Source organism: Ptychodera flava, chromosome 8 (genome assembly GCF_041260155.1).
Source record: "Ptychodera flava strain L36383 chromosome 8, AS_Pfla_20210202, whole genome shotgun sequence".
NCBI classification, from domain to species: Eukaryota; Metazoa; Hemichordata; class Enteropneusta; family Ptychoderidae; genus Ptychodera; species Ptychodera flava.
Window position 1 is genome coordinate 8,679,240 of NC_091935.1, and position 62,315 is coordinate 8,741,554.

General features: G+C 37.6%; 4 protein-coding genes across 5 annotated transcripts in view; 2 read left to right on the forward strand and 2 right to left on the reverse strand.

Annotated features, from left to right (window-relative positions):
- LOC139138400 (ATP-binding cassette sub-family D member 3-like) overlaps positions 1–5,388 on the forward strand; it is a 16,405-nt gene extending 11,017 nt beyond the window's left edge. Inside the window, exons 16-19 of the mRNA XM_070706768.1 lie at positions 80–193; positions 695–790; positions 3,589–3,750; positions 4,332–5,388. Coding sequence (XP_070562869.1) covers positions 80–193; positions 695–790; positions 3,589–3,750; positions 4,332–4,409 — 450 coding nt within the window. The 3' untranslated portion in view covers positions 4,410–5,388. The remainder of the gene's footprint in view (positions 1–79; positions 194–694; positions 791–3,588; positions 3,751–4,331) is intronic.
- A 20,658-nt stretch (positions 5,389–26,046) lies between these two features.
- LOC139138396 (dynein light chain Tctex-type 5-like) lies at positions 26,047–28,823 on the reverse strand. Its single transcript, XM_070706762.1, has one exon. The coding sequence runs from the start codon at positions 28,567–28,569 to the stop codon at positions 27,946–27,948; it is 624 nt and encodes a 207-aa protein (XP_070562863.1). The 5' UTR covers positions 28,570–28,823; the 3' UTR covers positions 26,047–27,945.
- Positions 28,824–33,034: 4,211 nt separating this feature from the next.
- LOC139138397 (polyadenylate-binding protein-interacting protein 1-like) lies at positions 33,035–51,141 on the reverse strand. Of its 2 annotated transcripts, none has more exons than XM_070706764.1 (11): positions 50,861–51,141; positions 49,157–49,293; positions 47,296–47,526; positions 46,187–46,299; positions 45,668–45,776; positions 43,991–44,119; positions 43,168–43,280; positions 42,263–42,404; positions 41,643–41,697; positions 40,644–40,719; positions 33,035–38,881 (listed from the first exon to the last, which is right to left on the reverse strand). In XM_070706764.1, exons 1-11 carry the CDS (start codon positions 51,000–51,002, stop codon positions 38,788–38,790), a joined length of 1,341 nt encoding a protein of 446 aa, XP_070562865.1. In that variant the 5' UTR covers positions 51,003–51,141; the 3' UTR covers positions 33,035–38,787. The 2 variants fall into 2 exon arrangements, with proteins under 2 accessions (XP_070562865.1, XP_070562864.1); XM_070706763.1 differs by having other exon boundaries at positions 49,157–49,296.
- A 238-nt stretch (positions 51,142–51,379) lies between these two features.
- On the forward strand, positions 51,380–60,737 carry LOC139138398 (ribosome biogenesis protein BRX1 homolog). Its single transcript, XM_070706765.1, has 9 exons — positions 51,380–51,551; positions 52,056–52,167; positions 52,981–53,024; positions 54,133–54,203; positions 54,957–55,006; positions 55,605–55,729; positions 56,721–56,822; positions 57,568–57,696; positions 60,337–60,737. The coding sequence occupies exons 1-9, from the start codon at positions 51,420–51,422 to the stop codon at positions 60,529–60,531; spliced, it is 960 nt and encodes a 319-aa protein (XP_070562866.1). The 5' UTR covers positions 51,380–51,419; the 3' UTR covers positions 60,532–60,737.
- The last annotated feature ends 1,578 nt before the right edge of the window (positions 60,738–62,315 follow it).

Genomic DNA, 62,315 nt, shown 5'->3' on the forward strand with positions numbered 1-62,315 from the left:
AAGCTGCAATTATCCGAGACACTGCATATTGGCAGCAGCACTGGCTAGCTTCATCAGCGACCACTTTTTACATTTGCAGAGACCCTACATGACGCTGGGGACTTTCCGAGACCAGATCATTTATCCGCACACAAAGTTTGACATGGTGAGAGAAGGTGGTACAGATGAACAGCTACTTGAATACCTGGATAAGGTCAGTTTTGTTACGGTATTGCGCACCTCAAAATTGAAAGACTTAACCCTTTCACCACTGTGGTTTGAACCAATCCCATTGTTTTCAATGGTAGAGTTGGACCTCTGGAGAGAGAAATAGGGGTGAAAGGGTTAAATTTTTACTCAAACTTTCCGTGAGGATCCTCTAAATTATTCCTTTTCAAAATCAGGGGTTACCGCCCAAAATTTTGCTCTAGAGATACAAATTACCCTATATTTACTGACATTTAAAATTCAAAATGGCTGCCATCCCTGTGTTAACTGTATGGAGAAAATAAAATTTCAATTTCAACAGAGATAAGCTGATGAAAAGTCTAATTACATCATTGGCTTTAAAATGAGCCCCATAAGTGGTGAACTTTTCCAAAAATAAAGCACTTCATGATATTCGTTTCCTTAGATAACTCTGAATGATTTAATGTGGCACTCGTTCACTGATACAAAAATATTCTTTTATAAAATCTTTCCATGGAATGTGTAGGTTCAGCTTGCATACTTGTTAGAGAGAGAAGGAGGCTGGGAATCTGTGCAGGATTGGATGGATGTACTCAGTGGAGGAGAGAAACAACGAATTGCTGTAAGTCCGCCATTTGCCACAGTGGATGCTAGCACAAAGAAAGTGTCACATATTTTTTCATCTTTTTGTGTAAAAGAAGTTTATCTAATTCAGATTTGTTGTTTCTTGCCTATTCAGACTGGCATAGAGTTCAGAATAAAACCAGTGTCATCATTTTATGCCCTGCCACTAGATTTTACGTGAAACCACTACTACCAACGTTTTTAGTCCCCACGGACACCGTCCGGGGGGCCTTATAGGTTTGGTCATGTCCGTGCGTGCGTGCGTGCGTGCGTGCGTGCGTGCGTGTGTGCGTCCGTCCGTCCGTTCACGCAGATATCTCAGAGATGCAAGAAGCGATTTCATTCAAACTTGGTACAAGGATTACTACATATGTCATACAGATGCACGTCTATTTGTTTTGTGATACGATCCAATATGGCCGCCAGGCGGCCATTTTATTACGATTTTTTCATGTACAGAGCCATAACTCAGACATGTTTCAACCGATTTTATTCAAAGTTGGTACAAGGACATTGACCAATGTCATAGATATGCACGTCAATTTGTTTTGTGATACGATCCAATATGGCCGCCAGGCGGCCATTTTATTACGATTTTTTCATGTACAGAGCCATAACTCAGACATGTTTCAACCGATTTTATTCAAAGTTGGTACAAGGACATTGACTAATGTCATAGATATGCACGTCAATTTGTTTTGTGATACGATCCAATATGGCCGCCAGGCGGCCATTTTATTACGATTTTTTCATGTATAGAGCCATAACTCAGACATGTTTCAACCGATTTTATTCAAAGTTGGTACAAGGACATTGACTAATGTCATAGATATGCACTCAATTTGTTTTGTGATACGATCCAATATGGCCGCCAGGCGGCCATTTTATTACGATTTTTTCATGTATAGAGCCATATCTCAGACATGTTTCAACCGATTTTATTCAAACTTGGTACAAGGATTACTACATATGTCATACAGATGCACGTCTATTTGTTTTGTGATACGATCCAATATGGCCGCCAGGCGGCCATTTTATTACGATTTTTCATGTACAGAGCCATAACTCAGACATGTTTAACCGATTTTATTCAAACTTGGTACAAGGACATTGACCAATGTCATAGATCTGCACGTCAATTTGTTTTGTGATACGATCCAATATGGCCGCCAGGCGGCCATTTTATTACGATTTTTTTATGTACAGAGCCATAACTCAGACATGTTTCAGCCGATTTTATTCAACGTTGGTACAAGGACATGACCAATGTCATAGATATGCACGTCAATTTGTTATACATATATACGTCGATTTGTTATGTGATACGATCCAATATGGCCGCCAGGCAGCCATTTTATTACGATGTTTTCATGTACTGAGCCATAACTCAGATATGTTTCGACCGATTTTATTCAAAGTTGGTACAAGGAGATTGACTAATGTCATACATATGCATTTGTTATGTGATATGATCCAATATGGCTGCCTTGTGGCCATTTTGTTACGACTTTTTCATGTACAGAGCCATAATACTCTCAGGCATATCTCAACCGATTTTATTCAAAGTTGGTACAAGGACATTAACCTATGTCATACATATGTATGTCAATTTGTTTCATGATATGATCCAATATGGCTGCATGGCAGCCATTTTGTTACAATTTTGTGTCCTTAGCCAAAACTTGGGCATGTCTCAACTTATTTTATTCACCAATTTTAATCATTGTACAAGGACAGTGACCTATGTCATACATATGCACATTGATTTGTTTTTGTGGCCATTTTATTCCGATTTTTTCATGTCTGGAACCATAACTCAGACATGTATCAAGCGAATTTATTCAAAGTTGGTACAAGGACATTGACTTATTTATGTATGTCGATTGGTTTCACGAGATGGTCCAATATGGCCACATGGTAGCAATTTTGTTATGGTTGTTTCATGTCGAGAGCCATAACTCTGGCAAGTCTCAACTGATCTTATTCAAAGTTGGTACATGTACATTGACTTACGTCATACATATACGTGTTGAGTTTTGAAACAGTAAGATCAAATATTGCTGCATGGCGGTGATTTTGTTACAATTTTCAAATGTACAGAGCCATAATCAGACATATTTCCACCAGTATCATTCAAAGTTGGTACAAGGACATTGACCTACGAGTATTTCATACATATGCTCGTCAATTTGTTTCACGTCATGTAGCAGTAACATGTCAATTATTGAAGTTTTGTAAGTAGGCTGATATGTCAAGAAATATGTACTGCATCAATTCATGAAACTTTATACAGATGATTACTGATGTTAAGCTCACATTGCTTTAACATTGAAAAAGACATTTATCAGTGTCATTTTAATTAATTTGTAATTGCATAAGTAATGAACTTTCCTAATTAGGGTGATATAGCCATAAATTAATACAACGTCAAATGTGATGAAACTTGATACAGATGTTGATCTCATAGTGTTGTAAATACTGCATCAAACTTTATGAAATATGGTACCAGTGATAATCTGTCAAGTGTTAGAATTGTGTGCACAAATGTTTTGCACATCCTGTTGATTAATTCCTAGTTGACTCATTTTATGAACTTTAGGATGGTGGCCTACATTGGTTTTATGTTTTCATCACCATTGAACTCATTCTTGGCCATTGAGCGTCATCTGTATCAAAGTATTTTTATCACAGACCTAATTAATGAAGAGGACTCTATCCTCTCTGAGGACATGTAATCAAAGTACCCATAACAAGTGGGGACTGTGTCATCAACGATGACCTTGTTTATCTATACAGATGCCCGTGTATTCTACCACAAAACCCCAGTTTGCAATTCTGGATGAGTGCACCAGTGCTGTCAGTGTTGACGTGGAGGGATTCATGTACAACTACTGCAAAGAACAGGGAATCACCTTGTTCACTGTCTCCCACAGAAAATCACTATGGAAACACCATGAGGTATGTGAGAGAGTTGATTATTTGGATGTAGAGATTTAAAACCTGCCAATAATGCAGCAAAATTGACATTTTCCTGATTAGCCACTGGAACTCAGAGAGTTTTCAACTCTTATCTTGGCACTGTCCAGCACTGACTAGTATGTCCCTCTCCAGCTCTCGACATTAAAATGATCTACAGATGAACTGTTCAGTCGTTAGATAATTTCAAGAAAGCAACAAACCTTGTCTAGTCCCTCAGTATACCTTTGGCGAAATTGATGCTCTCTCTATGAGCCTTGACTCTCTCACACTCCCTCGCTGGCTACACACAGTGGCTGGTGTAGCCTGGCTTATTGACCTGGCATGCCTTGCTGGCTGTGCCAGCTTGTGCTGAGCTAGGCATCACCAGCCATAGTACGTAGCCAGTTAGGGGCTGTGAGAGAGTCTATTTATGAACCTCACTTGAATACTACATTAAAAATTTTGCAGCTAACTGTTGATAATAGAACCCTGGGGGCTCTAAGTACTTTCTGCTGAATTTCATTGATTTGATAATGATGTGTACTTCTTATTTTTCCCTTCTTTCTCTCTCTGTATCTCAGTACTATTTTCACATGGATGGACGTGGTGCGTATGAATACAAAGAAATCACAGAAGAAACTGTGGAGTTTGGTTCTTAGATACATCCTTGGTGATACCAGAGTTATTTGAAAACATTTGTCAACTTTTAGTGTTTCTTAATCTGTGTGTTTGGGCATTGGAACATGTCTAGCAGTCCAGAATATCACAAACTGATTTTAAAAGGACAGCAACTCTTACTTTTGATATTGTTTTTTTCAACATTTTTTATCCTTGTCAGAATGTGTACAGATGCTGTACACTTACAAGCAATGAGTAAATCTTAGACACCAGGCGAAGTTTTGTAATTCGGATATTATTACATTGTTATAGAGAAACATAACTTTGAATCTTCATCAAAAGAAAAACCAACTACTTGTATTAACCCATCAAACAAGTAAGAGTTGTGGTTATGATAGAAGTGTGTATTTTTCATAACTCACAGCCTAACTGATATCAGGCAAAGCCGATATATTAGCAAGCTGTAGTCTTATGTACACGTAAGTTTTCATGAAAGAGACAACATCTCCAAAGATGTAAATATCTGTAATGGCAAATTATTTAAATGATAAAATTTGACTTTTCTCATGATATTTGAAGTGTGAGTGAGGAGTGGAAGCAATAGAATGAGTTTTCTAATCGATAAATGCCAAACCATATGAACTTCACCCCAACTGCCTGTCAGCAGGTCCTCACTCACCGTTGATGAAAATGGGTAGCGGCCAAACCATTTTGGTGAAAGGGTTAAAAAAAGCTATTTTCAGGGGCATTTTACAAATAATTTTTAAATAAACCTTTTCTAATTTACCGAATACCTCATGCAGTGGGTGTTGTGTATGTTGAGTGAGCAAACATATTTTGACTGTAAAAAAGTTACTGCTATGTAATATTCTGATATATTGAAACTTTCTGTCAAAAAGAGAGAGATTTCTGTTTTATATGATTGCTATATTACTTGTTCCAATGAAGCGATTTTCATCATGACAGATGTAAGCAATAAAAACTCCATTGAATTTTCTTTATTGACAAAAAGCTATTTCATACCATGGTATTGCATACCATAATATCACCTTTTATCGCATTTTTCCAGTATTAGCCTCAATGCAAGAAATGCTGCGATATGTAAAATTTGCAAAGTTTGCAAGTGTACATAAGCTTAAGAAAATTGAAACAACACTATTCAGGATGTACTGTAAACTAGTTGATAAAAGTATCTATTTTGTTTAAGTAACCTATTCGTACCCCAAATCTCAGTAAACAGGTCCATCTTTACCAGTAATAATAGAGGATGGTAGGTCAAACCGTAGTGATGAGGGGGGTTATAACAGCAAAGATTTACTTTACTTCACAGGCAGATTCACAGGAACCTCAACTCGAATTCTCCATCTTTCTATTAATATTTATACCATGAACCTTGACCTTTCAAGAATGCATTATGTCAGACACATTTACTGCTGTCTACATATGCAACCATATCACTCCCACAGAGTTCGTTTTAAGCATTTTTCTAATGAAAAGATGCTTCATATAATTGATTACAAACTGAATAAAGCTTCAAAGTGACAAATTTGAAAGAATGTTTTTTATTTTGTTCTTATACCAGGGTCCCCAATAAGGAAATTTTGAAGGGCAAGCAACCCCACTATCTTCTTAGTAATCCACTCTTATGTTTATAAACATACAAAGTAATACATTTTCACAACAAAAGAATATGGAAATAAAATGATACATTTTCACAACAAAAGAATATGCAAATGATACATTTTCACAACAAAAGAATATGCAAATCATGTATTGTTATGTTCATTTGAAGAACACTAAATTTTTGAGTTGTGAGAATCTTTGGTGTTCTCAGTTGTACTTCTTTAATAATATGTAAATGAATAGACACTGTGAGCATATATTTTTAAGAAAACGTTAAATTTGTAGAACAAGAACAGAATCCTTTGATTTTTTTTCTTTGTCAGTAGGACAATTTGGATGTTGATGAAAAATCTCAGTGGGAATGCCAAAATGTGTTAAAAATTTCAAACTTTCCTTCAAGTATTGCATATTGGTGTCAGAGAGAATATTACTACAGCTGTTAAATTCAGAAATGTCTTATTAAAATAATCAACAAGGGGTCCAGAAATTCTTCAAAACAGTTCATGAATACATATTTATTAGTTACCATTGAATATTTAATTACCTGATTTCTGTTACGTCCACGACGATCGTCATTGTTGTTCCTCTGAGAAACAAAGACACCTTTGAAGAAAGAAAGGACACAAGTAAATATGAAAGGAGGATTTAAAGCAATCATGATTTTCATCAACTCTCAAAGTTAAATACAGATGGACATGCTTCAAGTATCGTTGATAATCAGGTATATGTTCAACTGTTGTATAAACAGGCTTCTTGAGGTACTTTGCTCTTCATTTGCATAATTAATGAATTTGTTCAATGCATTATATCTCCAGAATAACTGGTCAAATGATTATGCTACTTTGCTGGCCCTTGTATTGTACTATGGTCTAACTATGAGAGAAGTTTTGTGTGCGCTGCTTTCATATTTTAAGCTGATTTGCATAATGGTGAATTATTGTCTATCGAGCCATACACTAACATTCAATGTATGAAATTCATAAGATCTCTGAGGTAGTACGTGGTCATTCTTAGGTCTTGTTATATATGGTTCAATTTGGTGAGAGGGACAGATTATTTGCTCATTTGAATGTTTAATGAATTTCTATAATTAGCCTATGTTTTAATACTAGATCAACCGCTTTTCTCTGGACCTCCAAGATACACTGATGATATACCGAGTTTTCATCAGTTTGATCAGGGCCCGGATCAGGGTTACTCACCCAAATCCAAAGTAACTGATAGACGTCTTTGTCGAAGATTTGCATTGCTTTTATTGAAACCATCGATAGAGCAGCTTTATCAGATGAAAATTGATGATTACAGTGGTAAGCATGCACAAAAAACGCCCCCTTTGTGGAGGGACTGAGATGTCGCAAACCATTTTGTACCTGTTCGACAGGAACGTGATTGTCGATTAACGCAAGACATCTTGGGATTGGGTATTTTACTTCATTTTAGCACAATGGAGTTCAGGCAATTTATTTCGCTGGCAGAATATAGCCACTGGAACAAACATAATATTTATCAATGCATTATCTAATGATCAATTTTTCTGTATTCAATGTATTTTACATCATTGAATGTAAAAGAAATGTAAAAATTAAATAGTTAATAAGGCTTTTTTTGGTCCTAACAATAAAAAATATTTGACCAATGGCTGTCATCGATCATGTGATCCCTGGAAAAACTTGCCACAATCGTTATCTATGCTTCCGAATTTAATCCTTTAATCATGGTCACTCTGTCTCGACTCATCCGTTCTAGATTAGATGATCTGTCGCGATGATTGGATAACCATGAACACAATGGACCATTCTTGACATTTGTTTCTCCCGTCCTTCAAATTTAGTAACTCAAGACAGCACGACTTGTGAAAGTGTGTGTATAGTTATCAGTTATACGGCGAATGGAGACATGCAGTTTCATAGGAGGACAAAGTTTTCACCTCTGTTAGGAGGCCAGTCGGCTTGAACTGTGAAGGGCCACGTCTTCATAGACAACTGGCTGATTACAAGTATTTTTAATTACGACCCTTTGATATTACAGTGGGGGGGGGGGGGGGGCTTGGCTATTGAATCAAAAAGCAAAGCTTTTCACCGTTATGATGGCAATTTTTTTTTTCAGATGGTAATTTTACGCATTAATTTCTGATTGTGGAGGGACTGTGGGCAAAGTAATTTGTTTTTGAAGCGGGCATAATGCCAAGTAACATAATCACGGTACAGCATTTAACCTTTACAACTGCCTTTATAAATGCTTTAACTGTATATATTTACAAATCACTACCTTCAAATGACGTATTGGGAAGTTCAGGTTGTCAGAACAACCGTATCGCATAAAAGAGGGTGACTGGCAAAATGAGCTTAAACGTAAGGACTTGAGATGATTTGTCTGCGCATTATAATGTAAGCTGCTTTTTAAATGTCGTTTTGATCCTGTATATAATGTGAAGTAAATCATGGAACGATTCCTTTAAGTAGATTGCTCATCAGCTTTCTCTATGGCCTCGGACACAGCTACGGATTTCTAGTGACGCATGCGGACTAGAGGCATAAACGGGTACTATTGCCCCAATGACAGGCAATAGCTGTTCATAAGACCACAGTGTTACAATGGCAACTCATCGCGCTGGAGGTGAAAGACAGAGTGAAACGTTATAATATATCTTACCCGAGTCTTTAAACATGCGTGATGAGACAAATTTCATCAGAGCGTACACGATAGCGTGGAAGAGTAGTGCCCACACGATGACAAAGCCGAAAAACACTTTCGGGTCGGCTTTGAGGAGTTCCACCCCGTCACCGTGAGGGAAAATCACCGTCAAAATAATCAGCAAAGCCGGCGGCAACATTTTGTCTGTTGATAGAAAAAAAACATCATACACTATTAATGGTGCAAATTTCTCAAGTACAAGAAAGAAAGCTTCTTGGGGAGATGTTTTTCAGATGATACCTAAAATTAGGAGGGTCCTACATGTTAAATGTCGACAGGAACAGTTCAGCACAAACAACTAACTTTCCTGTTGACTGAATTTTTGGGAACCATAGTCTACTTATGTAAAATAGGTATCACTCAAAGTGGTATGCACGACAAGCATTGATGTCTCTTATTTAGTCATTTTTGTGAAACGGAAATATTCTAAATTTAAGGAACTTAGTTGGCAGGCTTATTTGTCACTGAAATGCCGACTCAATATTTTGTGTTAAGGTGGTAACGCGCATATACTTCAGACGCAAATAATAAACTTTTAGGCTATCCGGCTGTTTTTTCGGGTCTAAATATCCCCCTCGCTCGTTTTTTTCAAAATAAACCGGAAAAGTTTGTTTAGCATGGTTAAATTTTTTAAAATGTACCTTGTAGAACGACAGGCATACAGTTGCTGTGAAGTTTTATTTTGCATACTTGCAAGACCTGACATTCATCGGAGATGTGAAAGATACTCTTATGTTCCAGAGAATAAGTTGATTTTTGGATCGTGTTTAGACTTGCCCAAGTCTGTTGGCTTATGTATATCACAACCGGTTCAATTTGTAGGAATAAACTTCAGCAAGATTGTCACGTTGGCAGCGTGATTGCTGATCCCACAGACTTGTGTCACTTTGCTTAAGTTTGTTTCTACTTTTAATCAAACTTCTAGGGGTGGGACTACTAAGTCAGGTCTCATAGATTTGCATAAAACAAAATCAGGCAGAGTTTTTCACGAACTTTCCCAGCCGTGATTATCACCAATATGCGCGAGTAAGACACAAAGAAATCTTAAAATACACATGGGCAAAGTTAGAGACATACCAGGAAGCGCAAATGGTTTGTCTCTTGCACTCGGCCCATACACACGGACGTCAGTGATGTGCACAAGACACGTTCAGAGAGAACTGGAATGCATTTTGTTTTACAAGTTGGAGTCTACGACATGGACTACGTGTATTATTGGATAATGTCGTCTTTTTCTAGTTTAAAGTCTAAAATTTGGATGGGAAGACAGAGGTAGTTGCCCTGTATGCTCATTATCGGATCCAGGACAGAATCAAAATTCAAAAAACATCGTGCATAAGGTCTAACATAAGGAGAAGAAGGCGGAATTGCCTGACTTGCCGTTATTTCGTTTAACATCAGAAAAAAAGATAATACTGTTAGTGCTAGAGTATATAGATTCGCACACTCAATACTGCCACAACTTCGACTACAACATTTGTCTCCGTAGATGATTGTGAAATACAAATAGTCTACGACAGTGAGCGTTTTAGATTGAGGATGTCTTGCACAGCGACATTAAGAGCGGCTTCGCGGATGTGCAGAAAAAATATACAAGCACCTAGCTAAATACCCAACTGAATGACAGATCTAGTCACTCAGTTAGTTATTTAGCTAACTAGCTGGCTGACTATAGCTAGCTAGATAAATAGAGAGACAGACAGACAGACAGACAGACAGACAGACAGACAGACAGATAAATAGATAGATAGATAGATAGATAGATATATAGATAGATAGATAGATAGATAGATAGATAGATAGATAGATAGATAGATAGATAGATAGATAGATAGATAGATAGATAGATAGATAGATAGAATAAATGGGTAGGTGGATGGATGGATGGATGGATGGGTGGATAGATGAATGTGTGGATTGACGGACAGATGGGCAGGCAGACAGACAGACAGACGAACAGATAGGTAAGTGACAGTTGGATATAGAGATAGATAGATAGACAGACAGATAGATAGATAAATAGATAGATAGATATAGATTGATAGATAGATTGATAGATAGATAGATAGATAGATACAGATAGATATATAGATAGATAGCGCAGTTACTGTAGACCACATACAACATAAATAGTGGCACGTTTGTTGTAGCTATATGCGGTCGATACATATCTGTATATAGCGGTGGGAGTCTCCGATCGTCTTCTTAGCCGAAATATTGACCTAAAAAGTTTGCTTAACATTGTATAAATACTTGAAAACTTACTTTTTCGAACTATTCAGATGTCTGCAATCAGAAATGAAGTTTCGATAAAGCTGTTGGGTATGTTTTGTTGCATATTTGGAGTACACGTAGAAGAGTTTTGCTTGTGTAGCTTGTAACTAAGGCGTGAAAGATGCAGAATATGTTCTAATTCCCGAATGTGTGAATTTTTGGCGCTGTTCTCTGCACATGCGCAATGGTGACACTAACGCGCACAAATACGCAGAAAGTTGGAGCCCACATATGACGTGTGCTTTGAGAATCCAACGTCACAATGTTAAGCACTTCATACTCTATCGGATAATATCGTCTAACTATCGAGTTAGAGATTAATGTCGGAACTAGAAAAGGTGATAGATGCCGCGCCCAGACATCTGATATTATCGGAGAAAATCGATAATCGTTTAACTCATAAGTTAGAGTCCAATATTAGATTGGAGGGAATGCATGACAGGCTTTTTAAGCGGATAATATCGCAAAAAATGATAATATTGATAAGTTTGTAATAGAATACATAAGTCTTTCTTCACACTCAGACTTAGACCACAACTTCGACTGATTATTCTCCATATACCAGCGACGATACGGTTACCATCAAATCGAAATTTCAGATATGCGTTTTAGACTATTATTGCAGTGTCTTGGCCTTCGAGATATCTCTGGGGCATTATCTCTAAATATAAAAGTTTGTAATTGATAAAATCGACTAGTGATTGGCAAAATAAGTAAAGGGACAGAAAGTAATACATGTCGGTTGCTAAATTCCTTAATAGCTAGCCAAGCCAGCAGCTAATAAATAAATGGACTGCTATATCGATGGACGAACTAGCGGGTAGACGGGCGTACAGACATAGAATCGGACAAACACGTAGAAGAGTTTTGCTTGTGTAGCTTGTAACTAAGGCATGAAAGATGCAGTAGATGTTCTAATATTCCCGGATGTGTGAATTTTGGGCGCTGTTCTCTGCACATGCGCAATGGTGACACTGACGCGCACAAATACGCAGAAAGTTGGAGTCCCTGTGTGACGTGTGCTTTGAAAATCCAACGTCACAATATTGAGCACTCCACACAATATCGGATAATATTGTCTAACTACCGAGTTAGAGATTAATGTCATAACGAAAAAAGGTGATAAATACCGCGCCTAGACATCTGATATTATCGGAGAAAATCGATAATCGTTTAACTCGTAAGAGTCCAATATTAGATTGAAGGGATTGTAACAGGCTTTTTAGGCGGATAATATCGCAAAAAATTGATAATATTGTTTGTTGTAGAATACACAAGTCTCATTCTTTCTGCACACTCAGACTTAGACCACACTTTCCACAGACTGTTCTCCATATACCAGATACGGAACGGTTATCATCAATTTGAAATTCAGAGCATGCGTTGTAGACTATAAGTGCAGTGTCTTGGCCTTCGAGATTTCTCTGGGGCATTTTTAAGTAGATACAAAAGTATATAATCGACAAAATCGACTAGTCATTGGTAAAATAAGGAGAGGGACAGAAAGGAATACATGTAGGTTGCTAAAATCCTTGATAGTTAGCTAAGCCAGCAGCTAAATGGACTCCTATATCGATGGACGAACGAGCGGACATACGGGCGTACAGACATACAATCTGACAAACAGATCGACAGACAGACAAATAGACGGACGGGCGGACGGGTGGATGGATTGATGGATGGATGGACGAATGGATGGATGGATGGATGGATGGATGGATGGATAGATAGATGGATAGATACATGGATGCATGGATGGATGTGTAAATATAGATCGATCGATCAATCGATAGATAGATAAAGAGACAAACAGATGAATGGATGGTTAGATAGAGAGATAAATAGATAGACAGATACGGAAGGACGGACGAGAAGATAGATCGACAGACGGATTAAAATAAGATAGAAACACAAGTGCTGAAGACTTTCTGAATGGATGTGATATTTTGATTAAAGAGATCACATTAGAAAGCCTAAGATAATATTCATGACATTTTTATGAAAACGCGCACGTACTGTAGAGCACATATAATATGAATAGCAGACTTGTTGTATATGCGGTTTATACATATCTGTGTAGCGGAGAAAGTCTCCGATCGCTTTCTCAGTCGAAATATAGACCTAAAAAGTTTGCTTAACATTGTACAAATACTTGAAAACTTACTTTTTCGAACTATTCAGATGTCTGCAATCAGAAATGAAGTCTCGACAAAGCTGTTGGGTATGTTTTTTTGAATAGTTGGAGTACACGTAGAAGAGTTTTGCTTGCGGAGCTTGTAACTAAGGCATGAAAGATGCAGAAGATGTTCTAATATTCCCGAATGTGTGGGCGCAGTTCTCTGCACATGCGCAATGGTGACCCTGACGCGCACAAATACGCAGAAAGTTGGACTCCACGTGTCATGTGACTTGAGAATCCAAAGTCACAACATTAAACACACCGTACACTTTCGGATAATATCGTTAAACTACCGAGTTAGAGATTAATATCAGAACGAGAAAAGGTGACAGCTACCAGACATCTGACATTATCGGAGAAAACTTCGATAATATCGTCAAACTCGTAAGTTAGTCTGCATTCACAAATAATGGTGAGGGGCCTGGAGGAACTCATGGGGATTTCACAATTCTGAGGGTAGTAAGGGGGACTTGAAAATGTTGCTCTGCGTATAAGGGGGGACCTGAAAATATTATTTTCTACATTTTCAAATTTTATAGCTTTGTAGGTAATGCAATGAAAAATAATAACATTTTATGCCATTCAATGATTCTAATGTTAGTAATAATTAAACACTGTTCAAATCACTGTTGATAAAATAGTCTTGACCATATTGTACAAAAAATGAGTGCGTCTCCTTGAATGTAATGGTACAGCCTCTATTCCTATATGGCTACCTGTATTTGTCATTTTACAATGAAAACATTGTCTATAGAGTGCAACAAAGATGTGAATGATCAGTAAATATGTTCAACTTGGTTTTTATTCAACATTGGGTTGAGTATCAAAATAATTTTTTGTAGTTAATTTTGTTTTAAATCATATTGAATTATATTCGCACAGCCTGAGTATAAGTATGCAGCAGTCTTATATTGGCATTTCGATGTATGTGAAATGCCTGACAGCAATATAAGTGTACATAACACATTATATAAATTGTGTTGAAAGGCTTAATATCTATAAATAATAAGACGTAAAACAAGGGATTAGAGTGAATACGTATACAAAAGCCAAAATACTGAAAAGTATCAAAACATTATGTTTTTTAATATTGTTTGCTCAGGGGTGTAAGATCAAAAGAATTGTAGCTATGTTATACTTTAGCACTAGAGATTTTCGAATTCTGGTGAATTAGAATAATCAAATATTAAAGACAAAAAAATGGGGTCAACCATGAATTTATAATTTGCATATTCTCTCATGATCGTCATTTTGGACGTTCTTCAGCGGGTTCCATTGGCCCGGCTAGATTGGATTAAATCGAGCCTGAGTCAGCATAGACTGATAGTTCCCAAACGTCCAACGATGCATTCAAAATGTATTAATTTAAGAACTTGCTTAGGAATATGACTCTACACACTGCTGACAACATTTCTGTAACCGCTACAGAATATTTGTTGGTACGTGAAAAAAGTTAGTGTCCAACATCTGTGAGCAGAACTGCGCAATACATGTTTATTTTTCTGCGCGCACATCCCTAATAAATATGCAGCTATAGTTGGGGGGACCTGAAAAAAATTGATCACACATAGGAGGATTTATATGTTATTTTTGCTGGTTTTGAGGAGGGATCTGAAAAAACAAAATATTCCAATCGCGATTCCTCCAGCCCCGCCCCTACATTATTTGTGAACGCGGCCTTAGAGTCCAACATTAGATGGAAGGGTGCCTGACATGCTTGTTTTATCGGACAATATCGCAGAATGTGATAATATTGTTTGTTATCGAGTATATGAGTCTCATTCTTTCCGCGCACTCAGACTTAGACAACTTCGACTGATTGTCTAATATATACCACAGTCCCTCCACAAAAGGGACCGTGTATATACTAGCGATGAAGCGGTTTGTAATCAAATTAAAATTTCAGAGCATGGGTTTTAGACTAAAAAGTACATAACTTAATCGATAAATTCGACAAGTGATTGTAAAATAACCAGAGATAGAAAGTAAAACCTTGATAGATAGCCAAGCAAAGCAGCTAGCTATGGATGCCAATATGCGTTGACTAACGAACGGACGGATCGACGGACGGACGGAGAGACATACAATCAGACAAAGAGACCGACCGACAGACAGACCGACAGACAGACAGACAGACAGACAGATAGATAGATAGATAGATAGATAGATAGATAGATAGATAGATAGATAGATAGATAGATAGATAGATAGATAGATAGATAGATGGATGGATGGATGGATGGATGGATGGATGGATGGATGGATGGATGGATGGATGGATGGACGGACGGACGGACGGACGGACGGACAGACAGACAGACAGACAGACAGACAGACAGACAGACAGACAGACAGACAGACAGATGGACGGACGGACGGACGGACGGACAGACAGACAGACAGACGGATGGTGGATGGATTGATGGACGGACGGACGGACGGACAGATATATGGATGGATGGATGGATGGACGGACGGACGGACGGACGGACGGACGGACGGACAGACAGACAGACAGACAGATGGACGGACGGACGGACGGACGGACAGACAGACAGATAGATGGATGGATGGATGGATGGATGGACGGACGGACGAACGGACGGACGGACGGATGGATAGATAGATAGATAGATAGATAGATAGATAGATAGATAGATAGATAGATAGATAGATAGATAGATAGATAGATAGATAGATAGAAAGGCAGACATACGAACCGATAGAGACAGAGAGACAGACTGAATGACAGACAGATAGACGGATGGAAAGATAAAGTGACAGAATAATGTCAATAATTGGATAGAAACACAAGTGTTGAAGATTTGGTAAACGGTAAAGCTGTGGAAATCTACGATCGTATTCCGTTTTCCTTGATGAAAAATTGACCTAAAAATTTGCTTAACATTCTTAAAAGACTTGAAAACTTACTTTCATAGATAGATAGACAGATAGATAGATAGATAGATAGATAGATAGATAGATAGATAGATAGATAGATAGATAGATAGATAGATAGATAGATAGATAGACAGACAGACAGACAGACAGACAGACAGACAGACAGACAGACAGACAGACAGACAGACAGACAGACAGACAGACAGACAGACAGACGGATGGACAGACGGACGGAAAGATGGACGCATGGAAACACAAGTTACAGGAAGGTGCCGAAGGGACGAAATATTTTAATTTAAAGAGATCATTGAGAACAAACGAGTTATTCATAAATATACGACATTGTATCAAATGCCGGCCTGATAACTTTTTTTTTTCGTAATGTTTATATCTTAATGCACATGTAGTGTAGGCCGCGTACAACATGGCTAGCATGTTTGCCTTGATGCGATCTGCATCGCTTCACAGCAGTGGGAGTCTCCGATTACTTAACTGATGAAATAAACTTTCAAATTGAAGTTTACTAAGTATGGTGTCATTACTTGAAAACTTACCTTTTGCAAATACTCGGATATCTCCGATGAAAAGTACATTATCGGCAAGGTAGCTGGTTTCATTTTGTTGAATTGACGAAGTGCATGTAGAATAGACTTCTGGTGTCCGTAGCAACTACAATGTCTGTACTGTGCGTTCTCTGCACATGCGCACTGGAGGCAGTGACGTCCAGAAAAAACTTAGAAAGTTGGAATTCGCCATGTGTGACGTGATATGATGATCGCGACATCTCCAACTGCTAAGTTAGATTTCGATATTACAGTGGGTGGGTGGTAAAGGGTGCCGAACATGCTTCTTTATCTGATATTATCGGAGAAAAGCGGGAATATAATCTGAATGACGTGCTGTCAAGTATTAGACCGTGGTATGAGACGGCAGATCGACTGCACCTCAAACGCACTGCCCTGAATCGCACCAAATGATACTCAGAGTACGCGTCATATACCATTCACACGGGTTTTTTTTTTTTTAGATTTTTTTTTGTGATATCTGTGCTTCGTATGTTCACTTTAGAGGAACGCATTGTTTTAATTCGATCAAGTTTGCAATCGCTATCACATGGGGCCTATGAATTTGAAGTTATGATCGTAACATTTATTTTCAAGCGGTGGTAACGTCAGTATTCACACTCTCTACGATATCCTGTAGAGCATTGGCTTCACACTGGAGAGTATTTTAACGAAAAAGTGTACAAACTACCCTAGTTATTGACAATATAACAATTCAGTGGCATTTTGTTATTTCAAAAGTAAGACTTTCCCAAATAGTTTCTGTCCAATATTATAAAAACTGACCAATCAATGGAGGCGAAATAATTCATTTATATCTAATTATTTTGCTCGACATTGTCGTTAATCGTCAAACAGATCTGTTGATTCGTCGTTATGAAAGTCGTGAAAAGTATAGATGTCACGGTATGTAATTCAAAGTTTTATATGAATTCATACTTCAACTATATCGCCTTGTGAGGGCACTGGTGATATCCTAAGTTCACATTTTAGGTTCTCTAACGAATTATTTTACGACTGTCTTGCAGGTTTTGTTGCCCGACTATCTTCCATTGTAAATTGCCGTCGACCTGACCAAATTTGTGTACTTTTGACAATACTTTTAATTTGTGCAGCATTCGTTGTGTCCACGCAACTTAACAAGCGTATGCTTTTACTAAAGTTTCCCGGCGGTCACACTAAAGCCATTTACCATATTTTTACCTTTGATGAGGTTTTACTTTTTGAAATAGAGACAAAAGAGCACCTCAGATGAACAAGCTTTGGAAATTGAATTTAATTTCTTCTCTTTTGTAACATATACAAATCGGTTTATTTTGTGGCTCATTACATCATAGAAAAATAAAGTATTACATTAAAGGGAAATAGTCGTCGGAACTGCGCCTGTGCAAGTTTCTTGTTTACAAACAATGTATTTCGTGCACGATATCTAGATGCACCTCATCATCACACCTGCAACATTTAAATTATAGGATGTAGATTATGACAGACATGTTTTAACTTCCATCAATCACCATCGTACCCTGGATACAGTAATTACCTTGGTCGTGTGGGTCCCATACGATCTTTGAGCGCAGTTCCGACGACTGTATCCTTGTAAGTTGTGTCAGTCGATACACGGTACATTTTCGTGTATAGATCTAGTTTCTCACTTTTGAATCAATCTCTGAAATATCTATCAATAAAACTTTAGGAGGGCTTTAGATGTGACCTTTGAATTGTTTTAGTTTATAGAACAAAATAATACGTTATCTATAAGCTTAGATTCTTCCCCCAAATTTCTCAAAGTAAAAGCCTTACCACCCTGTTCAGTATCATACTTTTTTTAAATCTGAATTTTAAGCCCGGGCCAAACCACTTTGTTTCTTGAACAGTTTTGTTGGCTGACCTGTTATAAGCAAGACCGCCATCAACCCAGACACACCGATAGAAATCGCGCCCTCATTAGTCAAACGACTGAATCCACTGTTATCGCCCTCTCAAAAGTGAGACAAAATGCCAGTAAATTTTGTTGACTAAAATATGACGTATTGTCATTATTTTATTGACTCCTCTCAAAATTGAACATCGTCAACGAGAAAGTCGCTTATGAACGGTAATACCAGCTACTTCATTGAGATATTAATTTGCACTATTTGTGCAGAGGACACTTTAAAGAAAGGCGTCAAATTATGGGTCCATCTATGGTGGTGGTTTTCTGACCGATCTTTTACGCCCCGCCGCATGGGCTGGAGACGTGAAAGTCGTTGAAATCAAATTCAGCGCTTAAAAGACAGAAAACTCGTTAGAAAACCACCACCAACAGCTATATATCCACAGCTAAAAGGCGCAAGAAGTATACATTCACAGGCGCGAACCATAAATTTTCTTATCGTTACTTTTAAGGAACTGTTCGATCACTTTGCTGTTTGTCACCTTTGCCATTGAGTTGGTCAATTTTTATCTTCTCTTCGGAGTCAGTTCTACCATATTTTCTCATCAGTGTTCTGTCTTTGGCGAAAGAGGTACTTCGGACGTGGACATGGCCAGATACTGGGATTTTGAGGCATCCTTACTTGGGAGAAGTCTAAATAGGATAGTTTTTTTGTCGTTCCATTTGAGCTGTTGAAATATCTATTATCTACGTTCTTCTTGATTGATCACTCACAAACCCGTGACAGAAATACTATGGTATCATGGAAATACCTGCCTGCGTTTTTGAGGTTAAAGATCAAAATTGTCGATATCCAACGTAACGGGACGACTATTTAAAAGGAATCTCTAGTTAGAAAAATTTAAGGTTGATGGGTGCGTGGTCACTCATGACATCACGCTATATAAGCTTAAACATCCACAGTTTCTTACTTCACTGTATCGTTGATGGTGTATTTAGATAAATTTTGTGAACGAGATTATGCACGCGTGCAAAATTCAACGTACGTTAAGAAAATGCAGTGAATTGAAACCTTTCATCAACTCTTGACTCTTAAGTACAGTCAGCCGGCCTAGCGAAGATGATGATAATTCCAGCGTAAGTTCTATTGCTGTGATAAAAAACGAATAATATTTTATTCTGCAGCAAATATACAAAAACAACGCTGTGTTTGGAAATGTGAAACAATGGCAAACAGTTTGTTGAAAGTTACCAAAGCTGTTAATTCAGCGCAGTGCTACTGACTGTGTCCTGTTTTTGTCGCATCACTTCTTCGTAAGTCGGTAAGGTACGAAACCGTTCTAATTCGTCAACATCTCCCTGATGAACTCTCCTCGAGTGTTCGTATGAAGTTGTTTCCGACCCAGGCACCGGAACTGCAGCTGAACGCACATCCTGCTGGCCCCCGATGAGGTGTGCTAAGGGGGTCGTTGATGGCCAGTGGGAAAAAGTTTGTCATGAACTGCCAACAGGGTTTAATTGAGGGTGCACCAGTATGCTGCCGAAGAGTTCTGGCAGGGCCATGTTGTCCATAGTCTGTTGGTAATGCACCGAAGATAATGGGCTTACGATGGTCAACGACTGTTTCTTTGCCACTTGCGAATAGGGTGTTCTCAACTGGAGACCAATGGACGTCTCCCTGAAAACATCGATTGCCAAATGTATTTGTCGTAACCCCTTCCATGCGCTGGCCAACCAATACACGTGGAGAACTTTCATTGCCTCTATCGCCATCTGTCGAAATTACCATAAAAACAAAATCGAGGAACATGTCATGAGGTTTAACTGATAGGTAGAATGTTGCTATTGTTAAATGGACACTACCCTATGATTTCACTGTTATCGATTAGCGTAGTGCAGCAAACTCACAATTGAAATAACGTCCAGCACGATCTACGATCGACGTCTCTGTTCATGCTCTTTAATCTGAAGGACCATGCATGAATATCGATACATGTTAGTTTCAAAATCATTATTTACATCGTAGCACCGTATGTGTAAGTCTAGGAGTGACAGTCATCGAGAACCTTCGTGTAATCGTTCCATGTGTTCGTTGTCATTAAAATTTACTCTGTAAATATGAGATGATGATGATGATGAGATGATGATGATGATGATGATAATGATGATGATGATGATATGAGAAAGACAGACAGACAGACAGAGAGATGATGATATGAGACAGACAGACAGACAGACAGACAGACAGACAGAGATAACAAGAAATTACGTTGCCTGACGATAAAGTGTGAAGGATGTTAAACAAGTACAATAAGATTACATACCGTTTTTTCTAGAATTCGATCCACTACAACTTTTGCGAAGGCTGATACGAAAGGCTGGCCAGAAAAATAAGTCCAAATATTCCACCGGCAAATATTAGGAATATAGGCATGTAATCGTTTGGAAAAAATTTTAGTCTTATGTTTGAAAACAGTAAAAAGTACATTAATTGCTGTGATTAGGTCGAGCTCCCATGTGACCCCCAGTACAGTAGTAGTAACGCAGGGTTTGTGGAGATCAAATTCGCTCTTTGTATTATTAAGAATTCACGCTGCTAAGAAGTTAACTTTGGGTAAAAAATTTAAACTTGTATCAGCCACTGTACGGGACAACTAGGTTCAATCTTTTACATACCAAGGATAAGTTGCCGTGATATATTTCTCTATTGATCTCAAAAGAGTGTGTCAGTCCAAGCGGAAGTATTTTATCTTGGTGTTTTCCTTCGTAATTTGATAACTTATAGGATGCTTCTTGGACAACACAGGCTAATCATCCTTTCATTTCGCCCTTAAACATTTTCGATATGTGTATAAACAAACCTGCCATTTCGTCACACGAAACTCTTCGCTCCGGTCTCCTATACAGCAATAGCAATGTCTGTTTAAACACGGACCATTTACGCAACCAAATGCGTTGTTCTCTGTAATAAACAGTTCGATGCAGTCCTTTTGTGCCTTGTTCAGAGTTTAGTTCCAAACAATGAGAAATTGACGGCTTGCAGTGTGAATATTAGGACGTATCTTGATTCAGAGTCCAACGGGTCCAATTTTAATACTCTCACCTTCACCTGGCATCAATAAGAAAGACTGGTAATTACCTTTACTAGGGAGTTCCAATGTTGTATTTTATCAGGTTTCTTAGGTAGCCCGTTTTTACCATCTCATCTCATTTTAGTTTAGTGTGTCAACACTTTGGCAAGCCACCATTTCAATTGTTAGAATTTTGCCCTGTTTTCCCTTTTATTGGAACATTACTGTACATTTTAATTTCGAATTGACTTCCTTTATATCTTTTCTAATCGTTTTTATGAGTCTGCAGCATTGTGTCTATGATTTTCTTCTTTTATTTTCAGCCCTTGATAAAGGCTGTGTGTGTACAGCCGAAATATCGGGGTTTAGCGAACCTTTAGCCAACCTTTTACCATAGATGAGGACTTAAGTTATTATATTAAACCCAAGTTTCAGATTATTCAAGTCCGGCTACTTTTTCATCTGTGCCTACTGACTATAGCTTGACTGATCCTTACAACTGCTACAAACTAGAATTTAACGCCAGAACAAGCCATTTACTCTATTTAAGATAAGCGAGTGCCTTCAGCATATGTAGAGATTAATAGAATCTCACACCCCCAAGGACCTGGGATCAGATTTCTAACACGAGTTGGGGATATTTTGTCTCACACGAGCCGCAGGCGAGTGTGAGACACAAATATCCCCAACGAGTGTGAGAATCTAATCCCAGGTCCTTGGTGTGTGAGATTCTTTTCCTCACATGACCACAAAATGCGTTAAATTCACATTGGACATGTACAACATGTTCCAAAATGGTGACAAGTCTGTTGTCTGCCACTGTACTCTGACCTGCTTTACTTTGTAGTTCTGGTCTGTGTGTTACTCGTCGTGCCATTGGATAACATTTTGATTGGTACCCAAATAGCTTTTTCAGTCCGTTAAGCTAATACGCGCTTGAAAGTTAAAGACTTAAACTTTTGCTCAAACTTTCCTCAATGCAATTTTGAACCATTCTCATACCAAATCAAGAAGAAAATTCAGGGGTCACGGTACAAAGTTTTTCTCACTAGAAGAAATATTTGGAATATTTGAATATATCGAATATATTTGAAAATATGGAATATATATGGAGTATGTATATTCTTTGTAATATAGGCCTATTATTTATTTGAAATAAAAATGGCCGCTACATCTGTGTTAACTGTATGAGGAAAAATAAAAGTTTCGTTTCAGAAAACTAAGACGGTGACAATTTTCTTACTCCAAGCGAGTAAAAAAATGGTAGATCAGACAAAATTGTAAAAGTTGTAGAGTCCGAATCTGTCCCCGATGCGCAGTCTACCTTAACAAAAATCCTTTGGAAAGTTAAAGGGATAAAGTCGGCCATTTTTCATGAATTTTGTTTGATACGAGATACTACTTACATTGTTTGACATGTTGAAAGATACTGAATGAATGGGTGACCATGCATATATTCGACCCCGGTTTAGACACGATAAACGAAACCATCGTGAAAAAGAAATTAATGGTCATGACCATCATGGCCACCCGTTCATTCAGTTTTTTTCAATATGCCAAACAACATAAGTAGTATCTCGCATCTAACAAATGCATGAAAAATGGCCGACTTTGTCCTTTAATTTCTTAGAATCAACCTGACGAGTTTGGTCAACTGAGGAACAGTGTGTTTTATGTCAGACTTAATATCTAAGCCGGCGGAACGACCACTGACCAACGTACCCTAACTTGTATAAGTACACGATTTTCTCTGATTGTAAAACACAATTATGGTTTCTATTTTACCTGTTAAAGATCGATTTATCTGATAAAAAATTATAGAACAAAGATACAAACTTACGGTAACAGGAAGAAATAAATCATCAACACAAGTTTGTAGGAAGCAAACAAGAACTGGTACACTTGACAACATTCTCATTTTAACAAGTACATTCCCTCTTCTCCCTAACAAACAAGTAACCTCGCAATGACACAGCATTTTGATCAAGATGCTATGTTGAAAGAGATTTACAGTGATAAATCAAAATATACACATAGCACTGGCATTGTCCGCTGAAATGCATTAACATGTGATGGATGTAACTGATGACCCCTCACTGTGCCATTGTTCCATCTCCGCTGGTCACGCGGTGTTTCTTAGGACATAGGTCCTTCTCAGTGATTCGGTACCACATGCCGATAGAGCCACGGCGCGGGTCGGATGATGCCATTTTTCACATTGGATTTTAAGCAGTTAAAGGTTTGTTAGCATACATGGATACAGTATGTGATTTCAGTCCTCAGGATCAGACAGGGTCTTTCAAATTTTTATCATACTTTTTGGGTCTACCAATTGTGTTCTTTCATATTTTAAGCTCGTTGAATAAATGAAATTTTCACCAGCTAATTTTTTTTATTTGTAAGTGGCAAATATTAATGGCCAACCACAGGCGACCCAATAAGTACTACTGAGTTTTTTAGTGTTTTCTCTATCATTTTCTCTTCTTTCTTCATGCTCTGAATGATCGGAATAAATAAAATAAATGGTTTATATAACATAACCTAGCCTCTGTGACTCTTTATTTATTTTACACTCCATTACAAGGACGTATATCTCTCATACACACATACTGTAATTAATTAGTCAACACACTAATTATGCTAATCCGTGGACTTATCAGGGATTTTACGGGTTGGTCAACATCGCGAAAGATAGGAATGGTTACTAAAACGGGAACTATCTTTCGATGTTGACCAACCTCTGATAAGTCCACGGATTAGCATAATTAGTTGTGTTGACTAATTAATTACAGCATGTGTGTATGAGAGATATACGCCCTTGTAATGGAGTGTAAAATGAATAAAGAGTCAAGAGGCTATAGGTTAGGCTATATAGTCATTTATTTTATTTACTACGATCAGTCAGAGCATGAAGAAAAGGGAGAGGGCTGACAGTGACAGAGAAAACTGAGAAAAACTCAATAATAAGCTTATCAATATGTATGGGCCGCCTATGGGCCAACTGTATTTTAAAACTACTTGTTTGAACTGCACTTACGATAAACTGTTGAATTGTATTACAAGTAGTGTGATGACGTAATGCGCTCGCTCGTTTGATTGAATTCAGTTGTGTGGGTTAATTTGTTATGTTTTTGAGCTTGACCCAGTGCCAGATGATAGCAACAGAGGCAATCTGTGATCACGTTCTATGCCCGTTTGAAAAATAGGGTTCTCAAAAAACATCCACAGATTGCTTGATATAGTATAGTATTGAATCGAATTCTTCCATGGCGGAGCGCTACCAAACACTTTCAATAGTTGAAAATTGCCAAAGAATATTAATATCCAGGACTGTAACGATGAAATATGTACATTTCAAATAAATATATTTAAATGCGCGTTATCGATTACCGAAGCCGTACCGAAGCCGTACCGATACTATACCGAAGATAAGCCTTTTGTAATTCCTAACCATGGTTGTCAATATTTGGAGCGGAACGAATTCAACATTGGATTAATTATTTACGTCATATTAAAAAGACCGATGTTTACTACGAACAAACTATTATCTCCTGCGACACATTAAACAACTTATTTGTTCCACAAATATTGTCATTTTACTGAAACGATAATCGTGTTTGCGACATATGTGTGATGAATCGCCCTTGGGTATTTACTCAAAATACTCAGAAATATACTGTTTGACAAAATAACATTCTCCAATTATGCACAATTCTGAATGCAGTGTAATCGAAGGATTTTACCCAAAGAAGAATTAACAAAGCTGAGACAAACAATAGAGGGCGCTATGATCTGTGACACTTGGAAAGTTTATAGGAAAATTCCGGTATCCATGACTTTCAGTAGTACTGTATTATTTATTCCTATTAGTTCAAATAAATTGGTTCATAATGACCGTGTGGTGAGGTCCTGCGAATCAGATCAGTAGTATACGCGAACTGTCACGATACTGAAATGTGCAAACGGGTCACCATGTCTTTTTTATGCCTCGTTGCTATGAGATACAGGGCGTTTGTACGCTACCAGCTTACATGTTCAAGATTGAATCTGACAAATCGGGTTGTGGCAACAAATTAAAACAGCAGCTGGTGACAATTTTAAATCAATCGCATACGAAGCATTGTGAAATCTTTCCACCCTTGAAATATCCTTCAAATGAAAAACGAGGATTTAAAAAAAAAGTCGCAGTTTTCTGGTAGCTTCACTTGATTATTCAATTGGCCATTTTACACGACCTTGTACTTCCGTTGGTATGAATCTCTGTGACAAGTCCACCAGGTCCACTGATTTCTGTACTAAATTGCCAATGACCGTGACCCACTTTCAAATAAGATTTCAATTTTCTTCGCAGAAAATGGGAACTTATAGATACTACTACCAGTAGAATACTAAAATGTAAGGTCACGTGACGGTCATCAGAATAGCCCAGTGTTCTTGTAGGTAAACCCTTGTATCCAAGGCAACAGCATTACTAAAGCTTTCAAATGAGACTAAGTGACATTATACCTGAAAATAATTATTTTAATTATCAAACATAATTCACTAATTATTATGAAAACATAACACGACGGAGAAGCTACTTCTGGACGCAGGACGACAACTTGGAAAAGCAAAACAGCGGAAACACAACTGTGAAATATCCCAGCGGGGGGTACATTCAAAAATCGATTTCTTAGAAACCCCGATGTTCGATCAATGCCCTTAATATTTCCGTATGACGTCAAACTTTCCCATAGTCTCATCTCACTTGTTGACAGCAAGACCAAGAAAGGCGGGGTGACTTCTCAAATACACTCACTCGGATATAAAAGAGACAAAATCAAATCGAGAACATTGCGCCATCGTGGCGACAATTACAGAGCTGTTTCCAAACATCACTAAAACTGAAACTTAACTAAAAGTTAAAAAGAGACATTGAACACCATTGGAACTAATTTGAGATAATTGGATTTTTTCCTATTTTTCAAATTTCTCAAAAGTGTTAGGTGCCCTATAGCTGAATGTTAAAATCTTATAAATTACTCATAAAACATTGTTTAATGTAAAAAGAAAAGCAGATGAGATTACATTTGCATATTAAATCCACATTACTTCACCATCCAATTATCCCAAATTAGTTCCAATCGTGTTATTATGAAGATAATCATGAAACACACGACAATATTCCTAATAATAATAAGAAAAACAAAATCAATCTTCGTGACATTATCAAATTGGTTAAACATATCTGACACATAACATTGTCTTTAAATTTGGAAATAAAAAACGTTTTGGTCATTGTCAATAATTACTATATCTACTCAGACGAAAAATGTCGTTATCACTGATTTTTGACAAGTTCCCAATAAACACATGGAAATATAAAAGTGTACTTTGTGAAAGCTGAAATCCCTTACTGCTTTGTATAATATAAACTTTTCTCATCATGGTGCAGAGCATTTGAGTTTACAAAAATCGACATGGTATTGAAATTTCGCGATACTGTACGAAAAAGACTGAAAGTTACGTACGGAATTAATTGAATGTAGAAATTGATTACAAGCGACAGTTAAGGCAGTTCCATTGATGATATTAGTTTAGATGATCACTATGGCAACAAAAGAGCGTGGCATCGTCGATTATTTGCATTTAGTTAATTGTTTTCGTAAACTATAATGTCCCAAGGGTGATCACTCAGCCTATAGGGTATGCGTAGGAGTGGATTGCCGTCTTTCATTTGTCTAGGGTCTTCAAAAGTAAATGCTGAATGCAATACGGACGGTCGGTGCTTGTCGCCGACTGTCACAATACGCTTTCCGCGCAGTGTTCAGTCACTGCCGCCGAAGCAAGTACACACAGGTTCGGTCCATCTGTCTTGTTTTTTTCCGCTTCACCGTTATTTTCCCCCGGAATGCAGTCTTCCATTCATCGCGTTCCGTAAGTCGGATTGGAAATCAATGACACGATCGATGCTAAATCCCTGATCCGACAATGGATATTAAGTTCTTTACCCTAACGAGTTGAATGAGAGTAGGGTCCTCAATGAATACTCCATGCATGCCTTGTAAGATAGTCATCTCCACTCTCAACTATACTTTTCTCGCTGTCATTTCAGTGTACACACATCCCGACCAAAGTCGGTCAAAGGTTCACGCTATCTTTTTACTTCAAATACAAGTCTTGCCTTTACATGTACAATACTGCGCGCATGCGACTGGCGTAATATTGTCGAGTCATACCACGTATTTTCATCTTTAAAAAAATGAATGAAATGATGAGGGATATATACAGGGGCTGGCTGTAGGTTATTGAACATGGCGTAAAACAATGTCGGGTCCTGTTTACAGTTCGGACAGGGCGTATTTAAGCGGTTTTGAGTTGTCCATCATTGTGTGTCCTTTTTATCCTCTCTCGGCATTTTCATTCAAAGTATATTCCATAAACAGTAGCGACGGCGAAAATCGAACCATTCTGATACGAAGCCGATGCGAAATCGTCGGTCTTGTCGTCCCACACGCACCGACTGCCGAGACGTAGACACTGCTCCTGTCGCGAGCCGATGACACAGAACACGACGAGCTTGTGTCTCGGCATGTTCAGTTTCTTAACTCGTATCTTGATCACTTCTGCTAGATTCCTCGCCAGGTTGTTGGCCCTCTTCTGCTCATACGTTTCATCCTTGAGTCGGATCTTAAAGATGTCCTCTATCACCCCCCTGACCTCCTGGGACTTGAATTCGTACTCGTGTTGCGGCTCCATCCTGTAGGTATTTTCGAGTTTCCTCACTGGGGCTGGCGGTTTCTCTTTCGTCAGAAGCTTGTTAACAGAGTTCCACATGGACGGGCGCTTCGCGAACAGGTTCATTGGCAGCTTAATGGGTTTGTCCGCCTTTTCGGTGTCCCCTCCTCCTCCCGTGGCAGCTGTTGTTGCGGAGGAGTTACTAAGCTTGGAGATGATCGAAGTAGCCGACTTCTGTCGCTCCATTGATGGCTGTTGGGGGATCTTGTTCTCATTTCTAGCGGCAGCTGTCAGCATGGCCTTCATAATGTCATCAATCAAATTATCAAAATAACGCTGAACAGGAAATTGCACAAAATATTACCAACCAGTTGTATATGTACTCGAACTCAACGTTTTAAAATTATGAAGCCTGTATTCTCGCTTACAGGACTAGAACTCTCGAATCCAACGTCGTAAGAAGATGAGAGGATGGTCCTTCAGCACAGCACATCAATTCGACAAATGCTGCTGCTGTTGTTGATGTTGTTGTTGTTATTCTGGGCGCGTTTCGTTGCCAATCCGAAGAGATCAATTATTCTAATGGCTATCAAGTCAACAATGAGGGCGTTTCTATTGTTATTCAAATATCTCACGGTGGTAGAAGACTGAAACATTCCATCCAACCGATAAGTCACTTTGGTGCAACCTTTGTCTTCATATATTCTTTTGAACGAATCACTTGCTTGTTTATGTACCTCGACATATTTGGACACCACAAACGTTAACGCTCGAGAACATACATTCTATCATGAAAAAATGCAAGGCGAACCATGCGCCTGGAGTTTGCTCAAACACCGTGACCGGCCTGCATAATAAAACCCGTGAATTATTAAAATCGCTTTCACTGGTAATGCAAAAGTGTATTTTAACGCCTGGCCGACCCAATTGCATACGCTCAATATCTTTCAAACTACAGCAGGTGAACTGGCGTTTTGTTCATTTGGCGTGACTATATTTTATTACTGATAAAGGAAAAAGCCTGTATCATGTCGAGGCCTGTCATGGTCGATCGATACTTTTCAACGCAACACTATTTTGTATCGTAGTTGTAACCCCAGGTAACAATAGAGAGTATCAGACCCCATTTTTTTAAATTCTTTCTGCTGTTCCAGTCCAATGAGGACGTCGATTCTATCATATATTCGTATGTTTGTCCTCATACTATAAGCTTATCATGCAATACTATACGACACACACACTCACATACACACACACACACATGTATATATAAACACATACGTATATACATATACATATACATATGTGCCTACAAACTGCGCACGCGCACTCGCGCACACAAGTATGTATGTATGTATGTATGTATGTATGTATGTATGTATGTATGTATGTATGTATGTATGTATGTATGTATGTATGTACGTACGTATGTATGTATATGTCACATGGTATTTTATTCACCTGACTGATGTCCACCCATCTTTTAGGGCCTAGTCAGATTCTTCGGCCCGGGGGGGGGGAGGTAATCAATCACTAATATCAAAAAAAGAGCAGTAGTAAATCAAAAACTTCACCCGGTTATTAGACTGTTGCCAGCCATCATGTTAACTGAAAGTCGCGCTCTGTTTTCCATCATTTATGGGTAAAGCTTTATATATAAACTGCCGATTTCATATTGATTAGTACACTGTGACTGTCAATTTGCAGACACCCAGATATCTCTGATGTGAATCTCTGATATATTAAAGTTACGCGCCCAAAGGACGCGCCAAAATTATAACTGAATGACGCAATTCGTGGCTTGTATGCTGCTTTGCAAAACAGACTTCCAATTTGCAAACACCCAGATATCTCTGATATATTAAGATTACGCGTCCGAAAGGGCGTGCCGAAAACTGCGACTAAATGATGGAATTCATGGCTGGTATTGATGTATTTCATACAATTATGAGTCTGAGCCTTAATTCAAAAACACACTAAACCCCTCATTGAGCATTTAAAAAACACGGTGACCCCATAACCAAAGCTAAAGCCAAAAAGCAGGGTGACCCCCATGGATCCCCCCATGAAGAAACCGACCAGTCCCTTACAGGTGTAACCTGTAAATTTGTCGAGGGCAAGAACAACAAACTCAATGTTTAGGAGTATAGGGACAAGAAAGCAGAACTCTCGAAACGGCCAATGAGTAAGAATGAAAAGATCATGTCTCGCGTGATCCCAATAAACATAGGTAAACATAATTTGATATAATCACAAAATATTCATAGAAAACAATTAAATTTAACAATTTATAAAGCAAGAATGAACATCAAATACAATGCGAGGCGTACTCGAACAAAAGAACGGAAACGTCTCTCGATATTTTGCTGTGACGTCATCATCATGTTGCCAGTTTGTTGACTCTCACGATGTCGACTCACTTGAGTCAGTGTCACCTGCTTGACTCTTAGTCAGAAATCGATAATCTATATTTATTCACTCTCGCAGGCTGTTTACCTGTGGATATCGGTAATTCAAACGACACACCTCTTACATGCAGTACAGACTCAGGCCAACAGAGGTCAGTAATGTCGGGGGTTGAACTTTGTCATACCACCTGTGGGATGGTCGGACACGCACGTAGCACCCAGCACGTGATTGTTTGGAGTCTCTCGTGTGGCCTTCATGGATTGTGTTCGCTTTCTTCATCTTGACGTCGCAGAAATATAAGGCAACTCTAAAATAACTCCACAAAACAATTAAAGGCCCAGAAACTGTTACTTTGGACAAGAATTTTTGATTAATTTTTTCTTATATTTCGATTTGAAAGTTTCTTGGTCTCCTTGCAGTAGCATATTGAGATTCCGAGCATTCAGCTTATCAACTTTTACTTTATTTCTGTATGAGATATTGTTATTGTTATAAACGTAATTTTGGTCCTGACCTGAAATAAAATTGCCAATATTAACAATAAACATCACGCACAGGCACGCAGCATCAGCAAACTACATAATAGGTATTTCAGCTATTCAATTTAGTCAAAGAAACATAGATTGATATATCCAACAAAATCAAAGGTTACAGTTTCTGGGCTTTAATGACAATCTCTTGGTGAGCAATATGGATTTGTGAAGTCCAAGGTCATAGAGACACATGGAAACGAAAGGGAATCTTATATGGCAGCTATCCCTGCACAAAAATGGAAAACGATAAAATATTCAAAGTTGGTTATATTACTTAAAAAACTCTGGATTTTCTTGAAAAGCAAAATAGTTATTTGGAAAAGTGACAGTGGTATAGTTCTCACAGCCACAATCCCTGGCAAAAGTTACACGTATGCAAAGTTAGCATGAAAATTTTCTAAGATACCACGCTTAGATTTCCCTCCTAACAATAAGCATGTACAAGGCAACATTTACGTTTCAAATTCTTACGAAACACATCAGTGAAGATAGACTCTCGAAATGCGGATCTTCAGTAACTACGTCATCACGACTGACTGGGGTAGCATGACGTACTGTCATGGTGACATGTCGGTCGGCTACTATCATGCAAAACATATTGTGTTGAAAATACCATGTCATGGGATCTACGGAGACATTCTTTCAAGTTCAGATGGCAAAGAAATGAAGATGCGTTTCAGACAGAAGGATTTGCCAAGACTTATGTACGTTATACACATATGTATAAAGTCTGTAGTATGGGACTTTAAGAGTATTTTATTCGACTTACTCCACTCATCTCTTACAGGCATAACATGGAAATTTGTCGATGGCAAGATTCAGAGTAGGTCGTCAAGTCTCGGTACTCGGGAAAAGATTTTAGAAAACTATAAAACTTTTCAAAAGTTACACAAAGTACTGAGACTGCGTAAACAAAAGCTAAATATGGTGGTGTGCATCCGGCTTGTCGTCGGCTATTTTTGGCCCTTCTAAAGTTTTGTAAATTTAATGTTAACATTACTGTTCGAAAAATTAACCAGAGTGAAATAATTTCATAAATTATTTTCATGTAAGGTTATGAATTAGATATGGATGAGGAAACATTTGGTGTTTGCAGAATTCTATATCTTTTCGCAAATATCCCATATATATATATATATATATATATATATATATTTATATATATATATATATATATATTATATATATATATATATATATATATATATATGGGTAGACAAACCTAGACAAAAAAGCTTATCGGCTAAGTTTAGATTTAGGGATGTTTGAGTCTTGTTGTCATACGATTGTATTCTCGCTTAAAATATCATGTTTTGGGATTGTTTTCTGCCAACCAGGATAATTCCTCAGATAGTAATCTTACGTAAGCATCAAACTTGTCAAGCTAACCACAGATCAAGAAATGTAATCAAGCTGTGTCATATGTGTTGGCTTATGATGTAAATCCATTCACATATAGCGACCTATACAAATGTTTGCGGTGAAATTACAAGATTACTTGTTTAGATTTTTCTACATTGTCATGGTTGAAAATCTTTCCTGGTAATCGTTTGAGAAAACAACGCCCAATCTACTATTGCAGTAATGCAATTCTCACTGGCAACTCTTGGTGTGACGTCTTCTTTCAAACTTAAAAAGACGTCCGTAATGAAAACTTTTGTTCCTTATTTATTATAAGTGAAACAGAGGTTCGACGTCATATCAATTTTCAAAATTCGCAAAATTCTTTTTGGAATACTGATTCGTTTAATTATTATCATCTGACATTCATCTATTGGCAGATATGATACATACAAAACTATCCGAAAGATTATAAACACAAGACAAAGTTTTGAGAAATATAATTTATTGGAACTAAACAGGTAATTGTTAACAGTACTCTATAACTGCATGAAAGTAAAGCTGGCATGAAAACCAAAGAAAACATTTGCAAATCAACTCTTACAACACCTGGTACTGGTAACAGAACGAACCAATCAAAACAGTGATACTAGTTACATCACAGACGTAGACTTTTTAGGCTTCTACATACAATGCATATTGCCATAAAACTTACAAAAATAGGAACATGAAAGCAAAGTCATGGATAAACTTTTTCAAAGAAAATATTTTTGGTTTTTTGTAACTTCATTACATGAAGTTGATTAATATTTACTCTTTATATCAGAAATCTGATGTGTACGATGCCAGGTCTCTCTTCTTCAAGTGCAATACAATGGGCTGGTTTAACCCTTCCACCACCATGGTTTGGCTCAACTCTATTGTTTACAATGGGCAATGTGGACCTTTGCACTTGGACACGGGGGTGTAAGGGTTACAGATGGGACGTTTTGCTGACACTTGAATAGAATAAGAGAATTCTATCAGCCAAACTACATTCTATACGAGTCACAGGTGTCACAGAACAAATTTAATTTTTCAGGTCAACATATTGTATAATATTATCTCATGGCATCAAACAAGCACTGTAACACTTAGATAATTTCATGTTGTAAATAATCATAATTGGAACTGTTTTGGGATGACTAAATGGTGTTTGACAGAGAAATTAATCTACACACATCAAGTTAACTCTTTCTTCACGTTTTTTTCATAAACACTTCCACATTGTTGATTATAGACACAGTCAATCGTAACTTTTTCCTTTGCAAAAAGCGTTCTTAACAGGATCATGTAATATTTTTTCACTTCATGTACTTATCCCCTAAACTAGTGCTGGTTGTCTTTTTTTCAGTTAACTGTTATATAACTTCATTGGTAAAATCACTGTCAGTGACCATGCTAACATACCAGAAATACAAATACTGACCCAACATAATACCTCACATACACGTAGGCAGTTTTTCCGAACTGTGAAGCTTACATCTTACATGGAAATGAAAACAAGGTGACATGTGATGATTTTTCTAGATAAGCACACATCAATATGGACTGTGCTCCAAATAAAGACACAGCATGCACACCATCTCAGAAATCAACAGAGCTCATGAAATCACTGCTAAAGGCAAGATAAGCTGGGAATCTCAAATACATAAAACAAAAGAGTAAGTAGAGAAAATATTGCTGATGTAAAATGGGGCAGATTTAATAATACTGAGCCCATGCTAAGTTGAAGTATAATTCATCATCATCTTGGGGGGTATGCTGTATTTCATCACCATGAAAGGCACCCCTAACATACCACTGATTGTTAATATAAGGTGGGTGTGCACCAGCTGCGTTCTATAGATGTGCGGTATCATAACTTATGCATATAAAATATGCATATCATTGGCAATGACTCCATGGCAAGTACACTTTATTTTGCTTTGCTTTACAGCAGACTAATAAAGTAAGGTGTTTTTTAGTAACATCGATAGAACAGAAAAATTCACAAGATTCAGATTTCCCTAATTCTGGCATCAATCTCAGTGAATATTTATATTCCATGTCTTCGGCACTCATCCTAAATGAAGCGGAATGTTTTATTCAAGACAGTATGCAGACAGAAGTTTTCTGTTCTGGTGATAAAAAGTTTATTTGTTAAGTTGATGTCATGTTGACATGGGTTGAGCATTCTCATGGGAAACTTCAATTGGTAAACTAATGGTTGACGGTGTGAAACCCTTTGCTATTACTGTAAAGTCCGGGAAAGTTGATGGCCATGAAATCATAGTCTGCTGTCAAAAAATCACAATCTTATACTGTCAGTGTGTATACACTGTACTTGTTACACACACACGGCTTCACCACATTATTATTGTGTTGTTGGTCTGACATTTACCAAACTCTGACTTCTATGTACCTGAGTAAGCTGAGAAAGACAATCTGGTGAAATGTTTGGCACTGTGGCTTTTTAACTGTGGATGGTGCACTTGCAATTTCAAACTCGGATTACTGGGGCAAGTTTTGGTATTCCTTGCAATGTACATTGTAACAGAAGATACCTCACATGTGAGCTTCCTGACTTACATGTAATAGTTTAGTCAGAATCAGAGCCATCAGGAAATATTTAAATACACCGATCTACATTTTCTGAAAGGTCATGCATGGGTCAGCTGTGCCATTGCAGAAGAGGTATCATCACATGCAAGAAGGGCCCCTGTTTGATTTCATTATTACTCGTACAAGAGTCAGTGTTGACTAAGATCAATCACGCTATCAGAGACTGCTACTTGCACCACCAAGGAACAAATGACCATTTGACCTTCCATCTAAGCCTACGGCAATGCACCAGTGTTGATACATGTGTTACATATACCACTACAAGTGTTTCTGTTGTCTATACATCTGCCATGGTGTCTACAGTACATCTTATTTATTTTTACTTCACAGGAACTGGCTACAGCTATGATTACAATCAAGTGGGTACAACAATCTTTGTCAAGTACAGAAACCAGCTGTCACTTTTATCTGTATATCAGACTGAAAAATTTAGTTGTGTGAGGGCGCTGCAGGACCTCGGACCTAGAATACTCCATTAACACAACTGCTCAGTCTAGTTGTTTGTGAAGACAGTTAATGATGTGAATTAAAGATATAATATATGTATGTATTCCACAGATTGGAATGTTGAGGTTTTGCTGAATACATGCGGTGTCATTCAGTTTATACAGTTATGTACAGGGATTAATCTTTAAAATTTATAGATTTGTCTGAGAGAACAAAAGATCACTATGACTTTGTGACTTTTTACATCACTGTCGTAGATACTCCAACAACGGATGATGAAGACTAAGTTAACCCTTTCACCACTATGGTTTGGCCAAAAGCCATTGTTATCAATGGATTGTGGACCTGTTTACATGGAATGGGGGTGAACGGGTTAAAATGTGAGGCGTACTAACTGACTTCAGTCGAAGTTACTATTATCCCTCATTACATGACACATTCCCGATTTTTCAAGTCTTTTCTTGTAGTTCTAGGTTCAGTAAAATTGCCCTTGTGTGAACAGACAGAGTATAGACAGCCGTTTACGATTCCCAGCCAGCCATTAAACATACTGGAAGTTTGATACAACACAGCAAACACCACAATGAAATTTTAAAAGTAATTTGGCATACACTAATATGCGAAACTATGAACTGCAAAAACCAGGGAAGAACAAACAAAAAGACAAACTGCATAATTTAATCCAGGGCATTTTTATGAGTAACATCACTCTGTGATGAAACTTTACATGCATGCAATGTAACTATTTGAGTGTATATCAGAATCACACAGTAATGAACATGTCGTGCGTCAAGTTTCTGTCTGTATGACACTGGCCTAGGAGTAAGAAACTAGATCAAAGAACTACATGTATGTGCTGACCTCCCGTACATAGCCTGTTCAGTCACATTTGGTAGGTATTGTAGGTGGATCAAAAACTTATTCAAGAATTCCTGAGGTAGACTTGGTCTCAAAAAGGGGAAATATACATGTTACTTGCCATGTAGCTTTCAAAGTCTTGAATTAGGCTGACCATCTAACTCCGTAGTACATCCCCCAATAACACTCTCTTTTACAAATAGATGGAATATGGAATGTCAAGTATGTCTGCATACTTTGTTGTACATGTACATTGCATTATGATTACATAGTGTATTGCACAGCCATTATCATGTGTGCCATGTCATGCATTTAAGCATGTCATGTTTGTTGTGGTCTACAGAATCTACAGAATTATCATGAGGAATTTGACCAGAGAGAGACTTATGAACTCATTCAAATAGAATGCCCCTGGTGGTTTGAAAGCACATTCATGAAAACCGCAGAAACTCCCACATTTACCAAAGACTCAATCTAAAGAGATTTCATTACTTAGGGCTACACCATCAGATCTTAAGGAGGGTACAAAATTGGGGGGGGGAATTCTGGGGAGCTAAAATTCTGAAACATATGACTGAAGACAGCAGAAGGGTTTGTTGTCAACTCTTACAACTCCAGAAAAAGTCAAATCTTGGAGTATGAAAACAAATTGATTGTCCTCATTCTAGCCCCCCTTTCAGATCTAACGGTCCATCCCTTCTTCATAAGGTCAAGAAACAACCAGGTGTACCGCCTCTGTCCCACCTGGAAATTTCCAGAGTTGAGAAAAATGCATATTTCAGATATAACAGAAAAATAACACGGTGAAACATACATGTACTTTGTAATTTGATTTCCAATTTTTGGTCACATGGCTGCTAACAGTAGCAGCAAATCAAAATTTTGCTGGACTGCGCTGTGAGTATGAAGTACAAAACCGAGTACTATCGCAATGTCAAGCCACCAAACACAAGTAACAATGCTTCCTTTCTGGAGTAATTGCATTAGACCGAGAAATTATTTCTATATATGTTACTACCGGTAGTTTATTGCTCTACCCTTCTGGTAAGTGGGTCATGTAAGACGACTGAAGGTGATATTAAATTTTTGTTTGAAAGCGTTCATCTTACATGAAGATGTCTAGCGTAACATATGAAGTTATATTGTTTCAAGGAGAGCTAACATTACAAGTGATGCCCTCTCATTAAACACTGATGTATGTCATGACAATAAAAATGCCACTGGTTAAAACTGACTGAATTTAGCAAAGACATTGAACATCCAAATTCATTTTTTTGTTTTTCATTTATACTTTTCACATCACATTTTTGTAGGTTGGGAAATTAACATTCTTTGCCGATGACCAGGTTTTTATAATTTATGACATGCCTACTTTTTCACAGACATTTTAACACTGGATAATAAAAACTGACATTTACTCTGAAAATGTTTGAATTATTCGTGGTTAAAGCTTCGTATGAATTGTGCCTCGCTTCAAACCCACAGTGCACCATCTGCAGTATGCCTTTGCCATGAAATCACACATCCAGATTTTTTTAAACTCATAAAACACATTTTCTAACAGCAATCTAACTCTCATCTCATTTTTCAGTCTCTTGCTACACTTACACAGCAGTACACAGCTATATGGGGAAGAGTGTTTTAGGCATTCACACGTTACATTTTTTCTTGCCCATATTACAAATTTTGGAACAAGTTCAGTACGATTATACATTCAACTTTTACACAAATAAGTAATGATACAGCTCCAGACAAATGCAAGGGGTACTTCTAAATATGAATTTGTTTTCTTTTGTGTTTTGACATTTTTTCCTCTCTTTTCACTGCCAGTTTTCACCAATCCGATCAACCAGCACTTATGAAAACAGTGTCTAGCACTTAGGTAAATGAGAAGCATACTTATCCCTGCAAACATAAAGCAACCAAGCAATTAGGGAAATTTTTCATTTTTCAAAGTCTACTATTTTGAATCTCTTTTTTGAAATAAGCCAAAAAAACCAAAACAATAACTACTTTGTTTTTTTAATTTCTGCTTTTGTTTTGTTTTTGGTTTTGTAAACACATTTTACACATGGAAGTTGCACTATGAAAGTCTGTACATACTGATCCTATCGCAGCATTACATCCTGGTACTTGAGTGACCCGACCTTACTGGGTCATACATCCTGGTACTTCCTAATACTTCATAGGCCCCATCTTCTCTGACATTTACACATTTTGTTACTTGCGACATTGTCATGTGATTTCCTGACAACAGAGCACCATGTTAAGACCATCTCAGTGGAAGACAATGCTACGAGGTACCACTCTCTCGGAGAAACTGTATGTAATCGGCCTCTGCCTCGTCATCAAGTACATATGCGCCATCATAGAATTCATCACCATCTCTGCAAAGTGCGATAAACAAAGGTGAGTTCAAATCCATTACAAAATACTCGTCGTTTCTTCTCAATCTCATTTTCAGTAAGAAAATTATGTACAGTATTTCAATTATTGATGTGAATAACGGGGTATATTCCGCTAATTTTGTCACTCTGTTATGTGCCCTGAAATTACTAGCAATAATGCTACTCAAGCAGTTATGAACTTTGGAAAAAATGCTTCACGTTGCCTACAGTTGAAAATTCAATTGTCAATGATCTTTGGGTGGTCTATAACTATCAATCTTTCTGGTTGGTGACCTTTCAACTAAAATTTTGAAGTTAGAGTTGTAAAAACAGCTGGTGATCAACTCAATGATGAACTAATGAAATAGAGTAAATGCTAATGACTGACAGTGACACACATTTTGTTGAAGGTGCCTGCTTTAAAGAGGCACGCCCACTTGGTAACATTTTTAAAACACATTTTTTAACGCCAACGGTCGATATTTGACGTGGCGACTGCGCGCGGATCGCGAGATATTGATAAAAACATGATTTCCCGAGCGTATTTTTCACATCCCGAAGTTTTACGTTTTTGATTTTGACCCTAAATCCCCCGAAGGTTTGTTGTTGGGCTGATTGACGATATTCCAGGGAGTCTGCAATAAGTTCGAACGACGCAATTAATTTACTTCCCACTGCAAAGACTTTATATACAGCATTATGCCTTTACCTCAGGTAAGTTCTTTAAAACTTCTCCTTAGTTTTTGTCGTTTTCATCATTCTATCAGTTGTATTATATTTTTAACCAATACCACCTAAACATCAGTTTTTACGTGTCAAATATTAGCCGCCTCCAATGACTACATTTTGTCGTCTGCCACACAGTACGCCGCGCGCGTGGTATGCGTCTGTGCATACCACGTGGCGGCCGCTTTGTATCAACCGCACGTAATTGTGCTAGTCACCTATGCGAATTCTGGTGGAATCAGCAAAATTGTTTTTCGTTTTTACGCCAAGTCCGTAAGACTCAGCTTTTTCCCACGGGGCATGACCGAGCACCGACGCCAATGGCACTGTGGCGTACAGGAGCGTCAGCGTTGACTCGTACTCCATAGCTTAGTTGACAATGGCCCCAGTGCCGAACGTTCGATGTTCGGAAGCTGAATTTAGGTGGGCCACCGGAATTCAAACTTTTACTTTTTTGAGTACATGTTTTTATCGATATCTCACGATCCACGCGCAGTTGCCACGTCAAATATCGACCGTTGGCAGCAAAAAATTGTGCTTTGAAAATGTTACCAGTGAAAGTGCCACTTTAAGCTATAGTATGTTAGAATTAAGGTAGTTCACGCCTCGAAATTGAAAAACGTAAATTTTTGCTCAAATTTTCATTGAGCAAAAAACATTAAACCATTCTCTTTTCAAATCAAGAATAAAAATCAGGCATCACCATTCAAATGTTGGTACTACAGAAACAAATTACCCAGTATTTACTGATATTTGAAATTCAAAATGGCAGCCGCCCTTGTGTTATCTCCTTGGGGGGAAAATAGAATTCCAGATTTTCACAAAACTAAGCCAGTGAAAACTTTATTTACTCCATAAGCTTCAAAATACACCCTCACAATTGGCAGACCAAAAGCATATTATAAAAGTTTGAGATATCTATCCCTGAGGCGCATTCTATCTTAAAATGCCAAGCTATCAGACAAAGGTGTAAATTGTCACACAAGGAGCATGACTGCAGTGATATTTGATGAGTTCATACAGAATTGGTACTCACTCTTGCCAGTCATAGTACTCATAGTCATTGCCGTAGTACTCCTGGGGATATTCTTCATATTCCTCATAGAAATATCCTACAGAAATTTCAAAATAGTGTTACAATATAACTCTGTCATAATTTGTCAGTATTTTAGTCAGCTTTCTAAACCTTTTGAACTTTTCTAACATATAAACCGTGGACCAGTGGTTAGGGTAACGGACTCACTATCGGAGGATGGTGAGTTCGAGACCCGGTTCAAGACCCAGTAGGTCCAGAGTAATGGACTCACTGTCTGAGGACGGTGAGTTCAAGACTCTAGCACGGTGTTGTGCCCCTGAGCAAGGCACTTCACTTCTCAGTGCTCCATTGGGGGAGTTAGTGGGTTATGCGTACCTCATCCTGTAATTGGGCTAACGCCCGTTTGATGATGGACTGATAAAAAAAAATAAAAAAAATAAAGACAGTTTTCTGTCATGCAAACAGAGTTTTCTAACATGTTAAGACACTTCTTACATGTAAAGATAGTTTTTTAACAAGAAAAGACAGTTTTCTAACATGTAAAGACAGTTTTCTAAAATCCAAAGACAATTTTCTACCACGTAAAGATACAGGTAATGAAGCAGAAGAAAAATAATAATTGGTGTTGCCGTGGTTATTAATTGCTGACCTGAATTTCACCTTGAATTTCTTCATCTAAGAACTTGATACACAAAGTTGCAACAGCTATTATGGATCACTTGGTTAGGAATACAAGGGAAAAATGCTGACATTCCAATTCTAAATCTGAATATCTCAGTCACAGCCATAGATTTACCTTTCCAAGTTCCAGGAACAAAATCAAAAGTAGTGAACAAAATGGGCAAAGTACAAATCAAAAGTTAAGAGAGTCACGACTAAATATGAATGATATGACTTCTGGCTGCCTGTAATGAATTATGCAAATAACCAATCAATAATATAGAGGAAGAGAAATGTAAGCATGGATTTGAGATACAATGATAAACTGTTCATTCTTACCTGCCTCTTCAGGCGTGATTTGCCTTCCATCAGGCGAGAAAAAGACCGGTTCATTCTGCAAATTTAATTACATCATGACCCTTGTGATTTGAAAACACGAAAACTGAAAGCAAGCTCTTGAAAACAAATATTTCTCATAGCAGAGCAGGTCCTTGGTCAGGTTTCAAATGTGGTAACAAAGCTAGCCACACCACATAAATACACAACAATATCACATGATTTGAATTCTTGTTACTAAGTGTTGCACAAAACCTTTCAGTGACAGCTAGCCTTGACATCTATCTTACTGTATTCAGATGTCTAGTAATACACAAGTCTGAACAGAGATTAGTCTAAGTCTTCCCTAACAGCAGCACTACTACATGTACGACATTACCTAAACATAACAGCCAATACCGTAGTTGCTTTCTATGCATATGACTTTGATTTTTTTTTTTGAAAAAATTACAGATTTTAGAATGTCTGTCACTCTAAACACTGAAATCTGCTGGGAACAAACCCACAACTAGCATGTTGAAAAATTAATGATATTCACTTTCCCAATCATCACAGTTCTCCCGCATACATGTATGTGTCCACAACACAGTACTATCGCATTAATCCATTACAAACCCACTTACTGAATATTCCTGGACACCAGCAGCGGCAGCAGCAGCTAATGAATTCATGTTTTCAGATGGCACAGTAATATCATCTCTGGATTTCCTGTCCCAGCCGCTTCCTCTCAGTGTAATCAACTTTACAAGGTTTTCCCTGTTATGCCTACGAGAAGAATGGTTATGATTTCAAAATAGCATCAAAGAATTTTTAAATAAAAGTTTTATTGGCAAATGTCAAAATTTTTCTGCACACAAACAATGACCCCCACCCAAGGTTAATAGTAGTTTCTACTCTAAATCAGTGTGAAGAGACAAGTTGTGACCTGAAGGAAATCACAGTTACCCGGCAAACTATTGATGAAACTGGACAGTCCAATTTTTCCAACAGCAAGGCAGTTTGTTCCTAAAAGCGAGTTTCTGAAAACAGAGGCAAGATTTATGTCTCCTGTCTATAACTTGGTCAGTCATTTTCACCCAAAGTGAAGCAGTTTATCGTAGTAGGCTAGATCAAAATAGGAAAGACCTCGTTTGCATTGTGAACCTATAGGACTACATCTTTTGATACATTTTACCTAATAATAGCTTTTGTGGACTGCAATGTTGCTATCAATTCTACAGTATGCAGTTGGTTGTATGGGGCACATCTCGCAGATCCAAACACTATGACATATGACCTTTGACCAGGCCAGCCAAAGATCAATACTCACAAAGATGAATATGACAGGTGGACTGTTAAAATACTGAGATGGCAAAGAAAGCTACAGTAAAATTTTCAGATTGGCTTGAACAAGCAAAATTTTTATCTTGTCATTACATTGCAATCAAGGATAACATTTACACTGACTGGAACTTTTGTTACAATCATTTGATTGATTTCAAATATGTACCTTCACCTATTTTCATAGAAAAATTAGCTTTACGCTTACCTGTGGACATTTTTATCTTCCGAGAGTTGTCTAACTTTGGAAAATATCTTATTCATGCCATCTTGACTGCCTTGGTGTTCTATTTCAAATTCTTCAAGAATTGCACCTGTGAGCTATTACAAAGAATAAAACATATACGTTTGCTTTAGAATTATGCATACATGTTTAATGAGAGAGAGTGTAAAATTTGAATGGACCTTTATTCATTTTTAGAAATATCACTTGAAAAAAATGACCAGATCACTTTTGCAGATTTTCTACAGGTAATGTCTGTTTAAAGGCAATTTTCATTAAGTAATCAAATGCACCTCAGGACAGATATTCAGACTCTGCAATTTTTAACTGGTCTTTGCTGGTCCACTGCTTGTGAAGATTCAATTTGAAGCTCTTGATATGAGTGATAATCAGAGATTAAATTTTTCCCAAAATAGCAAAGGCGGCCATTTTGAACTTCAAATATCGGTCATTTTCATGTAAACCTGTTTCTCTTGTACCAAATTTTGCATAGTGACCCCCAATCTTTATCCTTGACTTTGAACGGGAATGGTTACAAGTTTCCTTGAGGCAATTTTGAGCAAAAATTTAAGTCTTCCAATTTTGAGGCACATACTTCATTAATTTCCATAGTACACCTTTGTTGGAATAAAGTCAGTGTAAGCAGCCGATCCCAAACTTTCTGACCAGGAATTAGTTTAAGAGCGATATAAGAACAATATGCCAAATCTCCAAGCAGGTCAATGACCTGTGTGTAAGGTCCATCTCATATTTGAGTTGTATTTAACACACTAAAGCCATGTGTGTTGAACCGCTTGCATTTCCTTACCTTCAATACATTGATGGCGCACTTGACATTTTCATAGTTGGAATGATCCAAAAGCAGTATTATCAAATCTTGCAGTGCGTTTCGAAGTACACGTATCCTTTCAATCTTGCCAGTTGTGTCAACTTTAATCTGAGATAGAATAGTACAATTAATTTACGTGATACAGAATACTGATTAAAAATACATGAAATTTCACTAGGACAGTAACACATGTATGTCTTTGGCACTGGTGAGGAAAATACATCATTTTTATCAACAAACTCTTTTGTATAGCTAGACAAGTCATATTTATCTGCAAAAGCACCCACTGCTTGAATAAGCGTCTGACCCAACTTTTGATGAAAGTTTCAAATTGAAACAATGTTTAGGGAAGCACCCACTCAGATTTTTCAGTGTTTTCAGGGAATGGGATATACAAATTCCAAAATCATTGTGTGTATAGGCTCATTCATTCCACACTTTTTTTGGTTGTGTCAGTAGTTGCTTTTTCGATATTTGGCAGTCTCTTATGTTTGACATCAAACATATTTGACAACATATTTTGGACATAGCATATGTCACACTTTTCTGTGCTTTCTTTTCAATGATACAGAAACTGATCATTCTTAAACATATACCAGGATACTAGTAGATTCCAGGTAAGTGCCCTCACCAATTTTTGAGAAAAATCACATGCTCTGAACCTTGGGCCCTACCGCTGATAAATACGGTAAATGTGAACTAAGTGGGATTTATTGACCACTGCACAGTGGTATGAGTTGTTGTTACATGTATGCTGGAGGTGTATGGGCATGTAGTACTAACTACATGAGTTATACACTTGGCAATACCAGTTTGATCAACATTTGTCATTTTTATTTCCTAAAGAGCAAGAGACAAAATCTCTGGCATTAATATTTGTATATTTCGAGATCATGTGCCGTTGTAAATGAGTACTAACATGTGACCCCTGAGTATTTCAGGACATTGTATTGGAATACATTCAAAGGGGTATTTTCTGTGTTTTTGTCTTTTACAGGACCTGCTGAACACCATGCTGCAGACATTGCTTGCAAATCTATGGCATCATTTGAATTCTACATCTTGAACATGAGGAATGAGGAAGTGATGTCGGGCTTCAGGGACAAACACTGATAATAATGGTACAGTGCTGAGCAGTCACATGTAACTAGCTTTGAATTGAAAACTGCAAATAAAGAGACAAATCTTGATGGTTTCATAATACATGACTGTGTTATTCTTCCGTTTACTATCCTTTTCCCTTTTGGAAATGCCACTTCAACAGATAACCATGGATGTACAAAAACTTTACAGGTGAAAGGATTAATTCATTTGTTGAGTTTACAGACTGTTTGGTTATCTTGTACATGTAACTTCTGGGTTATATGTACTGCCCCCTCTGTGGCGTGATAGGGAAAAAGATAGGTACGGATTGACCAGATTACTTCCTCTTCCCCTTTTTGGGTCTTTAGTGGTGATGGGAAGGTATGGATAGTTCCTACATGCCATACGTAACTGTGAAACCTGGTAACAAATCTACTTGGAAATATGTACCGGTAGATCATCGCACATGTATGTGATATGTTAATATCAACAGCAAATTTAAGACAGGGTGACTGAAGACTGTTGTATGAGGATAGCACTATGTGACTGCATTTGGAGGAGGTCATGACTTACCTTAAAGTTTTCAAAGAGTTCTCCTACAAATAATGTAAATCCATGAAATCTTGGAATGGTTTTCGGATTTTTTATGCTTTCATTTTTCTTTTCAAATTCTTGATGAAGCCTGTGAATGGAAAACGACACACTGACATTAGACGTTGGGTGGAGGACAGGTATTGTGCTATACTTTCATCCAGGAAGGACTGTTATATAATCTTCATTAATGTGATCTAGTGGAAGATTTTTATGATAGAACCCTCATGCTCTCACATTGTAAAGTTTATCTTAGTGCATTACATCTTATAATTAAGTGTTTTGTGCTTTAGACTCAGAACAGCACTCAGATTTTCACCATTTTTTAACCAAGTCTTAAAGTTGTCATTTAAACCTTCTACCCTATTTCCCTTCATACATAAACCCAATATCCCCATTGGGGATATGCCACGGTTTTGCGAAGAGCGGTAAAGAATGTACACGTAGACAATTGGTTCGTAGTCTACATCCCTTTTTAAGCATTAGTACTTTATAATTTACCTCTTTAGAAGATGTTGTCTGAAGGTACCACTTTCTGTTTCAACTTTCATGTATCTTGAAAGATAGTCACACATTCTTGCTCCAGTATACCTGAAATTAACTTCTTCTATCGACTGTGAAAATGGAAAAAGAAAGAAACCAAATCTCTTAATTGTGAATTACATAAATATGCAAAGACCATATATGGCTAGGAGGAATGAATCTCAGCTTCATGGACCTTTGTTAAATTACAAATTATTTTGATTTGTTGCACAGAAGTTATTTATCTTGGATATCGAAAACTAGAGTACAGATGGCTAAGAGGGTAGAACACTTTCTCGCTTGGAAATGCATTAAAATAACAACATCTAAGACAAATATACATAAATATAGAAGACTGCAAGTGTATCAAGATACTTCAAATAGCATCAAGTGATGGTTGACTGAGCTAAAAGCTGAGTGACTCTGCAAATGTCTTCCAGCAATTACAATTAAGTCACTGATTTCTCAGTGAACATCATAACGTTCTCTCATTAAAGATAATTCTTGCTATAATCCTGTTATATATCTGTGATGATTATATGAATAAGTGCATTTAAATGTGGGCAGTCAAGGTCTTGGACAAAAATCCCAGTCACTGTCAAAACAAACTGACTAAGTTACATGCACATGTACTTGTTTGCTTTGCCATAAGCATTGGTTGGCCAGTCAATCAATCAATCAATCTGAATGCATTCAAAATACCCAAACATTCTGACCAATGCTTCCTTTTTTTAATTTCAGAACTACAGATGTCATAAGCTATTTCTTTTTTTCAACGCTTCAGTTTGACCTCTGTTTCACACAAGTGAATGTATGGATGCTCCTTATTTCTTTACTCCAACTGAATGGCTTGGCCATAACAGCTGTGATACTGTTTAAAATTTACTGTTTGCTCGCGATAAAGCAATCGTAAGTTAACAAAGAAGTGTGAGAGTATTGGAAATAGAATTGACTGAAAAAAACAGTATTTGCTGAAAATAGCAAAATCCAGGGGGGAGAAAATTTGGAATGGGTCTAACAGAAGTCTCTGGAACAAATATCGCTCTAGAGGTAAATTTAAGCCAGTCTATTGACAGTTGTAGACTTACCAAATCATAGATAATATCTATAATTTCTAACAAACTTTTCTCATTTGTAACACTCTGGTTGAATTTATCAACCAACTTTTTCAGGAGCTCATCAAAGGAGGCTGGATTTGACATCAGCTGGAACATGGAGTCTTTCAGTAACTTAAGCTCGGCACTGTCCCTCTGGGTCTTGCCAAGGATTGCTGGCCGATTGCTGGTTAGCCTGTCAAATGTGTCATACCCAGCAGAGGCCTGCAAATGATCACATGAACCATAGACAGTGGAGTGCAGATCTGTATGGACCAACCACTGATACCAGCAGAGCAGATGTCTATGATCTCTTGATATAGGAAGAAGACCTTTGTCATTTCAGTGTTCAACCACAGTCCCCTCCACACACCGGTTGGGAAATGTCTACTGTTTTACCGTGTGAAGTACCGGATTAGAAATTGTATGCGCATTATATATTGGCATCCGTATTTCATACCCATTTTCGTTGCTTTTGTTTTTCAAAGATTTGTCACCAAGAACCACTGATATTTACGCTAATATGTGAAGCCTTCGTCAACCATTTCAAAAAATGAACAATCCATTAGGTTTTGGAGAGATTGGTCATTTGGTTTTGTTGTTTTGATTTCTGTAAAACAAAATGGCGGTTACCATAGCTCGCCTGCATTCCAATGCAGTAAACTGCTATTGCCATTCTTCTTGTTTAGAAGTATGGCATCTGTTCTATGTGTGATCCAAGTCTAAATTAAACTTAAGTTTAAAGACAGGTATCACATGAAATGTGGTGTTTATTTTGGTGTGGGAGTGGATTATGTATTCAAACTGAAATGAAGCCCTACAATTACAAACACAGATGTCTTATCAAACCATAAGGCGCATCGTAACAATAGGGACTAGGCGTTTCCCAACTGGTGTGTGGAGGGACTGTGGTTCCATTAATTTCAAAAGATAAACCATTTGAAGTTAACTTTGCTAAGTGCTGTTACTTACTGTACTGTCATAGCAATAGTAGTTGTGGTGGACTCCTTATTAACAGAACATAAGATGAAAATCTGATTTTTCCATCATTTGACACAAATGAACTTGAAAGTTGACAGGATGAAGTCACTGTTTTTGGCATTGTTTTTGTGGATTTGTATGATTTGATGAGAAGTTGGCTGCATGAGTCAGGATCTCCAAACACGCTGAAAGGATGGTCAACAAACGTATCTGCCCTTCAAACCCACCAGAGTTACTTTTACAAAAGGTAAAGAGAATGTGGTAACATGACTTTTTGCTATCTGCCTGAAATATATTACAATGAACTAAAGGCTACTTCCATGCACTGCAAATCTAAGAGAACTTTATGGTAAGGTTTCACTTGATACACACTGTGACACACATCACAAGTAATCAGTATGTTTATGCTAACTTAAACATGATGATAACTTCAATTTACTCATAATTGCAAGTTATGAAATACGCTCTCACTCTTAAACTGCTTGCAAGTAAGTCCATAATGAAACAATACAAAAGTACCTAGCAGATACCTATAAACAGATCATGTGAACCATAGACAGTAGAATAGAACAGTCTATGCATGAACCAACCCCCTGATAACAGCAGCCCGGGCAGCTGTCTATGATCTCTTGACACAGGAAGAAAAGCATTATCATTTCAGTTTCATGAGTTGGGCCTTATGAAGTTAACTTTGCTACATGCTGTCACCTACTGCACTGTAATAGTGATAATAGTAAGAGGCAGATTTACCATTCACAATGAAATAAGATAAAAATCTCATTTTGAATAATGCTGTCTCAAATTGTTCACGAACAACCATGTACACATATTCTTTTGTTATGTATCCTACAGTTTCAAATCTACTTATTTTTACCTGGTCCGAAGTTGCTGCAGCTGCTCTTGGTACGAAGACAGGAGCTTCAGCTGACAGCTTTTTAGATTCTGATTCTGCTGGTTTGCCAGAGTTTTGTGCTCCTGGGGATGACATTTTATTGTTTTGTTGATTTGGTTCTGCTGAAAATGAAAAACACAATACCATAAAGGTCACCAATGTTCATAACAGTGGGTCACCAAGAAAGCAGAATAGTTACCCACTGAATCAAATATTGGTCACGTACAGAGAAAATATATATTATGGCCACCTTTGAGAATGCTAAAAGGGTCCAAAGTGCTAACTGTGTCTGTATTTAACTCAGACTCTTCACATTTGCTTTGAAAAATCTGTCTACATGTATAGTATGAACAGAGGAATAATGATTGGAAATGAATGTGCTCATGAGAAAAACTTTCAGTGATTATCATTTTGCACTGAGCTGGGATTTTGCTATTATAAGTTCATTTTATATGGCTGAAATATCAGCTTAGATTTGCAAAGACAGACTGACACTTTGCATGCAAATTAGGCCTAAAATACATCTGGGAAATTCGATGTTGATTGATGTCCTTTTGCTCACACATGTAGTCAAAATATTTGTTAAAATAGAAAAAAACTGTGTGGATTAGATTCACATTTTGTACAATCTTTTTCTCTCTAACATTTATGGACTCTTTCCTCCAAAGGATCTCTTTGGGTAACCAACAGATCTACCATTTGTGTCTCAAATTTGTTTAAAATTTGTTTAAAAATTTCACATATTTTGCATAATATTGTAATGATATTATCAAGCGTTATTTTTTTATTGACCAGAGCAACTCTTCCACAAGGCTCAGTGTTTCAAGTGTTTCAATTACGGGAGATATAATTATTGAACTGGGGTCCATGCCATTGTCTTTGCTGTCATCTAAGTGATTGGGCAGTTTTTAAAAGTTATACAACCTTTGGTTCATTAAATATAAAATATGACTTCATAAAAGGTTTTGTGGTTAAAGGAAGTCTTTCTTTGAGCAGTACAAATGCTGTACATGTGTTTTAACATGATGTTTAAGTCACAAGACTCAGATTTTTGCATGCTTGACATGACCAAATGAAGAGCAACTACCCACCCCCCAAAAAAAAAAACAACAAACAAAACGAAAGTGATTGCATAGAAAAGGAAAATAGTGAATATGACGAAACTGACTCAGTGTTGCAGTGAGACACTATCTACTACTCTATCTTTGAAAAAAAAAATGAATACAATTTCTGAAGACCACATCGCTCTTGAGCATCTATTACCTGCGTACACCAGTGAAGTGTGTAAAATCTAGTACACCCTATGGTATCTGAGTCACTGGTTGAGTAGTCTGCAACAATTTGTGATGCACCATTGCACTGGCAGAACTAAATAGGAATGAATGGTCGTGGAAGTGCTGTGCATTGTCCTGGCAGTACAAACAGCACAGCAAAGGTGTAAAACATGGTTATGCGACGTTGTCTGCGACGTTCAAGGTACCCGCAGGACGGAATACACACGGTTACAACGGTGAATGTGCACAAAGAGCTAAATATCAAGGTGTCAGACTGCATAATAAATGAGCTCATGTTATTCACAAAACGAAATATATGCCAGGATACACTAAATGTTATAAATTCTGCAAACGCTAGAAATATTAACACAGCTCTCTTAGTCGAAAACGAATAAGAATATGCTGTTTCTACCTAATCTTGAATCAGGTGGGCGCGGAGAGAGAGGTTGTCGTAAGGGTTTCCTTCTTTGCTGTGCTCCATCACCTGCACTGTCACCCCCACCATCTTTGTCTGCGGATTTCCCCTCGACTCCTGCATTTGTATTTGTCGACATGCTTCGGACGCTTCGTGTCTCTTTAGCCTTTCTGCAAAATGACTTCAGCACAACCGCAAAAAGTACAGTGACCACCGTAGTAGTTTGTCTTTCCTAGTCTGGTACTTCCTGTCCTTTTCTGGAAAATTGTTTATGTTTTTTCGGCTACAGTCGGCTATTTCCGGTATTTATAAATATGACTGACAAAGTCATACTTTATGCATGCAAAATGTGTCAAGTAATAAATTAATTCCTCTGTAGACCTTAATCAAGATGAATATTATTTCGTTTGTCATTCGTTTATGTTTCTGTCGACTTTGGGTATATTCGAAAACTATTATTATATCTCCGAACATATCCGAAAGATGGCGAACGTGTGAACGTGAGTGTCGGAGACCCGAGCTTCAATGACCCGGAAGTGTATAGACGTCCCTAAACATGGCGAAACGCAAGGGAGAACAGAACGACAGCAAAAAGGCGAAAAAGATCAAACCGTCTGAGGAACAGGGAGGCGTGTTACCGTCGGAAGGTAAAACTAGTACAGCGCCAGTGGAGGAACTAATAACAAAGGTATCAATTGCTTTGAAAAATGACAAATGATATACGGATTTGGCAACACGTGGTCTTGCTAGGAAGGATAACCTTGTGAGACTAGCGTTGAACATGATGTGTGCCGTATATCCATAATCCATGTTTGTTTGGGTCGTGCATTGTTTTCAGAGCCAAAGATCGGGAAATGTTCCGGCGCGGAATGCGCAACCCAGAAACAATAAATAATAATTGTCTAGGGTCATTCTCTACATTTAGCATTCGTTTGTAACTGTGCTTCAATATGCTGTTTGACCTGATGTGTGGAATATTGGATAAACCTAGGATTAAACCATCGGTATATCATGGATGGTGGATACGAGCGGTATATATAAGTGCGGGTCGGCGTGTCATTATCGTGCGATGAAAACCTGCACGTCAAGCTTTGAAGTTACTGAAAGATTCAAATTAAATTCTCAAGCAAATTTTGGGAGTTTCTCATCTTATTGTATGGCTTCTTTCGTGTATTTCCCAATGCATTTCCAGGGGAAATGGAAAAACAAGACAAGGGTTCTCATATTTTCTTCAAGAGGAATATCTTACAGAGGACGGCATCTAATGAATGATCTTAGGACGTTAATGCCACACGCCAAACCAGGTAATTATTAAATACCTCCGTAGGCCTAGGTAGCTGCAAAATTGTAGCGCCACGTTGAGGCGGTCGGTGATTTTTGGTTTTTGCGACTTCGCTCACCAGTAGTGCTACAATGCCGATGGCCCAGTAGAGGTCAAAATAAGCACATCCCACTGGACGAGGTATGTTGATGTGAAATGCTACATATTTACCGCATTTGGTCGTACTGATCTATCGCTACTGAAGACTAAACACTGTACTACAATAACCTTGTCGTTTATGGGGTTTGGAATTTGTTCAAACACGTCAATCGCATTCCATAAACATTGGGGCATCCGTGTTTCTTGGAGCAGCCATTACTGGAAGTTGGTAATGGCAGCTCCCAGAAATGTTTTCGGAACGGGATCATCGTGTTTGAACAAATTCCAAACCCCATAAACAACAAGGTTAGTGCAGTATAGTGTTTAGTCTTCAGTAGTGATAGATCAGTACGACCAAATGCAGTAAATATGTAGCATTGCACATCAACACGCCTCGTCCAGTGGGATGGGCTTATTTTGACCTCTACAGGGCCATCGGCATTGTAGCGCTACTGGTGAGCGAAGTCGCAAAAACCAAAAATCACCGACCGCCTCACCGTAGCGCTACAATTTTGCAGCAACCTCCGTAGGTAATCGACAAAAAATGAAATGAACTCTTAATGAAAAATACAATCATGTGTTAAATGAATGAGCATGTCACTGAGAAATATGCAACCGACATTTTGTTTTCTGAATAATATTCACATTTTATATCTTTTCTTTGAAATTAATTTTCCTAACTGTGACCGTATTACAGATGTGAAGATGGAGAAAAGAGATGGGCTCTTTGCAATAAATGAGGTGAAATTTTACGTTACTATTTTTTCAACAGTCATTAATTGCCGCACCATTGCTCTGTTTGTAGATCTGTAACAATAGACTAAATAGGGCTGACTCCCAGTTAGGTCTCAGCTCCATCATTATGATATAGATAGATAACAAGTATGTTTTCATGTTACTTTTAAAAATCACCTTGACAAGAGTTGTGAAAATTCTCTTGTGTTATCACCTTATCTATGATTGAAACTTTAAAAAATCACATATCAATTAATCCAACAACAACCTGCCAGCATAAACACCGGTGCAAAAGACATGAGTTGTGAAAAATTTAGTCAGCAGAAACCAATGTCAAGCATGTGCTATAATCTGTAACAAATCTGCAATGGCAGTGAGTGCTATTGCAGAATTAGAAGTGAGCATATCCAATCCAGCCCAGAATTCAAATGGACCCAGTTACAATCAAAACCACATGTGCAAAGGCCCATGGAAATACATGTATTTCCATATGCAAACATCAGCCAGTTTGTACCGCTATTAAGTGATGTTTTAGGCATATGAGTCTGTAGAACACTACGCGCCGCTTTTATTCCTGAGTAGAACCATTCCTAAAGGACCTACAGACTGTAAATTGTGAAGTTGTATTCATTTGTTGATCAGAACAATGGAAGTAGAGCACTCACTGGTCGAAGCAAAACACAGAATGTTCTGAACCTTGTTACACCAATCGTGTGTGTGTCTGAATTACCCAAAAGAAGTCATATATCGAAACTCTTTTTTTCCTGGCAATAGCTTGAGTCTGGAAAATTGAAATATGATATCCTAGATATTGTTGAATGTTTTCTTGGATATTCTTGTGCTATATTCAATATTTGTCTCAAACTTTGAATTTCTCTATTGTGTATCAAAATTTAGGACATGGTTGTTCATTTGACCGCAAAATTCATTTAACTTGCAATTCATGGATATGTGTAGAACCTTGCTGGAGGTTCCCTAGCATGGTAAGGTAGACAGCCAGTTAGACATACAGTACATAGATAATATTGCAGGCAGTCTTTCCACATGTCCAATGGCAGTTTTGACAAATTTTAAAATAACAATGTGTCACATGTCACATTTTTTCTCTGCTCAGATCTGTGAAATGAAGAACTGTAATAAAGTCATTTACTTTGAGCCCAAGAAGAAGAAAGACTTATACATGTGGTGAGTGGCGACAATTCTGTCTTTGAGACTGTCCAGGCATTTCCAAAGTTAGATGTGCAATCACTCTTAGAGTTGAAAGCATTCAGAAATTTGTGATAATCTCCATGGGATCAGAATTACATGGTATGGTTAGTAAAAGTGGTAGGTCAATCATCTCAGATCAACAATTATTGTGGTTATTATCGATAAAACTGTAGATGCAGACAAGTGTTGCCACTTTTGCTGTAACACAGAAACAATAGATTTAAGATGATAAACAATGGCTGTGAAACATTTTCTGACAAGAACTATCTTGCAACATTAGGGATTGTCTCAGATTGTTGCATAAGTTCAAAAAGCGAAATTCGTTTGTTAACGGGAAGAGGGGGTTTGATCTCCATTCAATTGGTGAACTTTACTTTCGCTCTTTTATTTAGTGATTACAAGTTCTCTTTACATTGTGTGTAAAAATAAACAAAAACTGCACACTTTTACCAACAAATTTACTGTAACTGTTTCAAACTCATTCTTGTCATGCTATGGTTACTACTCAAATTTGATTGATTACTTGGTGTAATGTGGTCAGGGGATACATACTGTTCAGAAGTTATGAAAATGCTACATTGTACTCTCAGGCAGACATCAATATTTTGCACTTTTGAACTTTCGGTTAGGGGAGGGGGTTTTGATGTAAATGAAGAAATTTCGTTTCTTGAACTTGTGCGACAATTTGAGACGGTCCCTTATTGTAAACGTTGATATTTTTTCTTGCAGGGTATCAAATATACCTCATGGTCCATCAGCAAAGTTTTTAGTTGAGAATGGTAAGAAAAGAACTTGTCAGAAATAGCTTTTTCTCTTCAGCTTCTATTGCTACCTGTATTTTCATGTCAGTTAAAAACCACAATGAATCGTTCTCTTAGATGGTAGCTTGTCATTTCTCCTCAGTGCAGTGGCTACTTGATATTGCTGTAACTCTAGAAGTAATGATGATCAAGTTTTGTTCAGGCGTATAGGGTGTAATAAGTATCAAAACCAAACCTGATCACAAGGTTGAAATATTGTCTCTACTTGTAAAAGGTTTTGAATGGCACTTACATATGTAATGATGTAACTCTCTTACATTTAGCTGATAGAAGTTTAAATGTGAGTTATTGACCCTTTGAACCCTGAACCAGTGACCTGTTGCGGTATGCACTTTATCACTTGACATTAGTGTAAATATCATGAACTATGACATTGTACATGGATTTACACCAAAGCATGGTTCAAAGACATAACCAACCACTTACATCTCATACACATAACCTACAATGTGAAAGCGATGATGAATCCTCGGGAAAGATATTATGGTATCTGAATTCCTCACAAACTTTCCCCAGCAATGTATTGATGATGTGTTCTACCTTTGTCTGCTCTCAGTACACACTATGGATGAACTGAAGTTGACTGGTAATTGTCTGAGAGGCTCCAGACCAATCTTGTCTTTTGATTCCAGTTTTGATGAAGCGGCACATTATTCATTACTAAAGGAACTCTTTGTACAGGTGAGTGTTCTAACAGTCGATGCTTGAACTTGTTCATCTCCAAAATCTGAAACAATCTGACAGTTGTCGATCATAATACCTAACCTTTGTTGAAGAAAATATTGTAAAAGGGCTGAGAATGATGTTGCCCCACAACTATACTTCAGACTACCATACTATGAAATGTGGACGTTGTCATAGTCCCTTGTTGAATTACAACTACTGGTATCTCCTACACCATTGTATGCCAAAGACAGTCTTGCATACTAACCTACAGAGGGGCAATGTGATATTTTGTAGCAATGAGAAACTGTGAGAGTATTAGTTTAGATTTAAAGAGTTTGCCTGTCCTGACCAACAGAATTGATAGATTTTTGAATCTTTTATATCACTGCATGTTCATTGATCACCATTCAGAGTGTCCAACTTTGGTTGATGTTGTTCTTTTCAAGAATAAAACTATGATATATTTTCCCCTTGGCCTGTTTGTATCTCAAACTGGATATTCAAAAGATTCTGTAAACAAAAGGGAGCTAGCAACTTGAAAGGGAGGGCGCTGTTCTGACAAAGATAAACACCCTAGTGATTTTATAGATGATTGAACATCTACGCCATCTTTAAAAAATATCCAAGTAAGAGTGATGCAGAGGGTAAATTAGGAAGCAAAACTTTGCAGAGTTTCATAATCAAATTTAGTGTTGCTACCTGTGTTTGTAAACTTTACCAGTTACCTAGGCATATTCCATAGCCTTGTGTTATAAACCATAAACAGTTTATTTTGGTTTCGTACACAATTCACTTACACCATTCCAAATGCAGTAAATTGAAACACTGTGTTCAGGTTGATCACAAAATGTGCAACAGGGTTATTGCTTTGAGTATTTCATACAGAGTATTAATTTATGTAGTACAAATACATGTTTTGCTATATTGTATTTGAGCAGACAATTATGAACTTCATTGGCAAAATTGCACTAGATATTTTATGTATCAATACTATTTATTTCCACAGATTTTCAGCACTCCACAGTATCATCCGAAAAGTCAGCCATTCGTAGACCGTGTGTATAACTTCTCAATCGGTGACAACAGAATTTGGTTCAGGAATTATCAGGTAAAGCGAAAGGATTTGGTTTCAGAATTGAAAGACAATCACACTGTGTGCAAGTAATTACGTCTCTCCAGGTCTTCTGAAGCAAAAGTTAATGACCTTAAACCTTTCACCACCGTGGTTTGTCCCAAACCCATTGTTTTCTATGGTAAAGTTGGACCTGTATACAGGGAACTGGGGTGAAAGCCTTAAACTATAAAACTGCAACAGTTATTCAAAAATTATTCCAAAAATGTTCTGTTTTTCACAGCATGTCAGTCCAGGATGTCAGTGCTACTATCCTGAATATACTATTTTTTCCATGTATCTGCAAATAGTTATGTTTATAAATGCTGGTAGGCATGGCGTATTTTACGATTTTGTTTGTCAGATAGCTTGAGGTTACATCACTCTTCAAGAGGACATTTAGAGTTTAGCTATGGGCTTTGTAATTTACACATCAGAGGAAATTTGAATATCAATCACCTTGCATGAAAAATTGTTTACAGTTTCTCTGAAACTGAATTAGGAAGAAGAGGGAAACACATTGGAGTAAGTTTCCATGGCAACATTTTATAATAATGTAAGAGTGACTTGCGAATTTTTGTAAGTAAAAATATGACTGAGTACACGCACATTATAAAGTTACACAATAGTGATTTATTTCTGGAAACATCTTTCACAACATGTTTACTATTTAGCCTCATGTCCAAATGATAGCATTACATAAATACCTGAAAACTCATAATTTTCTTCATCATTTTATCAGATTATAGAGGAAAGTGGTGCACTTGCCGAAATCGGACCAAGGTTTACGTTGAATCTCATCAAAGTGTTTGGTGGCAGCTTCGTTGGACCAACACTGTACGAGAACCCCCACTACATGTCTCCCAATGAGGTCAGTCTTTGTACACACTGTCTATTCCTGTACACATACCTGTTTTCGAGACAATTATGCATCTTTATCATCACTAGACTCATCGTTAACCCTTTCAGGCCTAAACCCCTATATATAGGGGTAGCTCTGTATTTAGAGTTCCATTATTAACATAGAATGTGCCTGAGACAATTTGTCACGACTTTCAAATTTTACCGTACTTTGCCAGTCTGTTCCTCATGTGGACTCAAATTGAAAATTTGTTGAGTAAAAGAAGTTTTCATTGCCTTTTTTGTGAGAAAATTAATAAATTAATATTTCCCCACTGAGTTAACATGGGATATCAGCCATTCAAAGGAGCTTGTTTTTCTTGTACCAAAATTTGCACGGTGATGCCGGATTTTCATTCCTGGCTATGAAAGAACCGTTTAAAGTTTCACCAAGGAAAGTTTGAGCACAAGTTTAAAACTTTGAATCTGAGGTACATACTACCTTAATCCAAAAGAGGATTGTTTTCTATAAGTCTCCGCTCACTATGAAAAGACCAGTAAGTTGTCAAATGGGTGGTGATATAGATAGTTTTACTTCAGCAATAGCCAAATAGACTTATCATCTTCTTTATCCTGGCTATTTCGCATTGGGCCTGTTTATGATTTTGAATGTTCCATGTTGAGGAGTCCCAGTGTTCCTTGCAATGTGCAGGGACTGTCTGAAGTGTAATGACATGTAGTTGTGTCTGCTGTAGGAAATATGTCTACAACATTCTAATCCCAACCTCCTGACTTATTAAAACAGTAACTTACCAGTATGAAATATATCCAAAGAATTTTCCACCCTTACTACTACCGGTAATGGAAATACTACTGACCAGAGTGACACATCTAGATATTCTCAGCATTTTCTCCATCCCCTTGATTTATAAACAAGCAGACTGATTAGCATGATAAGGGATATGTAAATTAGTTCACTTTTGCATATGTTTCAGTTTTGTCAGTCATGTACCATGAACCACAACATGCCAGAAATACCCCAGGTCCAGTAGAGTTATCAGTTTGTGACATTAAGGTAGAACGCACCTCGGGGACAGATTTTCAGACTCTCAAACTTTTACAATTCTCTTCTGATATACCACATGTGGGGGTTCATTTTAAAGCTCTCGGTGAAAGAAATATTTTTTCTTTCTTCGTTTTTCGAAATTCGAAAATTATAATTTTTCTCCATAGAGTTAACACAGGGATGGCGGCCATTTTGAATTTCTAATATCGGTAAATCTTGGGTAATTTGTTTATCTAGCACCAAATTTGCATGGTGACCCCCTATTTTTATTCTTGATTTTGAAAGAGAATGATTGAAAGATTCCTTGAGGAAAGTTAGAGCAAAAGTTTAAGTCTTTCACTTGCGAGGTGCATACTACCTTAAGATTCAATCGCGTTATTCAAATTCTTGAGAGGAAATCTCTCTGTTTTCAGCCTTTATGAATGTCTCCATGCTTGAATGCCTGTTTCAAACTGCAAGTCTACCAATAGTGGTGTACAGTAGCTCTCACAATTTCTCGTTCCAAATCTGTTGGGCAGGGTAGCCTACCATCGTGGTAAATTCAAGTTCTGTTATTGTGAGCATCAGTGTAGTCCTACCACTGATAGCTTGTAATCATATGAAATTTGCTATGTTAGATGACCAGTTTTCTCATTTGTGGTTTAAACATGTCTTAAACTGCTTCTGAGAGGGAGGGCATTCGAAATTCCTTCGTTGATTCCTCACTATGTCCTCATTTAGGTACATCATTCATGTTTGCAAATATTCTATCCTTGGAATTGGTGTTATTTTTTAACCACATCAAAGCTTCATCAGTCGCAACAGTAGGTTGTATTTTTAGCTTAAACACTGCTTTTAATGCATAGCCTTTTTATACGCATCCGAAAGTTGGATGGACCAAATGTCACGTTCTGGATACAGTACAATCCAACATGTCTCATCACAGATAAAAGCAGCTTAAGTAGATGTCAAAACAGTCCCCAACCAAAAAAAGTAACTTTTTGAGGTCACTATTGTGGAAAATCAATAGAGACTAACTGCATCTCATATTCAAGTTTCCTACACTAGTTTGACATAGAAGTAGAAGCTTTGCATTCCTATTGTAAAATTGCCCTGTGATTTCCACTTTTGGCACTCTGGTTTTCTGCTTCTATAACATCCCTACCTGTAATCCTATTGTGCTGTGATTTAATACACCACTGTCAAGGCCAGTCTATAGAGGTAACACATGTTGCTAAAAATTGGAATGTTCACATTCAAGCTGAATTAGAAGGATTTTGTGCTGGTTACACCCGTCTGTGTTCTCACATGGTTACTATGAATGAAAATGTTTACAAAATTGGTTTGTTTAACCTGTTCATCCCATTCTGTGTCAACAGGGACATACTCACCATTGGTAACAATGAGTTTAGGCTAAACCATAGTGGTGAAAGGGTTAAGGAGATACACTGTTGATGGTGTTTTTTTGGTCATGAGTGTGCTATTTCTATACTACGTCAATGACACGCAGAATAAAATCAGCATTATCTAATTTTTGTAACAATTCCATGAGATATGCAGTTTTGTTTTACTTCATAATTTGTGTTTCTAGTTACATAACTTTTCTTTCACTTCTCCTTTCCACAGCAACGAAGAGAAGCCAGACGGGAGGCATCATACAAATACAAGGACCGCGTGGAGGCCAAACAGTTCCTGGAAAAACGCCGTGAGGAAACCAAAGATAAGTCGTACAGAATGGATCCAACAGATGAAGTCTTCTACACAATCAAACCTGAAGACGCTAAAGGTGCTGCCAAAGCAACTTTCTTCAGGAAAAAGTAATTGAGATAGACAGTGACATAAACTGTCGAGTATAGGTCAAAGCATTTTGTAAGCTGGCAGCTGATTGGATCATTCATAGGTACACTTTGTCAAGGAAGCAATCAGACGTTTGGTTACAGCCTCAACACCCGACACACCTTTCACAAACCAGAATCTCTGTGTTTTATTTATCATGAAATAAAACTTTTTAGACAAAATGACGAAAATATTGAGTGGTTGATTTTATCATTTAATTCTCATTTCAGGCCAGGAGGTGCAACTTTCAATTTTTTTTAACTGTTTTGTCCTGTATATTAACTACAGTTTCTTGTTCTACTCGCTGAAGCATGTTGAGATCCAAAGTATTAAATTTGTCAACTCAGCCTGTTCATTTGTTAACCACACTGAAATTGTTATTATTGACAAGTGAATTCTGGTCCAGACTAGAATTCCAGTGTGTACAGTACATTTCGCAATCACAGACGCGGTGTTGATAATGTAAATATTCGGTGTCTCAACATTGCTTTGGTGAGTAGAAGGAGAGCTTTTAATTGATCTACAAAACACAAATAGTGAAAAAATCATCAAAAGTTGCAGCTACTGGCATTTTAATTCCTAATGGACTCAAAGAAAAAGGAAAAGAGTCATTTCATACAGTGAAAGTACATAATGCATGATTCAATGCCATGGTGCAATTCAACACTACATTAGACGGGTCTGTCTGATGATCGCTACAGAGAGCACATGTAGCGTGAAACTCTGAGTAACGCCTAAGTCCTGTGTTCTACTTGTTATCATTTTTTACCGTATATATATTATATATATATATATATATAGTATATATATATATATGTATATATAAATAAATATATATATATATAAATCATATATATATATATATATATATATATACATACATACATATATATATATATATATATACACACACACACACACACACACAAAGATGAGAATACTGAACTATGTGTGGTACCTATTACTCGAGTTTCATGCAATCATTAGCTATCCTGCAGAAGCATCGAAACATCAATATTACTGGTACTCTGAAATAATCATCAAACTCGAATCTCACATTTGTATATTGCTTTGTGCAAAATTAGCAAGAAATCAGGGTCAGTCATTTGCATGAAGTCTCTACCATGCAAAAGAGATGAAGTTAGTGTTAAAATAAACAGTGAATTTTGAGCGAGCACTTGGTATAATGAGTCGGTGTTGTTCCCATGACGTATCTTCAGCAGTGATCTGTAAAATTCTGTAATTGAAGTGACCTGTAGCTGTATGTTTCTTGGTGTGTATTTATCTCACAGACCGTTGGCTTGTCATTAAGCTATTTTTCACATTTTACCTCTCCAGAGGCGACGACCTACCTGTACACCCAAGTTCAAGTCAAACCCTTTACCGAGTGAATTGAGTGACTGTTGAGCGCCACCACTGGCAGGTCTGCATATCACATGACCTAAAATTTTCCAAGAGAACAAAATTCCAAAAACACTCTTCTGGTCACTGGTTGAAACTACCGCAACTAGCATTCTTAATGTACAGTGGCTAGACCGCTGACAGTTTTTTAACACCAAATACTAAGAAAGTTCTACACCCTAATATGAATAGAGATAAAGTCAAGTCAATAATGATGATGCTGACTGAGTTACGCAAGCGGTCACAGCCCTGGTCACAGGTGACCTGGGAGTGTTACACGGGCTTTGTAGCTCCTCCATCTGTAACCATTGTCAACTGTTTATCCAAAATAAGACCACGTCGACATTGAAACTGTACATGTTTTCTGA

Bases quoted from the DNA above. Each gene is read 5' to 3' on its own strand.
- LOC139138398 (XM_070706765.1), top strand. From the start codon at position 51,420: ATGGCGAAACGCAAGGGAGAACAGAACGACAGCAAAAAGGCGAAAAAG. The intron at 54,204-54,956 runs GTGAGTGGCGAC...TTTTTCTTGCAG, and splicing joins AAGAAAGACTTATACATGTG to GGTATCAAATATACCTCATG. The intron at 57,697-60,336 runs GTCAGTCTTTGT...TCCTTTCCACAG, and splicing joins ACTACATGTCTCCCAATGAG to CAACGAAGAGAAGCCAGACG.
- LOC139138397 (XM_070706763.1), bottom strand. From the start codon at position 51,002: ATGTCGACAAATACAAATGCAGGAGTCGAGGGGAAATCCGCAGACAAA. The intron at 49,297-50,860 runs GTAGAAACAGCA...TTTCATTTTCAG, and splicing joins CCCACCTGATTCAAGATTAG to CAGAACCAAATCAACAAAAC. The intron at 43,281-43,990 runs GTAAGGAAATGC...TCTTTGTAATAG, and splicing joins GCGCCATCAATGTATTGAAG to CTCACAGGTGCAATTCTTGA.
- LOC139138396 (XM_070706762.1), bottom strand. From the start codon at position 28,569: ATGAAGGCCATGCTGACAGCTGCCGCTAGAAATGAGAACAAGATCCCC.